The following is a 71,390-nucleotide window of genomic DNA, read 5'->3' on the forward strand; positions in this document are numbered from 1 at the left end:
ACCACAGGATCACTTCTGACACAGACCAAAGGCCTAGCGCAGGTGCCTCCCAGGCTTCACACCTTCAGCAGCCCCTCTTGGCTTCAGAGGAGGCCCTGCCCAACTCGGCTCCCTCGTTTCATGCCCCAGGTGGACAAAGCTGCTCTTGACCCTCCTCCCCTGCAACCCTCCTCCCACAGCCTCTCCACCTCCTCTGGAATCCTCCAGATCTCATCCACACTCCCAGGCCCCACCCACTTGCTTGCTCCTTTAGGAAGTCTTTCCTTGTGATCCCATTTTGCAAAGGAGGAAATTGGGATGGCAGGTTTCAATAACCTCCCCAAGGTTCTGCAGCTAGTGGGGAAGGGCTGGCTTCCTTCATCTGTTGGATCTTCATCTTTTGGATGTTTCTTCGCTCTGATGGACTCCAAAATCAAGCATCTCTCTGCGAAGCCCTGCCTCCTTGGGAAGGACAGTGGGCGTGTCTTTAGTGCACTACCCAGCATGAGGCACTGCAGCTGTGTGAGCTCCCCTTGCCTCTCACATAGGGACGGGAAGCTCAGAATCTGCTTCTCCACCCTCTAGAACACTTTGGGGGTGCAGGCAGTCCTCCCAGGAAAGACCTCGGTATTAACTGATAACATCAGCTGCCACTTGCCAAGTGCTAACCAGCTTGGAGTCCTCTGCTGACTCTAAGCGCATCGCCCCATCTAATCCTCGTCCCCACGTCTCACGTGAGGTCTCATTATTTCCACATTCAGAGGAAGACGTGGTGCTTAGAAAGCCTGCCGGAGCTCGGCATTTTCCCCGCACTTCTGCCTGTTCTCATAACCATGTGAGGTGTTATTTCTGTAGTACGGTTGGCAAAATTGGGGTTCAAAAATCTTCAGCCACTGGCCCTTGCCTGTGGCTGGGGTGAAAGTCCAGACCGGGAGACTTTGTTCCCTGGGTCCACTCTGCTGCCATTGACAGGATGGAGGGAAGGCTCACCATGGAAGCCTGCAATGGCCTGCGGGCACTCCCATTGCTTCACTGAGTGAAGGATAGGAGGTGAGGAGCTTGTTGTTGCTTTCAAGGGACAATGAGGCACATCACATATGATGCAGGACACAATTAACTAGGGGGTCCCAAGACCTGGGAAGAGGTCTTGCTTCTGTTACTAGCTGTGTGTCATGGCAAATAACTTAACCTCTCTTAGCCTCATTTTCCTTTAACTCTAATTTGGTGTATTAGGCCGTTCTTGCATTGCTCTAAAGAAGTTGGGGAGGCTGGATAATTTATAAGAGGTTTAATTGGCTCAAGGTTCTGCAGGCTGTACAGGAAGCACAGGGGCATCTGCTTCTGGGGCAGCTTCAGGAAGCTTCCAGTCATGGTGGAAGGCAAAAGGGGAGTGAGTATGTCACATGGTAAGGACAGGAGCAAGAGAAAGAGAAAGGGGGTGGGGGTGCCATACACTTTTAAATGACCAGATCTCATGTGAACTCAGAGCCAGAGCTGACTTATCACCAAGGGGATGGCCTAAGCCATTCACGGGGGATCTACCTCATGATCCAAACACCTCCCACCAGGCCCCACCTCCAGCATTGGAGACTACATTTCAACCTGAGATTTGGGCAGGGACATACATTCAAACGATATTACTTTCTTCCCGGCAAGAAGCAGAAAGGGAAATGGTGAGCAAGTAACAAACAAGATGCTTGCAGATAGTGATAACCTGATAACCGATATGGAGAAGAGGAACAGATTTGGTAGGGGGGGTGGGAAAGAGAGACGGAGGGAGGGGATGGCATCAGCCTGTCCCTGCTGAATCTGAGCCTCACCCCCACTCCCACCAAGCCAGAGTCAGGACTGAGCTTTCTCACCTGTGCCTGAATCATGGGTGATTTGCCCTGGGCATAAAAATCTCCATCCTATGTTTCTTCCACCTGCCTCCCCCTTTCCCTGCCCGGAAGGCATGAAAGCAGTAGCCTTGCTGGTGGTCATATTCCAGTCCTCCTTCCAAAGGGATTCCTTTGCTGCTGGGATAGAATTTTCAGCTCTGGGGACAGTTGTTTTGTGGCTGGCTCACTTACCTCACAGCCCTGGCAGCAACCGCAAGCAAAGTCCAGAAACCAGTGCAAAACCACAACACCTGCATCAACACAAGGCAACGCCAGGCAGCCAGTTCTCCCCACCTCCCATTCCACACCCTTCCCCAAAATACGAGGGTTAGAAAGTCATCCACAGACAACACAGCCATACCCAAAGTTCGGTGAATTCTAGGCCACGGGGAGCCTGGGAGGGATGGGGGGTGGGGCTGTCCTGGTTTGCACCTTTGGGGCATTCTGGAAAGTAAGACTTAGACCTCAACTTGGAAATTGCAAAAGTGTGAGGGATGTGGTTTGGCAGTGGAATGGGAGGGGAGGTGCTGTCCTGGGGGTAGAGGTGCACTGGGTCCAGTGGGGTGCCGGGTCGCGGAAGGCTGGGTTGTGGCTCTGGGATCTGCTGTTTCAGAGCAGGGTCTTGACCTGGAGGATGGCTGGGATTTGGGCAGCTGGAGCAGATGAGGAGAACCTTCTTTCAGGGATGGCACCTGCCTCCTGCTCTCAGTTCTCTCTTCTTCCAGGTAAGAAGATGGTATTGTAGTGGCCTCCGCTGGGTGGACTTCTGGAAGGTGCAAGTGGCCCGCAAAGGGCCTTGGGGCCGTTTTAGAATCGCTCATAATGAAACTGGGTGGAAACACAACAGAAAATGTAATTGAATTTCCTCCACTTTACGGGTGAGACCGAGGGCCGCTCAGTTAAGATCACGAGGGTAGAAAGTGGCTGTCCTGTGGCTGTCCCGTGATTCGACACAGATTTTTGGCATCTAGCTTGGTGGCTTTTTTTTCTACCACACTTCTCCTCTGCCTTACGCCCGGCAGCCCTGAGCCTGACACATCTACAGACTGAAGGATGGAGGAGAGACGGCCTGGCATCCTGCGGAGTCTAGCAGAGGCCCTGGGTCACTTGGCTTCCCAGAGGCACAGCCAATTTCCCATACTTGTTGTAAGAGAAACTGAAGTCGTCCAGTTCCAATGGTGTTTCAGAGCCCGACAGACTCCCCCGGTGTGGCCAATATTCAGGTGGCCTGGCATCTTCTGGGCGGTGCCACTGTGCTAGGCAGCACTCTGCAGACCTGACTCTTAGCTGGAAAGACAAAAGATTGTCTCTTCCACTCATTAGTTATGAGACTTCTGACTTCGATGAGCCCCCGTGTTCTTATCTGTATAATAATCTATATTCTTCTTACATCAGTTAGTTGCTAGAACAAAAATAAAATGTCTGCTATGAAAAGTCCATAGCTCTGCTTCAACTCGAACTGTTGGTCTGTGTCTCCTCCTCCTGATCATGGCCAGGGGAAGCTGAAGATGTGCATTATCTTGGATGTCGTTATGCATAACTCTAATTAGTGATTACCAAAGTCCTCAGGGGACCAGTGAGGATACCGATCAGTTACTTGAACTGCCCAGAGTTGGAACTTGTATTCCCAACAACTTCTTCTTTTTTTGAGACAGCCTCACTCTGTCACCCAGGCTGGAGTGCAGTGGTGTGATCTCGGCTCACTGCAACCTCCGCCTCGCAGGTTCAAGCAATTCTCCTGCCTCAGCCTCCTTAGTAGCTGGAATTAAAGGCATGTGCCGCCATGCCCAGCTAATTTTTGTGTTTTTTGTAGAGACAGAGTTTTGTCCTGTTGGCCAGGCTGGTCTTGAACTCCTGGCCTCAAGTGACCCACCCACCTTGGCCTACAGGCATGAGTTACTACACCTGGCCTGGGAACAGTTTCAGTGAGAGGACTGCTCTGCTCCCAGTAGTTTCTGTAAATACTGATTTCTTGACTCACCAACCTCTTCTCAAGGTGGAACCCAGAGAGGCTGGGCATGGAGGTGGTTATATTTAGGGTTCACGGTTGGAGGTTCTACCACCAGCCCCAGCAATACTGCAACAGCTGGAACAGCAGACTGATCCCAGGTAGAGGCACGCCTCCCAGACACTGCAGCCTCTGTTCCAGGCTCCGTTCCAGGCAGAGGCACGCCTCAGAAACATTGCGGGCTCCATTCCAGACCATGGCAATAAAGAGACCTACCAAGCTAAAGCTAATCACACTACGTTTTTTGGTTTGTTTCCCAGCACACATAAAAGTTATATTTCCAGCCAGGCGTGGTGGCTCACGCCTGTAATCCCAGCAATTTGCGGGGCTGAGGTGGGTGGATCACCTGAGGTCAGGAGTTCGAGAGCAGCCTTGCCAACATGGTGAAACCTGGTCTTTACTAAAAGTACAAAAATTAGCTGGGCATGTTGGTGGCATGCCTGTAATCCCAGTTACTCGGGAGGCTGAGGCTGGAGAATCGCTTGAACCCAGGAGGCGGAGGTTGCAGTGAGCTGAGATCGCACCATTGCACTCCAGCCTGGGCCACAAAAGCAAAACTCTGTCTCAAAAAAAAAAAAAAGCTATGTTCCACTGTAGTCTGTTAAGTGTGCAATAGTATTGTGCCAAAAAAAAGCCATGCACATACCTTAATTTCAAAATACTTTATCGCTAAAAATGCTAATGAAGTAAGCACACACTGTTGGAAAAATGGCACTGATAGACTTGTTCGATGTATGGTTGCCCCAAACCTTCAATTTGTAAAAAATATGAAATAGCTATGAAGTACATAAAGTGCAGTATGATAAAACGAGGTGTGCCTATAAAATGTTCCTAGTGACTGGGGTGAGCTATCCATATACATAAAGCAGGGTACCCCGGGTGGAGCTGTCAAGACAGGTTCTCTGGAGGTAAACCTTCTTACCTGGGATGGGGGATAAGTGACTGGTTCCCCGAGCAGGTCAGAGCTCTGGCTAGTCTAAGATCTCTTGTCCATTCAGCCAGTGTGTGTTGCAAACCATCTGCTGTTTAAAGAGCCAAGTCATTCATGAGATATTTCACCTCCAGAGAATGAACCCCCTCTTCCAGAGTGACAGGGCAGCGTGTCTACAAATCCGCTCCCCCGAAACAGTGAAAGCACAGCGTAGACTTCACACCCCAGCAGCCTCCTCATCATCCAGTGACAGGAAGGCCGTCTAAGTGGGCCCCTCACCTGGTGGCAGGCAGGTGTATATTCTGGGGCCTGCGTGGTATTGCAATACACAGACCGTGGACATCTGTAGGAGGGTGGTGGACCCGTGCCCCATGGCCCCCATTCCTCCCTAAGGTCTGTGCCAGGTCGACTTTGCTCATCTGTGTGTCCTGCCTGGTTCACGTGCGCAAAGCCTCCCTTTCCCTGTGTGCGATTCCACAGATATGTGTGCGATTCCACAGATTGTGTCCTGTGTGTAATCTGGTTTGGGATCATTTCAGGTAGCACTGGGTGAGCAGGCCATCCCCACCCCCTTGTTTGGGAACTAAGGGCCAGCTTTGGTGAGGAAAGTGATGAGCTCAAGGTCCCAGGGCGAGCCGGAGGCGGCAGCCTCCAGTCTCCTGTCTCTGACTGCTGCGATGTTCCCCTGGAGTGGCTGTGCCTCAGCTCCTGCAGGGGGATGGATGCTCCTCAGCTTCTAACCCAGTCCTCCCTGCTTTGCCAAGGCCCTCCTGACTCCAGTGTCTCTGCCTCCCATCACCTGTGGCCACCTGTCTCCATGTGCACCTGGATCCCCTCTCCTGAGTGTCTCCTATGGAGAATGAGGGGCGGCAGACCTGGCTGTCATCCGGTGACCACCTTCTCTCCCCCATCCCTCACCATCTCCTTCGGAAGAGATCCCACAGAGCTGGTGCCATAGGGATCAAGCCATGCTCATCACAGAGTCCCGGGAGCCCAGGCCCGAGGAGCCTCTGGTGGACACGGTGAGGTCAGGGGCACGGGGCAAGGGGCCGGGGCTGGGCGGGGGATGATTTGGCCCCAGCGGCCATCCCGAGCCTGAATGGATGGAAGTCCCGGCGGAAACACCTGGTGGGGACGGAAATCCAGGACAACTTTTATTATCCCTGTTCACAGGTCCATTCAGACTATATTGGGGGCTTCCTATTTCCTCTGCTGGCACCTCACACTCATTCATAACAAGAAAGGCCATTGTGCTCCTGAGTTATGGGCCCAGGAGCCCCATGGGGCGGGCATTAAACATATCAGCCCCAAAACTTATTTTTAAAATCGTATTCCCTGCTGAGTTGCAATTCTTATTTTTTCCTCCTCCCACAAAGAAAACTTTATGGGTAGTTTTGTCCCAACTTTGAGGGTGAAAAATAAGCGAAGTCCCTTTCAGGCACCCTGTGGGATCCCGCTGATTGGGAGGGGAGCTCCCCACAGCACCACCCCGATTCCAATCCTGGCTGCGCCCACATAGTCTCTGCTTGGCATTGAGTGAGGGATTTAACCCAATGGTTCAGTCTCTGTCAAATGAGGGAGTGAGCAAGATCTCTAGCGTCTCTTTCAGTTCCTAAATGCTAATGATTACATGGAGTGTGCACTGAAGAGTGAAATCTTCTGCTGGGATGTGGCCCATGGAGAGGAGCTCCACTCAGAGAGCACGAGAAGCTGGGCACAGTGGCTCTTGTCTGAAATCGCAGAACTTTGGGAGACTGAGGCAGGTAGATCGCTTGTGCCCAGGAGTTTTGAGACCAGCCTGGGAAACATGGAGAGAATGGGAGAACCTGTCTCTACAAAAAATAAAATTAAAAAAATTAGGTGGGCATGGTGGTGTGCACCTGTAGACCCAGCTACTCAGGAGGCTGAGGTGGGAGGATTGCTTGAACCCAGGAGTTTGAGACTGCAAGTGAGCTATGATCGCCCCCCTGTACTCCAGTCTGAGCAAAAGAGCAAGACCCTGTCTCAACACACACACACACACACACACACACACACACACACACACACACACGGCAAGACATGGACACAAACCTGGTTGTTCATCTGCATGCAAGAGTCAGCCACAGCTCCAGGAATCACAGCTTCCAACACAGACACTGGCCGGCATCCCATGATACTGGGAGACTGTCTCCAGGGGTGAGGGTGGCTTTCAGCAGAGGCTCCATTTTCAAGTCAGACCCTCAATAAAGAGGCATCCAGCCTTGGTAACCACCAACAGAGCAGTAGCTGGCACTCTGCTAGGGTTCCCCTCCAGGGCTGCTGCCTGGAGCTGCTCAGACTCTCCTCCCCGAAAGGGAGCTCCCACACAACTGGGTTTTCCACCTGCCACAACTCAGTGTTAGTATAAGGCCCCATAATGGCTCCTCGAGTCACCGAGTCAGTTCCACAGCTCATGCAACTCATAGGTAAGCGCCGTATTCAGCAGAGCACCCATCCAGAGCAGATACGCATTTGTTTGTCTTTGTGTTTGCTCCTAATATTACCTGTTAAAGGAAACATTATTTTGATGCGTGTTTAAAGGGTAAGGAAGGCTTTACTCAGGACTATCTGGGCAGGTTTCAAGACCCTCACAATAGAGGAGAGAAACTGGCCCAACTTGGAACATAAGAATAAGTGGGGACTTATCACCAAAGAGCAGGTTAGCGGGTCAGCAGGTGGAAAATCACTAAAGGGATATATCAAAGGGAAGGATTCTGGCAAAACTGACCTACCAGATTCTTGCCGAAGGCAGGCCAGGGTGACCAGACATCACCGAGGGGATGGGGCGGAGGAGGAATTTGACCTGCTGTCAAGGGTGACTAACGCGGTTCTTAATTAAACTGAACTGTATAAGAACAGACAAGGAGGCCCAAGGAGGAGTCTGTGCTGAAAAGAGGGCACGGAAGTGTGTAGGGCACGGAAGTGTGTGTCTCATGTTTGACCACAGCCAGTGGCTTGGTCCTGCCCCTGCCCAAACATGGGAAATGGAGTTTCCAGGGAAAAACCACTCCTTTCTCTTCTGGGTCTTGATAATCCTACAGTTGATGAGTTCTCTCCTTTCTTTTCCTGGCAGGGAGAGGGTCCTGGCCTTGGGGGCAGTGGGGTCTGGATGCTGACTCAGTTGCCTTTGGATTCCGAGTCCACGATGGAAGAGTGCTTTGGGAATGATGGGGAGAGCCCCAGGGCTGCTGGGCGCACCAGTCCCTTCCCCAGTGCAAGTAGCTTGCAGGAAGCTGGCTTTTTTTGGGGGGGGGGGATCTTGCTCTTTCTCCCAGGCTGGAGTGCAATGTCATGATCTCAGCTCACTACAGTCTCACCTTCCGGGTTCAAGTGAGTCTCCTGTCTCAGCCTCACAAGTAACTGGGATTACAGGCACCCGCCACCATGCCCAGCTAATTTTTAGTAGAGACAGGGTTTTGACATGTTGGTCAGGCTGGTCTCAAACTCCTGGCCTCAAGTAATCCACCTGCCTTGGCCTCCCAGAGTTCTGGGATTATAGGCATGAGCCACTGCTCCCAGCAAAGCTGGCATTTCTCTTTGTCTCTTTTTCTTCTTCCTTACTTAGCTGCTTGTAGCCAGGGGAGGGGCCCCATGGATTGTCAAGCCTGTGAGGAAAGGGCTGGGGTAGGACCTGTTCTCTGTGCAGAGACTCCTCAAACAGTGGCTGCAGGACTGAGCGAATGAGGAGCAGACGGGATGGGGTCAGAGATGCAGGGTGAGCAGGCCCCTGGAATGTGAGGCTTTGTGAGGTTGTGGGACCCTTGGCCCACCGTGGCTTCTGAGAAAGGTCCAGGTTTCCCTTGACTGCCTTCTTAGCTCTTATCTGGGGTTTTGCTAGTTTGGCAGCCACTGGGAGTGAAAAATGGAAAAGAAAATACACTGATAACCCTAATTACTCCTAGTCCCAGACCTCAATGGGTCAGATTAGAGCCAGCCTTGGGGTGGGACAGCTGAGAAAAGAGGCCACTGCAGACCAGCTCTGCTCTCTGCGGTCCTGGGCTGTCCACCTGCCCTCTTGGAAGGTCAAGGAAGCAAGGAGGGGCTGCCACATCTATTTCCATCTGTGCTTCACAGTTTACTCACTTTGTCTCATCAACACTGTGAAAGTCTCTTGATAGATTCTAACATCCCCGTTTTACATCTAAGGACGTTGGGGTTCGGGAGGTTAACCTTGCCCTAAGTCATGCAACTACAAAGAGGCTGAGCCAGGATCCCTGCCCTGATCCCCCACCCATGCTGCCAAACTGGGCAGTACTACCCACTCTGCCATAGTGCCACTGTGAGAACCCCCTGGGCATGTCTTTGTGTGGTGTGTGGCTTCCTAGGATGATCTGTGTCTCTCACAGTCAGAAGATTCTTCTTCTCTCAAATCCCGATCACCTCTGTCTCTTTAAAGTGAGGGACTTCCTGAAGAAAAGCAAACAGACCAGCAATGAACCAAAGGAAACCTCTGAAGAAGGAACGGGCTGTAGGGGAGAAGCACATGCCTCCATCTCTCCAGGGTGCAGTCAGTGCTTGCTGTGCTGGCCCCATTCACAAAGAACACTGCAGCCTGAACTGCAGACTCCTTATTGCTCCTGGGCCCAAGGGCCTTTCCTCACCTCATCCAGGGCACTCAGCCACTTGTAGTGCATGAGAGTGCACACACACATGCAAACACATACACCTGCACACACATACACACACATGCATGCACATACATGCATGACACACACACACATACATGGCACACACATATGCATGCACACACATGCACACACACACTACGGAGTAGAAACCTAAATGTCAGGAGCCGCTCAGGGACATCCAGGACACCACATACCAACCGGGCAAACGACTTGTGCAAAGTGAAGATGCAGCTGCCATGAGGACAGAGGCAAGTGCTCCTCAGAGCCTTCAGCCCTTTTGAAGGCTTAACAGGACCTTGATCCCACAAGGCCAGGGTAGGAAGCTGGCTCCAGGGCAAAGGGAAAGAGATCTGACTTTCTTGTCCAGGCCACAATGCTGAAAGGGAGCCAGTGGGGGAAGGGCCACGAGCCAAAACCCAGCCACCGCAAGCAAAATTCTGAATGGGCTGCTCCACGGTGTGCAAAGTTCAGTGGGGGTGAGGGGCCAGTGTGCTGACAAGTAGCAAGGTCAGGGCCCCCATGAGCACTGTAAACAGGGGCGCACAATGCCCTCCCTTCCTCCGGAGAGGCAGCTCCTCTCCGGGCCAGTCCCCTGGGCCCAGGCCTCCCTGTCCCCCGTCCTTGCGGGAGTCTGACACTGAAAAGCCACTGCTGCTTCCTCAAGGAAAAGCCAGGTCTTTTGTGAGCTCTCACTTCCTCCTTCTGTGGGAACCACTCCTGGGCCTATGAACATCTGCCTGGGGCGTCTTTCTCAGAGGCCCGAGGTGGGAAAAGAGGAGGGGTGCTGGCTGCCAGGGAGTGGGCTGCAACCCGCGGGGCTGGGATTGTCATCACCAGGCTGCCGAAGAGAACAATGGGGGACCCCCAGCCCCCCCTGGCTTGGCTTCCCTCTTCCCACAAGCTTGCTCTTTTGTGCTTAGAGGGAGGCCAGGGGAATTCTTTTGTTTGCTTTTGTTTCCCTTGTTTTGTTTTGTTTTTGTTTGGCCTTTTGCTCGCCCCCCGCCCCACCCCAGGTTGGGGCTCGGGAGTGTGGAGGTGGTGGCCCAGGCAGAGGGGTGGCGATGGGGTTGGTGGGAAATCCCGCATCTCCTCTGGGAGGAAATGTTTTGGGGGCTTCGTGAGGTGAGGAGAGTCAGATGCTGGGAGTCAGCGTCAGATGTTTCACTGCTGGACAGACCTGGCCTCCGAGGTGTGTGCTCTCATCTGGGCAGCTCATGGCGACCCTAGGCAAGTGCAGCGTGGGTCAGCTCATGGCGACCCTAAGCAAGTGCAGCGTGGGTCAGCTCATGGCGACCCCAGGCAAGTGCAGCGTGGGTCAGCTCATGGCGACCCTAGGCAAGTGCAGCGTGGGTCAGCTCATGGAGACCCTAGGCAAGTGCAGCGCGGGTGACAGGTGCGCCATGGTCATCCGAGGGGCCACTGGAGGTGTGGCCTAGAGCTGTCCCTGGAGGGGAATCTGGAAGCAGCTCAGGCTCGGGGACTCCGATCCTTGCTTTCAGGCTGCATTCCAGGAAATGTGTCCAAGGAAGTCCTGCTACGCTCCCAGTGTGGCTGCCCCATGGGTTCACCTTGCCCACTGCCTGGACAGAGCCAATTTATCAAGACAGAATTGCAAGGTAGAAAGAGTAATTCACGCAGAGCCGGCTGTGTGGGGGATCCGAGTTTTATTACTACTTTGTCAACGAAAAGAGTCAAACTCTGTAAGATATTTGAAGAGAGTTATTCTGAGCCAAATATGAGTGACCATGGCCAGTGACACAGCCCTCAGGAGGTCCTGAGAACATGTGCCCAAGGTGGTTGAGGCACAGCTTGGTTTTATATATTTTAGGGAGGCACGAGACATCAATCCAATATGTTTAAGAAATACATTGGTTTGGTTCAGAAGGGCGGGACAACTCAAAGCTGGGGGCTTCGAGGCTATCGATAAATTTCAACAGTTTCTGGTTGACGATTGGTTATCTGAAGACCTGAGACCAATGAAAAGGAATGTTTAGGTTAAGGGAAATGATTGTGGAGACCACGTTTTATTGTGCAGAGGAATCTTTCAGGTAGCAGACTTCAGAGAGAGAGCAGGTTGTAAAATGTTTCTTATTAGACCTAAAAGGGTGCCTGGCTCTTGGTCAGTTATCTACTGGATCTGGAAAGAAAGGAAGGAAGACAAAGGGGGAAGGGGATTCTCTATAGAAGGTGGATTTTTCCCACAAAAGCCTTTGCAGGGCACTTTCAAGGTATGAAAGAAAATATATTTTGGGGTTAAATGTATTTTCCTTGTCTCATAATGTTATGCCAGAGTCAGACTGAAAAGTAAGTCGCAATATATAGGGTCAAATAAACCCCATCTGATGAGAATTTATGGTTTGTAGGACGTGGCTCCCTAGACCCCTTAGGTAGGAATTTGGCTAAGATAAAAAAAATAAGAGCTTAGTCCTCAACTTAAATCAGTCTCCCCAAGCATTAGGGGATTAGCGTTTTTAAGGATAATTTGGTGGATGGGGCTCAGAAGAGGGGAGTGCTGATTGGAATCACAGGGGGTCAAAGTGAATGTTTCTTGCTGTCTTATGTTCCTGAGTGGGATGGCAGGACTGGTTGAGCCAGATTACCGGTCTTGATGGAGTGCGGGGTCTGCCAAATCTCTCCAGCACTGATCTTAGGTTTCACAATAGTGATGTTATCCCCAGGAGCAATGTGGGGAGGTTCAGACTCTTGGAGTCAGAGGATGCATGACCTCTAAACTGCAATTTCTAATCTTGTAGCTAATTTGTTAGTCCTGCAAAGGCAGACTGGTCCCTAGACAAGAAGGGGGTCTTTTTGGAAAGGGCTGTTATCAATTCTGTTTCACAGTCAAACTGTGAACTGAATTCCTTCTCAAAGTTAGTTTGGCCTCTGCCCAGAAATGAACAAGGACAGCTTAAAGGTTAGAGGCAAGATGGAGTCGGTTAGGTCTGATTTCTTTCACTGTCATAACTTCCTCAGTTACAATTTTGCAAAGGCAGTTTCACCAGCTGCAAATGCTATTTGCTCCTCATGGCTGGAAAAGACATGGAACACTCATCCCAGAACACCCAACGGTGCCCAGAGAAGTCACACCTCTTGGGAAAGAAACTGCCTTGACTTCGATTCTTTGCAAGCTCCAGCATGAGGCTCAGGGCACAGGAACACTGGGCTATTGCAAAAGGGCTCTGTTCTGGAGAAAAAAACCTCAGCCTCCAAGACAGAGTGCCAGCCGTCAGAGGAACAATTGCCCCCAGTCACAGAGCTCGGCCAGACCCCCCAGTCAGCTGCATTTTAGACCAGTTTGCTACCCCTGAGACCTGTGTAGATGTCAGTGTGGACACTCACATTCTCTTGAGCTCGCACCCGAGTGGCCCACACATAAGTACATCAAGAAGGCAGAGGAAACAGCCCATTTCAGTAGCTGGGAGATGATTCAGAAAGATTTCCCAGGAACAATCCCTGAAAACAACGGAGCGCCTTGTGTTATGTGTGGATGAAATGAAGACCTCAGCTTCATGAGCTGACATTTCTGCCACATCTGGGATGCCTCAGTTTGGCTTCCAGAGCAGCAATGCTCAGCCCTGACTGCACAAGAGAGTCATAGGAGAGTTAAAACAACAACAACTACAACAAAACCCATCTCTACAGAGAGACAGAGAGAGAGAGAGAGAGAGAGAGAGAGAGAGAGAGAGAGAGAAATTAGCAGGGCACAGTGATGGACCCGTAGTCCCAGCTACTTGGGAAGCTGAGCGGGGAGGATTGCTTGAGTCCAGGAATTCGAGGCTGCAGTGAGCTATGACTGCACAACTACACTTCAGCCTGAGAGACAGAGTGAGATATTGTTTCAAAACATACCCCCCAAAACCAAAAAGCAACAACATCAACAAAGGCATTTATTGTAGAAAAGAGTTAGGCTGTATCTTATAAAACTGAAATGCAATTATCACAGAACCCAGCATTTGCACTCTTGGACATTTATTCTAGATAAATGAAAAGTTATGTCCACATGAAAACCTGCACCTGAATGTTCATGGCAGCTTTCTTGGGGATAGCCCCAAACTGGAAACAATCTGGATGTTCCTTCAGGGGTGAGTGGTGAAACAAACCACTCCGGCCGTGCTCCGTCCGTGCCAGGGAGGTCTGCTCAGCAGCAAAGACGATGGACTCTTGTTGCACATGACAACTTGGGAGGATCTCAAGGGAATCATGCTGAGTGAAAGAAGCCAGTCTCAGAAACGTTCTTTGAGAATGTGTGATTCCATCTAAATAACATGCTTGAAATATCAATATCAGAGACGGAGAACATGAGAGGCTGTTCAGGGTTAGGAACGGGGATGGAGCCTGAGGGGTAACTTGAGGGATGTCAATGCCCTGTGGTCATGAAGCAGTTCTGGCTGTTGTCACTTGTGATGGTCACACAAATCTGCACACATGAGGAAATTGCACAGAACTACACACACCCACACCACAGGCATGTAAACCAGTGACACATAAAGAAGTTAGGCCAGGTGCGATGGTGCATGCCTGTAGTCCCAGCTCCTTGGGGACTGAGACAGGAGGATCTCTTGAGCCTGTGAGGTCGAAGCTGCAGTGAGCCATGTTCCCATCACTGCACTCCAGCCTGGGTGGCAAAGTGAGACCCTGTCTCAAAAAGAAAAAATAGAAAATGAAATACGAAGAAGTTCTGTGGATGGTACCAAAGTCATCCTCATGGCGCCATCCTGGAGTTCTGCATGGCGTTACCATTGGAGTTGAGGAAAAGACATACAAGCCTGCTGTTTGTTGTTTTGCAAATTTCTGTGAACCCATAATTGCTTCCAAATAAAAAGTAAAAACCAAAACCTAAAATGAAGCATTCCAGCCTTCATCCCTACCTGCTGTTGAGTCAGATTCTTGTCAAGTACACCCATGGAACTAGGACAGGGCCTCACACGTGAGCCACTGTTAGAGCCTTTTATTATGCACAGAGATGGAGAAAAGAGTTAAGCCAAAGGTACCATCTCCCCCTGGGCCTCATCCCACACACTGGAAACCCTGACCAGGACACCACAAGACAGTGAGCCGGATGGCTGGGATAGGAGCTGTGGGACACCCTGTCGCTAGGGAGCTGGTTCTAGACTGCAGCAGAGTGGTGTTGTATCCTGCACCTGCACTCTAAGCACTTAGAGTGTGGGAGAAGACCTTTACTTCATTAACCCTGAGGAGAAGGGAGGGGAGGGGGAGGTGGCTCCAGAGCAGCTCCTCTTTGGCTCCCATCTCTTGCGTTCTGGGGGATCACAAACTGTTTTGTCAAGACCCAGATAGGCAGTGCTTTGATGGAGCCTGTGTGGATCCACAGAAGTTTGTCTGGGCACCACGGCACAGCAGTTTCCATGGAACTCTCTTGGAGTGGGCCTAGGCATCAGTATTTGTAAAAGCCTCCCCGCTAATACTGCTGAGAAGCTGAGCTTGAGACGTCCTGTCTAGTTCGGCAGTAGGAGGAGCCAGAAGTGTGCATTTGGCTTCTGCCTGCAGCATGGCCCCAGGCAAGTTAGCCATCCTGCCCCATTTTGGTTCCTCACCTGCAAAAATGCAGGTCTGGCCAGCCTGAACGGGAAAGCCACTGGGTGTAGGATTTGGAACTTGCTCCCTAGCCACTCTGGCACCTGCTGCTATGAGCTGCAACACAGCCTCCCTGTTGGTAGAGAAATGGTCAGGACATGCAAAAGCCACACTGATCAACCATAGGCCCCAATGAGGCTTTTTCCTGGCCATAAGCAGGACAGTGAGAAAGGCTGGAGAAAGAGAGCATCTGCTACCATATGCCACCACTGCATGCTCTGTCTAGAGCTTTCTAGAGCAACTCCTCCCTCAGACTGGGAGAGTCTTTTGCACATTCATACACATGCATCTAAGAGGGGGAATATGATGGTTTTCACCTACACATAAAAATACATTAGAACAATGTCCTAGATCCTAGCTTATTAGCTTTCTCATTCATTCAGCTAATCCACATGTCCATTCAATCTCTCATTCATTCAGTCCACAAACACTAAAATGTGACTCATCATCACCGAGCTTCGCTTACATCAGGTTTCAACTTTTCACTTGGGATTGCATGTTCAGGTTGAAACTCTGGGGCCTCTAGAAAAGCCCCAGCTCCTTGAGTGACAGAAGCAAATTTAAAAAAAAAAAGAAAAGAAAAGAGAAAGAAAGCCCCAGCTCCTTGCTATTAGATCAGGGCTTGAAATATAATGAAGTATCAGTGTAAAGACAAGACTAGGGGCTTGGTGAAGAAGCAGGGAGCTGGACTTGGGATACCTAGGAAGAAAAGGGCTGGTGCATGTGCCAGTAGCCAAATTATCAGTGCTTGGCTGGAGCAATCACACCAGAACGCCTGTGTGAAATGTCCGTGTCTGTCTGCATCATTCGTGGCATGTTCACAAATGTTATGTGGACATAGGAGTCCAGGGTCATCAAGGTTTAGGGAAGGCCAGGTTCACCAGATGGAACAGTAGCTTATAGTGCAGAACCTTCCAGAAACTTTACAGTGCTAACACAGTGAATCTCCAATATGAAGATGGAGACTTTCAAGATGGAGACGCAACCAGGAGAGTTTCCCAAACATGCATTGACAGGGTTTGGATCTGCGTCGCTGCCCAAATCCCATGTCAAATTGTAATCCCCAGTGTTGAAGGTGGGGTCTGGTGGGAGGTGATTGGATTGTAGGGGTGGAACCTTCATGAATGGTTTAGCAGCATCACCTTGCTGCTGTCTTGTGATAGAGTTCTCTTGAGATCTCGTTGTTTAAAAGTATGTGCCACCTCTCTTTCTTGCTCCTGCTCCAGGCATGTAAGATGTGCCTGCTTCCCCTTTGCCTTCTGCCATGATTCTAAGTTTCCTAAGGCCTCCCCAGAAGCAGAAGCCACTATGCTTCCTGTACAGCCTGCAGAGCCGTGGGCCAATGAAAGCTCTTTTCTTTATAAATTACCCAGTCTCAGGTGTTTCTTTATAGCAGTGAGAGAATGGACGAACATAGCCATGAGCATGGAACATCTCATGGGACCCTTGGAAGTGTTACCTGAGGGCAGTAACAAGATCTGTTGGAAGGGACGGCTGACTCTGGGTCCTTGGAGAGGCCAGGCTCATGCCAAGAGCCAAGCAGCCAGGTCAAGGGTGGGGACAGGAGGAAAAGGAGTCAGCTGGGATGGCAAGGGTGTGAGCTGGGAGGTTTTTTAGGATTTTGGACCAGGAGTGACCTGAAAGTGACAGGAACACATTCCGTCGACTCTAAAGGAAGAGGCAGCTGCTTCTCCCTGGGTTCTGAAGGACTTGGGGCAACCCAGTTTAGAGTGAAGGCCGACTCTAGCGAGCAGGAAGAAGATGGCGGATATCTCATCTGCAGGGGACAAAGATCCTGGCGAGAGAAGGAGCAGGCCTGGGGAGTGACACAGGCTTCCCTAACAGGGGCTTCTTACAGACTCACAGCCCGGGCAGGATGGGGCCTGATCTTTAACCTTCCCTCCTATGGTTAATCCATCAACTTAGCAGTCATAAGAAACCACAATTGGGGGAGCTGTTGGTAGAAGTCTCGAATCCAAAGGCCCAAGAACCAGGAGCTCCAATGTTCAAGGGTAAGAGAAGATGGATGTCCCAGCTTGAGAAGAGAGAGAACGAATGTACCCTTCCTCAGCCTTTTTGTTCTATCTGGGTCCTCAGTGGATTTGGTAATGCCCACCCACATGGGAGAAGGAGGATGTTTCTTACTCATTCTTCATATTCAAATACTCATCTCTTCTGGAAACAGCCTTGCAGAGATACCCACAAATAATGTGTTCCCAGCTATCTAGGCATCACTTAGCCCAGTCAAGTTGATACATGAAATTAACCATCACATCCTCTTTCAGCCTCTGAGATCCAGCATGTCCCCTCTTGCTACAAGGGTGTTGAGCACATTGTGCCCTTTGTCTGGAATGCTCTTTCCTTCATTGTTCTCCTACTTGTCACTTCCTATTTTGGTTTTAAAACTGAGTACTTCCATCTTTCTAAGAACAAGAGAATGAGTTTATTATTATTTTTTTCTTCTTTTCTCCTTCCTGCTTTTCCTCTGCTTCCTACTTCCTACTTAGCTCTTTAGAAGTGCAACTATAGCCTTTTACCTCCCGTTCACCAGCTACTGTCCAAAGGGCAAGTTCAGCTAACTAGGTGCTTAGTAGCTCCATTGTGGGACTCTCTCTCAGCTTGAGAGAGAGCAATCCATCTACAACTCAAAGTATCCCCAACACGAAACTCTCTCCTACCTGGAGATTGCCTCAAGAGACAGCAGTCTATCCACAACTCAAAGTGTGGTCAACATGAAACTCTCCCACCTGGAGATATTCAATAACTTTTACAACTTAGTTCTCCCCGTGAAGGCGCCAACTCGACCACCTAGTAGATAAAGCACCAAAGTGAGTTATACAGATCCCTACCTGCCTGCTTCCTCCACTGCATGCAATTTATGTCAACTTTTCTTTTCTTTTCTTTTTTTTTTTTTTTTTTGAGACAGAGTTTTGCTTTTGTTGCCCAGGCTGGAGTGCAATGGCATGATCTCATCTCACTGCAACCTCCACTTCCCAGGTTCAAGCGATGCTCCTGCCTCAGACCCCCAAGTAGCTGGGATTACGGGCAAGCACCATCACGCCAGGCTAATTTTCTTGTGTTTTCAGTAAAGACGGGGTTTCGCCATGCTGGCCAGACTGGCTCGAACTCCTGACCTCAGGTGATCCACCTGCCTCGACCTCCCAAAGTACTGGATTTACAGGCGTGAGCCACTGTGCCCGACCTGTCAATTTTCCTTTTAAAAGCACCTGCTTTCTGTTCCAAAAGGGAAGCAGAACGCTTAAGGCAGAAAGCCTGTACTTCTTCCCCTAAGCTAGCTCTGTAATAAAAAGTCACTTTCTTTATACCAGACCTCACTCTTATTAATTATACTCTGCCAGCAAAGAACAACTGAGTCTGTGTTTTGGTTACAGCTTCAATGCCATGTTCACAGGAAGATTTCCAGGAGACTGTCCAGAAACCAACTCCTCCTCTCATCTCCACTTTCTCTCTACAAAGTCATGTTGACTTTGGAGAGAAAATAAAATATTTGAAGAGATTTATTCTGAGCCAAATATGGGTGACCATGGCAAATCCTGAGAACATGTGGCCTAGGAGATCCTGAGAACATGTGCCCAAGGTGGTCAGGCTACAGCTTGGTTTTATACATTTTAGGGAGACAGAAGACATCAATCAATACATATAAGATGTAAACTGGTTGGTCATAGGTGGATTCAAAGATTTTCTAATTGGCAATTGGTTGAAAGAATTAAATTGTTATCTAAAGACCTGGAATCAATAGAATGGAGTGTCTAGATTATGATGAGGGATTGTGGAGACCAAGGCTTTTATTATGTAGATGAAGTCTCCAGGCAGCAGGTTTCAGAGAGAATAGATTGTAAATGCTTCTCAACAGACTTAGAAAGAGGCCAGACTCTCAGTTAATTCTCTCCTGGATAAGAGAAAGATCTGGAAAGGGAAGAAAATTACAGAATGTAGATTTTCCTCACAAGAGAGAGCTTTGTGAGACCATTTCAAAACATATCAAAGATATAGATTTTAGGGCAAAAAGCTTCAATTTCTTTCAGGGCCTGCTATCTGTCATGTTGGTATCTTATTACTACAAAGAGTCAGTTTTGTCAGTCTTAATGCATCTGTTTTAATGTTAATGCTGGCCAGCTGTGCCTGAATTCCAAAGGGAGGAGGGCATAATGAGGCATGCCTGATCCCCACTTCCCATCATGCCCTGAACTAGTGTTTCAGGTTAAATTTGGAATGCCCTTGGCTAAAAGGAGGGGGTCCATTTAGTTGGTTGTGGGGCGTAGAATTTTTTATTTGCATTCATGTTTATTGTAGTTGCAACTTATATATATTTGTGTAGTGATTTCATAGATGCTAGTCTTCCCTATACCGTATATGCTCCACAGAGCAATGCCTGTTCCTTTTTGCTCACTGCTCCATTCCCAGCCCCAAGCCCATGGATGGCTTCTCATGAGGCATCTGTTAAATGGTTGTGAGACAAATGGAGGACATCAGGACAAACAATAGGGGCAGGTTGGTGGGGCTGAGCATTCAGAGTGAAAGTGATTATAATTAAAACTTTTCTCACCCTTGGATCCTTTACAAAATAGTTGTTGGGTTATTTTCTTGGTGATGCAGTGATCCATATTGATTTTAGAAAATGCATGCATCTCAGCTGGGGGATCTGGAAGTCTAGAGGGTGGCTACGGGAGCAAAGACCATGCAGCCAGTGCAGGCAGAAGAAGTCCCTGGAGCCCTGTTCCCTAGCTTAGGAGACCACGTGCCCCAAACCTGGCTGGCCACCAGGGCTTGCTCTTTCTTGGGTGGTTCTCAGCAACTTCATGGAGGATGACCCAGAAGGCAGGAAGCCTACTGCCAGTTCCTGTGTGCCCTTGGGCAAGCTATCTAAACCTTTTATGTCTCATTTTTTTAATCAGTCAATAGGTATAAATAGTCGGGCCTACTTCATTTGGCCATATTGAGGATTAAGTGAGATTTTACGTACAGTGCCTAATAGTACACATAAAAAGTGTTAAATAAATATCATTATTAAATTAGTCATCATTCAAAGGTACACCAAAGCAGACTCCTGGGCCCCTCTCTTGCCATGAAATAAAACCAGTAGTCATAGTCATCATGAGGCCTAATTCTCCTACCAAGGCAACTTGTTCTCTTAGACAAGAAAAGAGAACCCTTTAGCAATAATTTGAGGCTATTCCTATCACAAAGCATGAGCATCATCAAAATGGAGAGGTTTTGGTTGATTTTTTCAGTCATTTGGACAGAAAATGCCCTCAAAGATTTTCAACTCAAGGCTATGACCAAGGGTATGTTTTCTACCTCAAAAATGACTCCATGTAGGAGAAAGAGGAAAGCACCAATTTTGCAGATGAAAGGCGTGAGACCCGGGTGGCTTTGCTTGAGAGCTTCTGGTGTTCATTCTTTGTAAAGTGGGAAAATAGCTTCGCTTTTTAAAAAATTTTAAGTATAATTGACAAATTTAAAAAATTGTACGTATTTATGATGTACAATGTGATGCTTTGATTTATGTATACATTGTGAAATGGTTACTCCAATTAAACTAATTAACATATCCATCACCTTACTTATTGCTTTTTTGTGATGAGAACATTCAAGGTCTCTTCTCTTAGCAATTTTCAAGTCTGTAATACATTATTACTGTATTAACAATAGTAGCCATGCTGTACAATAGAACTTCAAAATTTAATTCTCCTGTCTAACTGAAATTTTGTGCCCTTTGACCATTTCCTCCCTCAGGTCTCATAACCACCATTCTACTCTGTGATTCCATGAGTTTAAATTTTTTATATTCCATATGTACGTGAGATAATGCGGTATTTGTCTTTCTAGGCCTGGTTTAATTCACTTAGTCTAATGGCCCCTAGGTTCATCTGTGTCATTGTCAATGACAGAATTTCCTTCTTGTTTAAGGCTGAATAGCATTTTATTGTGTATATTATATATATATCCATCTTATATATATGTCCATCAACAAATGAATGATAAAGATATATATATATATCACATTCTCTTTATCATTCATTTGTTGATGGACACATAGGTTGTTCCAGGTTGTATTAGTCTATTCTCACACTGCTATAAAGACATACCCAAGACTGGGTAATTTATTTAAAAAAGAGGTTTAATTAACTCCCAGTTTCACATGGCTGGAGAGGCCTCAGGAAACTTACGATCGTGGCAGAAGATGAGAGAGAAGCAAAGGCATGTCTTACATGGCAGCAGGTGAGAGAGAGAGCAAACGAAGGGGGAAGAGCCCCTTATGAAACCATCAGATCTTGTGAGCACTCACTCACTATCACGAGAATAGCAAAGGGAAAACTGCCCCCACAATCCAATCACTTCCCACCAGGTCCCACCCTCTGCACCTGGGAATTATGGGGATTATGCTTCAAACTGAGATTTGGGTGGGGACACAGAACTAAACCACAACACATGTCTTGGCTGTTATGAATAATACAAGCATGAGAGTGCAAATATCTTTCCAACATACTGATTTCATTTCCTTTGAAAAGATACCCTGAAGTGGGATTGCTGGATTATATGCTAGTTTTTGAGAAGCCTCCATACTGTTCCCCATTTTGGTTGTATTAATTTACATTCACACCAACGGAGTACAAACATCCCCCTTTCTCCACATACTCACCAACACTCACTATCTTTTGTCTTTTTGATAATAGCCATTCTAACAGGTGTGAGACGGTCATATGTCTTTGTGATATTAATTTGCATTTCCTTGATGATTAGTGATGTTGAGAAGTGTTTCATTCGGCCACTTATGTGTCTTCTTTTGAGAAATGTCTATTCAGGTCCTTTGCCCATTTTTAAATTGGGTTATTTGTTTTCTTACTATTGAGTTGTTTGGATTTTTTGTATATTTTAGGGATTAACCCCTTAAAAGGTACATGGTTTGCAAATGTTTTCTCCCATTCCATAGCTTGTCTCTTTACTCTGTTAATTGTTTCATTGGCTGTGTAGAAGCTTCTTCAAAATTTAATTGGTTAAGAGCAAGCTCCTCATCTTTCTCTTAGAACAAAGGCTGGGGTCTATTTGATTGAAAATAGGTTAGTGCAACCCCATTTGTCTATTTTTTTTGCTTTTGCTGTCTGTGCTTTTGGGATCACATCTAAGCTTTGCTTTTTCAACCCAGTGCTCAGTAAAGTAGGAAGATGTTTCCTGGAGGCCTCCAGCCATCCTTAGCTTTGCCATGATTAACACTCCCATGATTTCACTCTCTCAAAGAATGGGATTCTTTAAAAGTTCCAATCTTGAGGGCATCAGCAAGTTAGAAATGGGCTCTCTGCTTTCAATCAAATAGACCCCAGCCTTTGTTCTAAGAGAAAGATGAGGAGCTTGCTCTTAACCAGTAGCTTCCAATACTCTTTATTCTAAGCATGAAGACATTTCCTTTGCACAGGGCACATTAAGGCTTACTGAGGCAAGGCAGGAAATGGTGCCCTTTCCCCCAGTAACTTCCAGCATGTTCTGCGGTGCATCTCAACATCCGGCTGCTCTGTATTGCTATTATCCAAATGGGCAATGTTTCTGTCATTTAACTGCGTCTTTGGGCAGGAACAGTTGAAAGCAGGGATTTTTGCAAAGGTTCTACTTTTGGAAGAATTTGTTGGTTCCTATTAAATGGGCAGATGGAAAGCACAGGGAATCTGGAGATGCTTTACAGTGAGGACAGCACGGGGCTTGACAAAAGAGAGGGAGGAGTGCGATTTTTTCATGCCCCCCTAAAAGGATGGGGTGAGAGTTTTCCCCATCACCAAGTGCTCTTAGAGCCTGTGCAGATGGAGAGACATGGTTCCATTGTTCTCAGCCATTCCCTTCAGTCCCTCTCATTGGTATATTTGTCAGCATTGCCAGAGTTAGGAGGTGAAACCCCACTGCAGGGTGCCCCTACCTTGCACAAGATGACCTTGCAGGACATGCAGTCACAGCGAAGCTGGTCCTCAATCTGCTGGGATTCGTGGCCTCAGTTCATGCCTCCACCTGTGCTGCGTCTCACACCTGCAATGCTGCCGGGTACCCTGCCTTCCCCACCAGAGGTCGAGCTCCCTAAGACAGCAACCAGGCACTGCCTGTCTTTGTGTTTCCCAGCACAAAGAAAAGAACTGAACACTTATTCTGATTCAATAACAGGAAGAATAAATGAATGAATGAATGAGTGAGTGCATTTTAAAGCCAAGGGAGTTTCTGCCTCACAAGCTCATTGTCTTAGAAGAAAAGAAGGCAAATAAGGAGATCAGTAAGAAGTCCTGTGTGCCCGATTGCTTCCTGTGCCTTTCGACCTTCAGCCATGAAGCACGACCTTTATTGCTTGTTGAGCACAGACAGCTTTTAAAGGATATCCTTCCACTGCCCTCTCAGAAGGAAGGGGTCTTGGAAAGTGCTCAAAGCCCATCACTTGCAGGACCTTCTGAGTATGCTATGAATAAGAAGATAGTAAGAGAAGGTGGCGGCAACAGGGATGTCAAAGTGTCCTGGAAGGCTGGGTCCGTGTCACTCTTGGGGCAGCAAAATGTTTTAGTGGGAGTAATTGATTTATTCAGTGTCATCTGAAAGTGAAAGAAGACAGGATAGCTGAGCAAGCAATCCTCCCTCCAACTTTCCATCCACCCCTGCAGATGTGTTTGTGCTCATGCACACACATGTGCACACACATGCTCACATGCTCACACACACATGCCCCCACATACATCAGGTGATTAACACAGGTATTTTGAATGGGAAGTTACATCTTCAGGAGAAGCTGATACAGTAAAAACCCAGGTAACGTATCCCAGGGTAACACAGTTGTCATCAAGCATTCTCTAGGGGCAGGCAGGGAGGAGAGGGGAAGGCTGGTTGGGAAACTGCAGGCAATCAGTCTCAGAAGTGGGGAGGCAGATATTGGGTCCCTGTGCCCCAATTTTCTCCAGTCAAGTCAACAAAATGGCATCAGTCGGGAGTGTTCTGGAGTTTGCGTCTGTCTTGGACGCAAACTCTTGGAAGTCCCATCAAGAGTCTCAGAAATTCTTGATGTTTAAGGCACAGCAGCCAACTGCCACCAGCTGATGCCACACCAGAGCCAGGACTAGGACAGATTTATGGGGCCAGGAACGTGAGGCCAGGCTGCCGGCTCCACAGGCTTGGCCTCTTCCTTCATTGACTTGGCCATAACCAGCCTTGTACTTCAGGAGCTGGGAGTTCTGGACCCCTACTTATGTGTTATGGGGCTCACTAGGTAATTCTCTGTGGATAACGATGACTTGGATAGCTAAAATGCCTTGCGGGCCAGGCATGGTGGCTCACACCTATAATCCCAGCACTTTGGGAAGCCAAAGTGGACAGATCACCTGAAATCAGGAGTTGGAGACCAGCCTGACCAACACGGAGAAACCCTGTTCTACTAAAAATACAAAAATTAGCAGGGCATGGTGGCGGGCGCCTGTAATTCCAGCTACTCGGGAGGCTGAGGCAGGAGAATCTCTGGAACCTGGGAGGCAGAGGCTGCAGTGAGCTGAGATCGCGGCACTGCACTTCCGCCTGAGCGACAGAGTGAGACTCTGTCTCAAAAATAATAATAATAATAATAAAAGATAAAAATGCTTTATGGATTCTCAGTGCTTCTCTATGCATCATCTCGCTGTAGCAAGACTGAGAGCCAGGCCGGGAACGGGACCTTACCTCCACCTTGCAGGTAAGAAAATTGCAGTTTAGAAAAATGACAGAATGGGGAGCTGCTGGCTGTGCCTGTGCTGTTCCATGGCCCCGAGCACTCCATCTTTCTCCAACGTCACGGGGAGAGACACAGCCCAAAAGGGGCACTGAGCGTTGGAACTGACGTCAGGGAGCCCCTGCCTGGCACCCTAACGTGGCCCCTGAACAGCGGGCGGGCTGAGCTCCTGGGGCCTTGTTTTGCATCGTAGAACCTGCGGCTTTTCTTGATGCTCTGCGGGGTCTCATCACTGTCGCGTTAGCAGGGCTTGGTGAGCCTCTGTGTGACCCCCAGAGTTCTGGACACAAGTTGGACGCGGGCTTAGCCCTGAACCCAACCCACATCTCAACATTCCGATGCCATCGTCCACCCTCTGAAATGCCATCAACCTCAGACCCTTTCCCATCCCCACAGCCGCCTTCCTAGGCTCTTACAACCATCTCCCACCGGGGCGCTGGCTCTGCGGCTGTTCTCTCACCCCCACTTCCCACATCAGAGTTTCTGGGATTGGATCGTGTCACTCCTGCTCAAGCCTCTTCAGTGGCTCTCTGTGACCATGGCTGCTGTAGGAACCTTTCAGAGGCCTACAGGACAGGACTCAGCTCCGTCCCTCATCTGCCCTCACCTCTGTCCTAGCGCGTGTTATGGTGAGGTGACTGTCCGTTTACATCCATCTCCCCCTCTAGACCAGGGTAAGCGAATGTTTTCTGTCAAGGGTCAGGTAGTAAATGCTCCAGGCTCCAGGGGCCACCCAGCCTTGGTTGCATCTATTGAGCTTATGCCTGTATATACAGCAGTACCCACAGACCAGACGCCAGGCAACAGGCATGGCTGTGGTCCGATAACACACACAGTGGGCTTGATCCAGCCCTGGCCTGGTGGGGCCCCTGCTCTTGACTTTGATCTCTGGAGCTGGCCATTCCAATCTGTCTGCCCTACCACCAGGTCCCCAGCACAGTACCTGGCACACAGGAGATGCTTAATAGAAGGCTTAGAGTGGATGTGTGACCAGGAGGGCTGCCCGGAGGGGGCACGGGAGCCCTATGGCTGCCCTGCAGATCCAAGTCTGAGGCTTTGGAGCCCTGGGTGCCTCAGGCTGCCGGGTCCCGCCTGTGCCTGGGCTTCTGCCTCAGCAGCTCCTTGTCTACTTCTGGAGGGGACTTTCAGGCAGGGGGAATGGCCGGTGCTAAGCTGTTGGCCCCGATTCCTGGCTCACTGTGTCGGGAAGGGAAGGGTCCAAAGTGGCCCCAGCCTTAGAGTGAGGGAAATCGTTCCCCAGCTCCCAGGACCCGGAGGACGGGGGAACCCCGCGGAGCCACGGCCCATCCGACGCAATGCCTGGGCCCAGGGCCCCACCCGTGAGGGCCCAAGAGGGTGGCAGCCATCGGGAGGGTGGGGACACAGCCACTCCTGGAAGGCTCCAGCCAGCTGTCAGGGAACCTCTGCTTCCCTCCCCTTCCAGGGCTGTGTCTGTCGCCTCCCTGGCTGCCCCAGGTCTCCAGGCCTGACCAAGCACAGGGAGACACTGAAGTCCTCGGGCCTGGTCTGGAGTCACTCTGCCACCTTGAGGCGACATCTGGGAACTGCAGCCAGGCCCAGAACTGGAGCCAGAACTGGAGCCAGAACTGGAGCCAGGCCCAGCTGAGAGCTGGCTGCCTGAGCTCCGTCTCCGTCTTCCCCGTGACTGGAACAGCAACGGCATATAACAGACTCTCAGCAAATGTTTGATGAGTGAATGAGCAACACCAAACCCACAACAATCCAAGACTGAGCGGAGGGAAGAAGGGGATAGGAGGGAAAGGGAGAGGGAGGAAGGGAAGGAAAGAAAAGGAGGGAAAAGGAGTGGGAAGGGAAGGGAAAAGGAGGGACGGGAAGGAGAAGGTGCCAACTTGGGGCTTCGAGCCTGAGTGGTGCCTGCTGATGGGGTTGGCTGGAGGAGCAGAGCACCGGGAGGCCCGGGGATGCGGCCAGGCAGCCGTGGTGTCAGAAAGAGGAAGGCAGGAGGCTGAGACCAAGGGCCCTGGAATCTCGCACATTCCAGGGTTTAGAAAGATCAGGGTGGGGTCCACCTCCGGAGTCCACAAAAGGGAAGTGCGGGGTGGGGATGAGTCTAGAAGCAGCTCTACAAAACAGTGCAGGTTTCCAGTCCACCAGAAGCTCAAAGAGGAGAGAAAAGACATGGGCTCTCGGAGCGGGAGGGGGGCGTTGTTGGAGGCCCGATCTTTGGGTGAGTGCTGACACCCCTGTGTCAGAGCCAACAGGCTGGCGCACGCCTGGACCACCCTCGGCGGCTCACTCTGGGAAGAGTGTTACAAGGGAGGTTGTCTAGTGACAAGGATGGCGGGAATCATGGAGCTATAAATAGGAGCGGTGACTGCTGCGGCCGAGATGTGTGGTTTGGGGATGTCATGGCTCCATGAAGCCAGAGCGTGGTCTTCCAGCCTGCACACGGCCATCTGCTGGGCTATGGCGAGGCTGATGTGGCTCAGCATAGGATTCTGTACTCTTGGTCAAAGCTGACGGCTGAGCTGGGCATAGTGGCTCACACCTGTAATCCCAGCACTTTGAGAGGCTGAGGTGGGAGGATCATTTGAGCCCAGGAGTACAAGGCCAGCCTGGGAAACATAGGAGGACCTGTATCTACAACAAATAATTAGCTAGGTGTGTGCACACTCCTGTGGTCCCAGCTACTCAGGAGGCTGAAGTGGAAGGATCACTTGAGCCTGGAGGGCGAGGCTTCAGTGAGCCGTGACTGGGCCACTGAACTTCTGCCTGGGCAACAGAGTGAGACCCTGTGTTTTTGTTTGTTTGTTTTGTTTTGTTTGTCAAGAGCAGGCAGCAGAGGGCTGCCTGGAGGGGGTGAGTTCTCTATGTGACCAGGAGGGCTGCCTGGAGGGGGTGAGTTCTCTATGTGACCAGGAGGGCTGCCTGGAGGGGGCAACAGGAGCACGTGGCTGCCTTGTGGATCCAAGACTAAGACTTCGGAGCTTGCTGAGGCTGGGTTGACAGAGTGCATGGTCAGTTTTCTGATGCTGGATGCCTTGTTACTGCAGAGGCATTCAAGAGTACAACTAGCTGTTGGGATTGATGTGAAGAGCGTGAAGGGGACTTGATCCTGTTGCAGGGAGGGATTTAGGGGTGAGATAGGTAATTGGCCAGCCCTGAGGGTTATAAGGGTCTGCGGCAACCCTGGGGTCGTGTGGCTCTGCTTTGTCTGGGGCCGTTTAGTTCCCTGAGTGTTCAGTGTATGGCAGGCTTTGCTCATGGCTCTTTCTGCATCGTCACAGCCTCAGTGGCCTTACTCTGCCCATGCAATGATTCTCATTTTACAGGCAAGGGACCTGGGACTTAGAGGCTCACGTTCTTGGGGCTAAGCTTTGAGCCATGGCCAACTTCATTCTGGAAGCTGGCTCAGCTGAGGGGAGCCTAGTTCCCCTGGGCATAAGTGACACTGAGGCCTGCCTTTGCTCCTCGGACCTCAGATGGGGGCTGCCTTCCTCTCCCCATCTGTGCCTAGCAGCTGCTCACGCAGCATCTGAGTCTCAGGGTAATCTGGGGACAGCATTCTGGCAAGAAGCTCTGCAGGGAGGGGCCCAGCATTCACACACACAAGCAAAGAGCAATAAGCCAGGACTAAAGATAGAAGATGCCTCTTACTGGGCCGGTTCTGATGTAAAAATGCAAAACTTAGAATTAAACAGGCACTTTGCATTGCAGAGCAACAGTGCCCAATTAAGCTATTCTGGGCTAGGACACTGAGAAGCTTTGTGAGCTCTTACTGCTCAAGACAATGAATAATACATAAGCCTCTACAGTCTCAATTCAAACGATGATTCATGAGCCACACCGAAAGCTTCATTCCAATCCAATCCATATTCTAATGTGATCCTCTTCTACCTTAGAAAGCCAGGCCTTGGTAGCCAGGTGGCATCTATTTCTTGATGATTAAAGTCTGGATCTTCTAGGGAAATGCTTCTGAAGTGTGGAACAGGGACCACTGCTGGTCTGCAAACTGCTTGTTACTGGCCCATGAAGAGATAAACAGAGAAATGGAGAGTAAATGCTTAGAAACCCTTACAGAAACTTAAAGTTAAGTGGGTTATGTGGGTTGACTGTAATAAAAAAGTTTGCAACCTGGGCAACATGGCGAGACCCCATCTCTCCATAAAAAAAAGGAGGAGGAAATAGGACTACGTAGGAAGAAAGTTTTGTTCTCTTACTAGAAATAAGTTAGTCTAAACCAGAAGTTAATTCTAATAAGTTGAGATGTGTGTTATAAGTTCTAATGCAACTACTAAGAAAACAACTCAAACATATAATTAGCATCATTAAAAAATTAAAATGCTACACTAGAAAATATTGACTTGATGCAAAAGGCTATAAAGGAAGATCAGAGGGACAAAAAGGAAAAGCATCATACAGGAAAACAAACCAAAATGGCATATGTAAATCAAACTATATCAATGATCACATTAAATGTGAGTGGACTAAAAATCCAATTAAAAGACAGAGATTGTCAGACTGGATAAACAAACAAGTTCCACTATGTGTTGTCTACAGGAAGCACATTTAAATTCACATATACAAGTAGGTTAAAAATAAAAAGATGGAAACAGATATACTATGCAAATGGTAACAATAAAAGAGCTGATATGATGCTAATAATATCAACAAAATAGACTGTAAAACAAAAAAGTCATTAGAGAGAAAGAGGGACATTTTATAATGACTAAAGGGTCAATGATTCAGAAAGATAAAACAACTATAAACATATGTGCACCTAACAATAGAACATTAAAATATTGGAAGCAAAAAATGACAGAATTGAAGGAAGAAAGAGACAATTTAACAACAGAAGTTGGAGACTTAAATCTCATCATGTTAAATAATGGATAGAACAACTATGCAGAAGATTAACAAGGATATAGAAGATTTTGGCAATACTATAAACCAGCTAGACCTAACAAACATCTATAGAACACGCTACCCAATAATAGCAGAATATACTTTTTAAAATAGAGTACATAAAATATCCTTTAGGGTAGACCATATTCTAAGCTATAAAGCAATTCTCAAATTTTTAAAAGGATTGAAATAATACAAAGTATATTATCCAACCTCAGTGGAATTAAATTAGAAATAAATAACAGGAGAATAATTACAAATATATAAAAATTAAACAGCCCACTCCTAAATAACCAATGAGTAAAAAGAGCTCACATGGGAAATTAGAAAATACTTGAAGGTCAATGAGAGTGAAAACATAACACACAAAACCATATGTGATGCACTAAAGCAGCAGTGAGAGGGAAATGTATAGCTGTAAATGCTTATATGATGTGAAAACTAAAAGATGTTCATCTCATAAAAGTAAAAATTAGAACAGAGAATACTAGAACCTAGGAAGGATAGGGGAAAGGGGAAGATAGGGAGAGATTTGTTAAAGGAAACAAAATTGTGCCACTGCACTTAGCCTGGGCAACAGAGTGAAGACCTTGTCTAAAAAAAAAAAAAGAAAAAGAAAGAAAAGAAAAGAAATCGGTGGTGCAGGCATGCCTGGCTCTAAGGGCTATAAAAATGTCATCAGGATGTGATGTCTTCACTCTTTGACTTCACTCTCAGGGCAGTCACCTCCACATGGGGCCCCCAGAAGGTCTAGGCTTACATTCTCCAAGGGTCAGTCCTAGCAGACAGAGAGAGAGCTGCTAATCTCAAAGATCCTGTGCAAGTCCCAGGTGAAGTTCTGGGACTTGCCAAGATTGCCAAGCTTGGTTCTTAGGGCCACCTGAAAGACATTCTGAGGCCCTGGGTTGAGGGCCTCTCACTGGCCAGGCCTGGTTCCATGCAACCTCCGGAATCAGAGGTGGGGCTCTACCTGTTTATACGAAATGGATCTTGAGAAAGGTGAGATCAGAAACTGGCAATGAGGAAGAGGGTTCCCTCAAATAAACCGGAGCCACTAGGTGCAGAGCAAACAAAACAGCCCACAGACACTTGAGCCTTGATTTCATGTCCCTGCTGCAGGAGGTCGTTTTTATTTTTTTTATTTTTTGAGACAAAGTTTTGCTCTTGTCACCCAGGCTGGAGTGCCATGGTGTGATCTCAGCTCACTGCAACCTCTGCCTCCTCTGCGATTCTCCTGCCTCAGCCTCTCAAGTAGCTGGAATTACAGGTGCCCACCATCACACCCAGCTAATTTTTTTGTATTTTTAGTTGAGATGGGGTTTCACCATTTTGGCCAGGCTGGTCTTGAACTCCTGAACTCAGGTGATCCACCTGCCTCAGCCTCCCAAAGTGCTGGGATTACAGACGTGAGCCACCGTGCCTGGCCAGGTCATCTTTAAGGAGATGTTTGGGCTACTCTCAAATTACCCTCCACAAGACTATTGTAACAACTCACCCCTTATTCTTAAATACAAAATATTAAAATCAGCAATTATCTTTTAGGCCAGAGGTTTTTCAAACTTTCCCAGTTCACAAACCCTTAGTGTCTTAGCTTTTTTTTTTTTTTTTTTATTCTCATGGTGCTTCTAGGTCAAATGAAATGCCTAACAATTGCATTTATTAAGTTGTTAAGTTTAAACACCTTAGTAGCAGTGGTCGACTCCATGTCCAACAGACATTGTTGTTTCCCTTGATGTCCAACAGATGTCTCTGTGTGTCTGTCTTGTCCCCACACATCCGCACTGGGGAACCACAGTGCAGTTTAGATGCTACACTGTATGACTCTAGGTATGAAAGCTCTCTTGGGACACAGATGATAATCCTGTAGCCTGACTAATCACAATTGACGGGATAATGTTTAAACTGACAATTTCCATATCATGACAAAATGTTGCATTCACTGGTGAAACAGGGCCAGGTGCGGTGACTTATGCCTGTAATCACAGCGCTTTGGGAGGCCATGGCGGGAGGATTGCTTGAGCCCAGGAGTTTGAGACCAGCCTAGGTAACATAGTGAGACTCCCATCTTACAAAAAATTGTTAAAAATGAGCCAGGTGTGGTGATGTGCACCTGTAGTCCCAGCTATTAGAGAGGCTGAGTTGGGAGGATCGCCAGTGAACTGTGATCATGCCACTGTACTCCAGCCTGGGTGACAGAGTGAGACCGTGTCTCAGAAAAGAAAAGTGAAACAGCAACATTACTTCCACCTCATTATCTAAGAAGCCCCTTCACAGTACAGAAGCTCTTCCCTCATATTTGTCAGAGTTCTCCAGAAAAAACAGGAGAGATAGACTAGATAGATAGAGTTGATATAGAGATGAGATGTAGATATATAGCTGATATAAATATGGATATACAGATATGAAGCTGTTTATTATAAGGAATTGGCTCACCTGATTACAGAGACTGGCAGGCTCGAACCTGGTGCGTGGACCGGCAGACTCGAGATGCAGGAGAGCCGATGGTGCAGCTCTGGTTTGGAGACCGGCAAGCAGAGCCCCAGAATTGCTGACACCAGGTGAAGTCCGAAGGTGGGCGGCTGAGGAATTCCCTCTTGTGCAGGGAGGCCAATCACTTTTGTCCTACTCAGGCCTTCAATGGATTGGATGAGGTCCACCCCCATTATGGAGGGCAATCTGCTTCTTCAAAGTTTACCACTTTAAACATTAATCTCATCCAAAGATGCCCTCCAAGTTGACAGATAAAAGGAACCACCACACTCCCCAGTAGCCTTCACATGAGCAGTACCTTCAACATGCACCCTACCATCTTGGGAGTCCCAGGAGAGCGAGAGAGAGTCTTGTTCCTGATAACTCCAGCAGAAGTCCTGGTCTCACTCTTATGACCCACAAAGCCCACAGCCCATTGCTGCTCCCATCCCTGTGGCCAAAATCAATGTCCTTCTAGGCCAGGTTTGAGTTCTATGCCCATCCCAGGCGCCAGCAAAGGGCCAGCCATCCACAACTATGCAAATTGGAGAGTGGGTGAAAACCATCCAGAACTATGTAAATTGGAGGACCCCCAATTTGAGAGTCCTTCTGTGTGGGAGGGACCCCACACAGAAGTCAGAGGGCAGTGAGCAGGAAAGTGGAGTGGACACTGGCGATGTCCTGAGATGGTGAACACTCTGGCTGGCCACCCACCACTGGGCCTGCCTGAGTCCCAGGTTCTTAGGAGCTTCTGAAAAAATGGCTTCTAGACATTGTAGCTGTAGGACCTCTGGAGGAGAAGGGTTAGAGTGGGAAAAAGGAGAGCTAGGAAGTTTTTTTTCTTTTTTCTTTTTTTTTTTTGGAGATGGAGTTTCACTCTTGTTGCCTAGGCTGGAGTGCAATGGCGCAATCTCGGCTCATTGCAACCTTCACCTCCTGGGTTCAAGCCATTATCCTGCCTCAGCCTCCCAAGTGGCTGGGATTACAGGCACCTGCCACCACATCCAACTAATTTTTGTATTTTTTAAAGTAGAGATGGGGTTTCACCACGTTGGCCAGACTGGTCTTGAACTCCTGATCTCAGGTGATCCACCTGCCTCGGCCTCCCAAAGTGCTGGGATTACAGGCGTTGAGCCACCGTGCCCAGACAGGAAGCTTTTTTTCACAGTCTCTCTCTGGAGAACTCTCAGCCAGGCTGTAGGTCCCCAGGAAAAGCCCAAGCTTCCATTTAAGGACTTGCATTTCCTGAATTGCCTTTGCATCTTTGGTGGTGGCCCAGGAAATTAGAATCCAGCGGAAAGAGGCACGCCGCGGCACTGGGTCTACATGAGGGGAAGACGAGAACACGTTCTCAAGGGGCTTCTTGTGAATGGTGGTCTGCCCCACACCAGTCCTTGCAGCTACAGGGTTGGGGAGTCCTGCTTGGTGTGGGGAGGGACCATTCAACACACTGGTGGAACACAGCAGGCAACTCAGAAGGACTGAGTCATGGAGGGAGGTCAGCTGATAGAAGAGGCGAGAGCCTCTGAACATGAAGGAGAGAGCAAGAGGGGAGCACCATCAGCTTGGCTCCAAGATGAGCCAGAAAGAAGAACAGGTGACAACTTGAGAGGCGAGGGAAAGGGGAGCCCAGGCCTTCCTGCCCCAAAAGAGAGAAGGCCCAAGATGGGAAACGGAAAAAAGGTGATCTTGAAAAGTCGGTGTGTTAGTCTGTTTTCACACAACGGATAAAGACATACCTGAGACTGGGTAATTTATAAAGAAAAAGAGGTTTGTGGACTCACAGTTCCATGTAGCTGGAGAGGCCTCACAGTCATGGTGGAAGGCAAAATGCACATCTTACATGGCAGCAGGCAAGAGAGAACAAGAGCCAAGCAAAAAGGGAAACCTCTGATAAAACCATCAGATCTCGTGAGACTTAATCACTACCATGAGAATAGTATGGGAAAACCACTGCATGACTCGATTATCTCCCACTGGGTCCCTCCCACAACACGTGGGATTAAAGATGAGATTTGGGTGGGGACATAGGCAAGCCATATCAGTGGGGTCCTCAGGAAACATTAAGGTTGCTTGATAGAAGGGTTACAATAATCTGTTGTCCTTAAGGTAGGGTGAGCATAAGCACATCGTTCGTTCTGACGGGCGGGAGTAATGCAAACACCATGTGAAGGCTGCCTGGGCAGTGTGGTGGTTCATCTCATATGTCAACTTGCAGGGCATCTTTGGATAAGATTGACATTTAAAATGATAACTTTTGAATCAGCAGATTGCCCTCCATAACGTGGGTGGGCCTTGTCCAACCCACTGAAGGCCTGCGTAGATCTAAGAGACTAACTTCCCAGCACAACAGGAAATTCTTTATTCTCATCATGGCCACCACTGAGAAGCCCTTCTTGAGGAAAATGGCCACAGACAACAGTCACTGCCTTCACCTTTCAGCCCCTTGACTCAGCCACGCCTGAAGTCATCATGCCTGCCCTGGATATTTGGGTGTCGGTTTTTTATTTTTATTTATTTTTTCCTGTTATATGGATCCATAAATGCCTCATTTTGGCTGAATTCAGTCAGAATTAGGTGACTGTCACCTAGAATGGAAAGAGTCCTGACTAATTCACAGGCCCAAAGTGCAGTCTCCAAACCAGGGCCCCAGCCTGGCTTTCTGGTCCTCCTGGTTCCAGTCTCAGTTTCCATCCTTGAGCCCTGAGCTGCAGCCAGAGCCTCTGCTGGAGACACATTTTCATGCACCCTCCCTTGGTTAAAAAAATAGCCTCTATTTTATTATCAGTACAAAATAGCTCTGAACAACACATGGGACAGGGGACAGAGCAGGAGCCAGGATCTGAGGCTGCCTGGCTCTGGGACTCCCAAGACTCGGGAGCCCATAGGTTTCTGTTTGACAGAGGTCCTCATTTTCTCCGCACTGAAGGGCCTGCCCTCTAGCTGGGTCACCTTCTCGATCCAGAGGTTGTAGTTCACCAATGAGGTGTATATCCCTGGGGTGTTCTTCTCTCCACAGCTCTTTCCCCAGCTGATGATACCCACCTGGTACCACTTCTCACCAGGCTCTGGGGTGCAGACCAGAGGTCCCCCGCTGTCACCCTGTGGGCAGAGAACACAGCTCAGCAGGGAGTCTGGTTCTAAGCTGCCCATGTGAGGCTGGGCACAGTTCATTCGCGGAAGAGGATTCCTCACCTCCCCAACTCTGGCTGCCAAAGGACATCTCATCAATGCTGACCTTTACCCACACCATCCCTGCTCCACGGGAGAAGTGTGTGGCTGCCAGGTTGGCTCTGGAGGTTGTAGGGTTGTAGAGCATTGGGGGGTGGGGTGCTGTGGATGAGACAGGACTGAAGATGGGGGAGGAAGAGGGAGGGCTTGGTGAGAAAAGACCACTCCATCTGCAGCACAGAGAGATGCAGGTCAAGGGATGGGTGGAGACTTGTTTTGAGGGTCTTATCAAATGAGAGGCTCTGGAAAGGGCAGGAAAGGAAATGGGACATGTGAAGAAGTGTTGTAGGGCTAGGAACTGGGTCTCCTTTGTGTTCTTTCAGAGGCACAGAGAGAAGGACATTCCTTTTTAATTCAGCCTAGCTTTTCAGAATGGGTGACCTTTCCAGGATGGAATCACATGGTCTATGACTCGCATAGTTATCCATTTATGTTGAGCTTCTGAACCAAGTCCCTGCCATGCCCCACATCTACATAAATCAAACAAATGCCTCACATCTTTCCGTCCACCTTCACACAAGGCAGATGAGCCTGCAGGAGGAGAAAGGGCTTGCTGAGGGTTCTACAGTAGACTGGCTGGGATTGGAACCCAGGATTTTCTTTTTATTAATTTTAAATTAATTATTATGGGTACATAATAGTTTTATATGTTTATGGGGTATACGTTTTGATATAGGCATACAATGTGCAATAATTAAATCAGGGTAACTGGAGTATCCATTCCCTCAAGTATTTATCATTTCTTTGTATTAAGAACATTTCAATTCCACTCTTCTTGTTATTTCGAAATATATACTTGTTATCTATAATCACCTTATTGTGCTACCAAATACTAGATTTTATTCATTCTAACTAACTGTGTTTTCATGCTCCTTGACTGGAGTCCCCACCTTTCCCAGCCTCTGGTAACTATCATTCTTTATCTCCATGAGTTTTTTTGTTTTTAAGCTTCCATTTATGAGTGAGAACATGCATTGTCTTTCTGTACCTGGCTTATTTCACTTAATGTAATGTCCTCCAGTTCTATCCATGTTGTTGCAAAGGACAGGATTTCATTCTTTATGGCTAAATAATATTCCATTGTGTATATGTACCTCATATTCTTTATCCATTCATCCATTGAGGGACACTTAGGTTGACTCCATATCTTGGTTATTGTGAATAGTGCTAAAGTAAAAATCCAAGTGCCAATGTCTCTTTGATATACTGATTTCCTTTCTTTTGGATGTATACCCAGCAGTGGGGTTGCTGGATCATATGGTAGTTCTATTTTTAATTTTTTTAGTACCCTCCATCCTGTAACCCAAGATTTTCTTATTTTCTTTTTCAACTTTTATTTTACTTTAATAGGGTACATGTGCAGATTTGTTATGTGAGTAAATTGCATGTCACTGGGGTTTGGTATACAAATGATTTAATCACCCAGGTAGTAAGCACAGTATCTGATGGGTAGGTTTTTGCTTCTTACCCTCTTCATACCTTCTACCTTTAAGTACGCCCTGGCGTCTATTGTTTCCCTCTTTGTGTCCATGCGTATTTAACATTTAGTTCCAACTTATAAGTGAGAACATGCGATATTTGGTTTTCTGTTCCTGCATTAATTCACTTAGGATAATGGCCTCTAGCTGCATCCAATTTGCTGCAAAGGACATGATTTTGGTTTTCTTTATGGCTGCGTAGTATTCCACAGTGTGTATGTACCACAATTTCTTTATCCAGTACACCATTGATGGACATCTAGTTTGATTCCATGTCTTTGCTACTGTGAATAGTGCTGTGATGAACATACGCATACCTGTGTCTTTTTGGTAGAATAATTTATATTCTTTTGGATATGTACCAGTATTGAGATTGCTGGGTTTAATGGTAGTTGTGTTTTAAGTTCTCCGAGAAATCTACAAACTGCTTTTTACAGTGGCTGAACTAATGATTTATGTTCCCACCAGGAGTGTAGAAGCCTTCTCTTTTCTCTGCAACCTCACCAACATCTGTTGTTTTCTGACCTTAATAACAGCTATTCTGACTGGTGTGGGATGATATCTCATCGTGGCTTTGATTTGCATTTCTCTAACAATTAGTGATATTGAGCATTTTTTTCATATGCTTGTTGGCTGCATGTATGTCTTCTTTTGAGAAGTGTCTGTTCATGTCATCTGCCCATTTTTTAATGAGGTTGTTTAGTTTTTGCTTGTTGAGTGGTTTAAGTTCCTTATAAATTCTGAATATTAGACCTTTGTCAGATGCATAGTTTGCAAATATTTTCTCCCATTGTGTAGGTTGTCTGTTTACTCTGTTAACAGTTTCTTTAGCTGTGCAGATGTTCTTTAATTAGGCCAATGTTTTACTTTGTTGCAATTGCTTTTGGAGACTTCCTCATGAAATCTTTGCCAAGGCCTGTGTCAAGAATGGTATTTCGTAGTGACTTTCCTTTAGTGTTTTCACAGTTTTATGTTTTATATTTAAGTCTTTTATTCATCTTGAGTTGATTTCAGTTGATGGTGAAAGGAAAGGGTCCAGTTTCTATCTGCATACGGCTAGCTAGTTATCCCAACACCATTTATTGAATAGGAAGTGCTTTCCCCATTGCTTGTTATTGTTGACTTTGATGAAGATCAGATGGTTGTCGGTGTACAGCTTTATTTCTGGGTTCTCTAACCTATTCCATTGGTCTCGGTGTCAGTTTTGGTACCAGTACCATGCTGTTTTGGTTACCATAGCCCTGTATATAGTTTGAAGTTGGATAGCGTGATGCCTCCAGCTTTGTTCTTTTTGCTTAGGGTTGCCTTGGCTACTTGGGCTCTTTTCTGGTTTCATATGAATTTTAAAATAGTTTTTTCTAATTCTGTGAAGAATGTCATTGGTAGTTTGATAGGGAACATATTGAATCTGTAAATTGCTTTGGGTAGTATGGCAATTTTAATGATATTGATTCTTTCTATCCATGAGCATGGAATGTCTTTCATTTGTTTGTGTTGTCTCAGATTTCTTTCGGTAATGTTTTGTAATTCTCATCATAGAGATCTTTCACCTCCCTGATTATCTGTCTTCCTAGACATTTTATTCTTTTGGTGGATATTGTGAATGGAATTGCAATCTTGATTTGGCTTTCAGCTTGTATGTTATCTGGTGTATATAAATGTCACAAATTTTTGTACATTGATTTTGTATCCTGAAACTTTGCTGAAGCTGCTTATCAGTTCTAGGAGACTTTGAGCAGAGACTATGAAGTTTTTCAGGTATGGAATCATACCATTTGCAAAGAGGGATAGTTTGACATCTTCTCTTCCTATTTAAATGCCTTTCATTTCTTTTTCTTGCCTGATTGCTCTGGCTAAGACTCCTAGGACTATGTTGAATAGGAGTGGTGAAGGAGGGCATCCTTTTCTTGTTCTGGTATTGAGAGGGAGGCTTCCAGCTTTTGCTCATTCAGTATGATTTTGGCTGTGGGTTTGTCACAGACGGCTCTTATTATTTTGAGGTATGTGTAACCCAGGATTTTCATGCCAAAGCCCATACCCTCTCTATCTTTGTTATATTACTCTCTCACCAAAGGAGCTGAGCAACTACAACCTTGCAAGCAGACTTGTGAGAGATGATGTCCCATTCCATGATCCTTGAGAGATGACTAGAATAAGTACAGTATTACAACAAATTCTAATCAGGGAGGACAATTAATGTTTTCTGGTCATGCTGTGTGTAGTGCATTCTTGCATGGCTATATTTCTTTATAGCCGAGGATCTCCAATCAGACCACCTTCTCCTCACCTTTCAGAGCCTTTTTGTTTTTATTGTACAAGATACTATCCCGTGCTTTTAGTTGTATTTAGTGGGAGGGGCTGGGAGAATTGTGTTTACTCCGTCTTGTCTGGAACCAGAAGTCTCAATTCTGTGTGCATTGTTTTTTGGTAATATTTTAAATTGCCCAGAAAGTGAAGAAAATACAAGGTTCATGTGTCACTCTTTTTGGTCCCCACAGTTTTCACCACATGGGGGGCTCCTAAACCTAGTGCTATGCTGTCAGGGTCTACTTCTTACTTCAGAATGCCTTCTCCTTTCTCTTTTCCCTTTCTGCCTCTAACCCCCGTTCCAGTACCCACCTCTCAAGGCTCTCATAGCCTATCAGGAAAAGCTACCAATTTTCTCACATTAAACCATAACAGATTATTCTAGATAAATATATTTCTTTTCCATGGGGCAGCCTCTCCATCACTGTTCAGAATATTTATCATCTGCATTTGTGGTTTTATGCCAATGACCAGGTCCACTGCCTGGCCAATGAGCAGGTCCCTAGTCTTCAGCTGGGACTAAGCAGGTTCATCAGGGTGGCCACTTTTAAGATGAAGAGAGCACCTTTGAGCACGAAAGACAAATTTCATCATTCATCCTTAGAGCCAGAGGAAGCTAATTTATGGGTTTTTTTTTTTCTATTTTTCTGGCTATCAATAATTTTCAAAGAAGAACTTGTGTTCATTTTATTAAAGAGAGGCAAAGAGACCAGTTTTGGTTCAATGAAACCCGCACGCAACACCCAATATATTATCATCGTTTGTTTATCCACTGCCTGCCCAGGAAACCATAGGGTCCCTTAGGTGAGGAACCATATCTCATTGACGGGTCTCCAGGGCCTTGTATGCTCAACAAAGGTTTCTAAATTAATGAATTAAAGTGACTTCTTATATAGATACCAAGTCCTCCTTGGATTTTTTTTTTTTTTTAAAGAATTCCCAGAAATGAGAAAAGCCTTGGCACCCTGTTTACCTAGTGTACCTGACGAAGATCAGAAATAGTTAAGCAGGGTTGCAGCATATTGACTCCCAGGTGTGCTCACTCATAGCTCCAGAGGTTCTGCAATCCACATCCTCATTCCCATGGCTGAAGGCCCTAATTCCCATACACTTTCCAGACTCAGAATTGTCTATTTGCAGCAGAGAGAGAATATCCTTGCACTGGCAGTTCCGAGAGGGTGAGGACTTATTAGGTGAGGGAGGGTACCCCCTAGTTACCTGGCAGGCATCATAGCTCTCATTATTGTATCCAGCACACAGCATATTTTTGGTAAGTTTTGGAAACACCTTTGAACACTCCTCCCAGTCCATGATGACCATTGGCGCTTTCATCAGATCCGTTTTCACAGAGTTTTTGTCAGCTGGTCCGGAGAGAAAGCACATTAGAGAAGCCACCAGGCCTCATGTCCCCACGCTCATGATGCAGCTGACCGTGCCCTTGGCCCTGTGTTCACCAGCCCCCATCCCCTGCCTTCACAGGCTCTGTAGCCCCTCACTTCCTTCAGGCTACCCCATGCCTGCAACTTACCCACTCCCCCCAAAACTCCCACAACTACTGGAATTCTTCTTCTCATTCAAAACCAAATTTCTACTTCCAAGAAGACTTCCAACTTGACTCCAGTAAGCCCCACAGACTCAGCTTCTTGGAACTGGCTACTGACCGTTTCTCAGCATAATCCTGCCTCATCAATACATGTGCCTATTGTGACATTGTATTACATGAGGATGGCATTTCCTTCACACAGGGCCTTGGGAGGTGGGTTTGCACTCCCAGCAAAACAACTGTAGTTCCTCAGCAAGGGCAGGTTGGCAGAGTGTCTTGAGATGGAATCAGAGGGGATTTGCAGAGTCCCTTTCTGGGCCACCAGATGCTGGAAATTCACCCAGATTCCTCTCCATCTCATTAACTCTGACCACAAAGAGATTTCACATTTCTTCCCCTGATTGAAGATTTTTAAACTTGTACATGCCCATGTGCCTCCTCTCCCTCTTCTACCTTTCCAGGAGTGCCTGGAGCCCAGAACTAAGGTCCCATCACTTTCCCTCTGGTTGCTCAACTCCTGAAACACCCACGGTCGTCCAGGCCCAGGCTCGCTGCGAATCATCCCTGTGGATCCAGAGCCTCATTCAGGCTGATGCAATGCTTTGCTGTTCTCATCCCCTCCCCTCCCCTACCTATTTGCTTTTGGTTTTGTTGGGTTTTCTTTGGGGACAGTCCAGCAGGCCCTTCATCATATCTTTCTGTCCCAGTAGACTTTCTTCTGTTTTGGCCAAGTAACAGCATAACAACAAGTAACAACAGATTCATTTCTGAGAAGAGCCAGGCAATGCTCCAGGACCATCAAAGCCTAGCCCAGGGTGGGCATCTCCAATGCTTGGAGGAGCCAGGTAGGAAACACACCCGTGGGAATCAGGGAAGATGCTTGTGAATACAGAGTAGAGGGGCCTCTGGCTAACTGCAGAGTTTAAGTTCGATTAAACACACAAACCACACTGCTCTGTGCTGGCTGGATCAGACTGGCTCAGACCTGGTGTCTCAGTGTGGGGTTTCAGCACTCCAAAGGAGCTAGGGCTTGGGCTCTGGGAGCCTCCCCTGCGCAGGAATCTGCTCCAAAGCAAGTCTTATCCTCACTCCTTCCTCAGCTCTTCCCCTTCCCCTTCCTCCCTCTTCTTCAGATTGCAGTGGCTCTTTTCCCAGGGGAAGCTGAGCAGTCACATACCAGCATTGGTCTGGCCCCAACCTGCCACCCAGCATTCGCGCCATGTGGCGGGGCCGCGCTGCGTAGGGAGGCAGATGGGCACCTTCAGGTCATCGAGTGTGATGGGCGAGGCCAGCAGCAGCAAGGCAATGTCGTTGTCCATGTTGGCTCTCTTAAAGTCCTTGTGAAGAATGATGCTGGCGACCTCCTTTATTTCCACGGATGAGCTAGTTAAGTCGTTGGTCCCCAGCACGACACTCAGTTCTTCTGGACTGGTGGCAGAGAACCAGAGAGGGGCGAGTGGAAGGGGAAGGGAAGGCTCAAAAGTGGCAGAATTGGCTGTGCCCAGAAACCTAAATCTCATATAGCTCTAGGACATTTAGACCCTACTGGGGCTGTTGCTCAGAAGGTGTGAGGATTGGAAAAAGGCAAGAAAAACACAAATAAAAAACAGAGCAGCTGGTGAGCAGACCACAGCCTCACCGTGGCACCATCGGGGGCCCCAGAGATGTGAATGAGGTGCTTCTGTCTAACACAGCAAAGGCAGAGCTGGGTTTAGGGCACTCTACAGAGCCCACAAAAAGCCACTTGGCACGGATCAAACTGGTGTTCAGATAGGTAAGGCATTCATTGTTATGTCTCTTTTATATTAACCGGTCTACCAACACTGTAGAAACTCGGGACCAGAAGTTAGTCTAGACCGCCACTGACCAAGCAGACAGGAGCCTCAGTAATAAGTCCACGTTCAGAACCCCACAGGATATTTGATATCCCATGACAGCAGGTGCCACAAGGGTCTTTGGTTATGACATGATGAAACTGTCCCTGGGTTTTTGATTAACCTTCTAAAATCAGCTCTTCTGTGGGTCTTCAAACTTCCTTGAGCTGGTGTAGCAGAAAGCACAAGTGCTAGAGCCAGAAAATTTGAATTCTGTCTCTATATACTAGGTGGGTACCGTGGGTGAGCGGCCTCAATTTATTGGACCTCAGTTTCCTTATCTATAAATGAGGGCTATTCATTCTACCTGCTCCAGGGGTCACTGTGATTAAATGAGTTAAGAGAGGAATCTTTCCTTCCTTCCTTCCTTCCTTCCTTCCTTCCTTCCTTCCTTCCTTCCTTCCTTCCTTCTTCTTTTTTTTTTTTTTTTTTTTTAGATGGAGTCTTGCTCTGTCACCCAGGCTGGAGTGTCAGTGGTGTGATCTTGGCTCACTGCAACCTCCGCCTCCTGGGTTCAAGCAATTCTCCTGTCTCAGCCTCCTGAACAGCTGGAACTACAGGCGCACGCCACCATGCCCAGCTAATTTAGTAGAGATGGGGTTTCATCATATTGGCCAGGCTGGTCTCGAACTCCTGACCACTGAACTCCTGACCACTGAAGTCCTGATCCACCCGCCTCGGCCTCCCAAAGTGCTGGGATTACAGGCGTGAGCCACCGCGCCTGGCCAATAGAGGAAAGTTTCTTAGCAGGGTCCCCAGCACATAGTTAGTCATCAGTAATACCGGGCATTCATCCACATGCTGTCACACAGAGAACGCTCTACAAGGAGCAGGAGAGTAGGAGGTCAGGTGGCCCAGGAAGCCAGGCTTCCAGAATTAGAAGGATTTCCCCCTAGATGGACTTGAATGCCCCAGAAGAGGCATTTGGACCAAGCCGTTTGGCTCCATCAAGCCACAGGTGTTCCTGGAGAGGGCAGATGTGACCTCAGGGAGGTTGTAGTCATTGGCCCTGGGTGATGGGAGGAGGACGCAGCCTCAGGCTGGCTACCTTCAAGTCCCCAGGGCTAGGGGATGGGTGGGTGGGTGGGAGCTGTTCATGCTGACTGGACACCGAACAGCTGCAGGTTCCTCTCAGCCACCAGGTGTGGGGGAGGGGGAGGGTGCCCCAGGGGTGGGCGCCCTGAAAGGCAGCAGCGGGAGGCTCGTAGTACTTACAACAACTCTTCGGAATATAAGCAGTGAGCCGCAGTGAGAATCCACCACTTGTTGAGGATGGAGCCGCCACAGAAAGGTTCACCTCTGGCCTGAATACTCACCTGCCACGGAAACTCACCCACCTCCGCCTCCATCCCCCCTGTGATTCTGGAATACCGAGTTCCTCCCTCGAAAATGGATCTGTCACCACATTCTGGTGGAATGAAAGAGAGTGGAAAGGAAAAAGGGAAACATTTAGTCAGCATCCAGTGTGAACCGGGGACCAGGCTGGGAGGAGGAGGCTTCCAAGTGGATATCCTCGCCCCCATTCTAGAGAGGAGCTCACTGAGGCTGGCGAGCAGGGCAGCTCTTGTGGCATCAGCCAGCAGATGCTTTATTTTTTCTACACAGAGCTCCGCAGGCAAGTCAGAAGCATTGGCTCTGACTCTATCCAGCATTTGTGACCTCAGGAGAGTCACTTCACTGAGCTTGTTTCTGCTCTCATCCAGGAGAAATTGGAAGAAAAATAGCATCCAAAGCCAACGTCCTGTGGTGGGCAGGACGGTAGCCCCCCAAAGAGGTCCAAGTTCTAATGGACCATCTCCCCAGAACCTGCGAATATTTTAGCTTGCAAGGAAAGAGGCACTTTGGAGGTGAAATTTGGGTTGCCAACCACTGCTCTCAGAGTGGGGACACCATTCTGGCTTTTCCGCGGGGCCAGTGGAATCACTGAGGCCCTTGAGAGGGGTGAAGGGAAGCAGAAGGTCAGGCCGAGGGAGAAGTGACTGCAGAGGAAAGGCGGAGAGATGCAACATAGCTGGCTTTGAAGATGAAGGCAGGGGCCCAGAGAAGCTTCTAGAAGCTGGAAGTGGAAAGGCAAAGAATTCTCCCTTAGAGCGTCCAGTAGGAATGCAGACCTGCCGCACCCTGAATTCAGCCCCGGAAGGCCTGTGGTGGAGCTCTGTCCCACAGTACTGTAGGATAAGATATTTGTGTTGTTTAAGCCACCAAGTGTGTAGTCATTCATTTCAGCAGCCCTAAGAAACCACAAGGGGCAGGCCACAGAAAGTGCCAGAACCTACCAGAAAGCCCTGGCTAAAAGCCCTGGCTGTTCTAGGCTAGTCCAGGCTGAGCAGCTCCTTTACTTGGGGGACTGAGAGCAAAGCTGTAACTGCCTGTGCTGAGGCAGGAAATTCCCCTTCCGGACAGAGGCCGGGTCCAGCGCCTCGCCCCCAGGAAGAGGAGATGCTCCATTAATATTTGCTGACTTGAATGTTTGCCTTGTGTTCTGGAACAAGGCATGAGTTTGACTCTAAAACGCCCAAGACCCTATTCTTGTCTCTTTCTTGCTGCTCATTTTCCAACCATCAGCTCAATAGAAGCTGTGAGGGTTTTGTCGTTTGGGTGACCCTGTGGTGATCATTTTTGGTTTAAAAAAATACACTAGTGAGAACTTAGCAATGTGCATCCAGAGCCTTCTGCTGTCAGTAATGCATAAAAGCTCTCTTCGGGACTTTTGTTTTGTTTTTGAGAGATGAAGTCTTGCTCTACCGCCCAGGCTGGAGTGCAGTAGCACGATCTTGGCTCACTGCAACTTCTGCCTCCCAGGTTCCAGCGATCCTCCTGCCTCAGCATCCCAAGTAGCTGGGACTACAGTTTTTGTATTTTTTAGTAGAGACAGGATTTCACTAAACCTGTATGTTGGTCAGGCTGGTCTTGAGCTCCTGACCTCAGGTGATCCGCCCGCCTCTGCCTCCCAAAGTGCTGGGATTACAGGCATGAGCCACCATGCCCGGCCTATTCGCGACTTTTGGATCTACACTTCTTCTCTGATTTTATTTACATATGATGCTTACTGTGTGTCAGGCACTGTCGCAAGCACTTGACAAGCACCGATTCACTTGGTTGTCATAACTGCCCTATTGAGGTAGGCTCTCTTGTTTTCATCCTCACTTTGTAGTTGAGACAAATGAGGCACAGAGAGCTTAAGTAGTTTGCCCAAGGTCACACAGCTAGTCAGTGACTGAACCATGATATGAGCCCCAGGCAGGCTGGCAACAGAGCTGGTGTTCTCATCACTGCCCCATGTGGCTCTCTGCCTGAAATATTCTTCCCCAGGCAGCTACTTGGCTCACCTCCTCACTACGCCCAAGAATCCCTTCTCCAGCGTGTCCTTCCCTGACCTGTGTCTGAAACAGCCCCTCCCATCCTGGTGACTCCTTATTTCCTACCCTGTGTTACATTTCTTCATTGCATCCTCGTTACATTAACTCCTACATTATAAGTCCCTTTTGCCTGACTCTGGTACCAGAATGTACGCTCCAGACAGAGACGGCAACATGCTTGTCTGGTTGATAGTGGGTCCCAGGGTCCAAAAACCACACGTGGCATGGAAGAGGCACTCAACAACCATAAGTCATCCTCTGACTCAATGACTCTGGGAGTCTGGAAAGCAGCACATATGTGCATCTGATGATGTTCACTGCAGCGATCTCTATCATCGTGACAAATTGAAAACCAGCTAAATGCTAGGGCTGAATAAAGTAAGGCACATCCATATCATCAACTACTTCTCAGCCACAAAATTAGGCTCATGGGGGATTTTTAACAACACAGGAAAATGTTTGTGATATAAAAGTGAGTGAAAAAATCAGGATGAAAATCATATTTAAAACTTGTGATTTTATTATGTTAAGAATGTGGGTTTATAAGTATGGAAGAAAGTACATCAAAATGCCAAGTGTCTATGAGGTGGATTGGATGGTGGGCAGCTATGATGGGTGCCCTCTGTCTCTCCGTCTGAGATGCAGAACATGGCACGTGCCAGACAGCCCAAGCTTGAATCCAGGCTCTGTTGCTTACTCACTAAATGATTTAGGGAAAGCTACTTATCTTTGAGTACCCCCCCCCAACTTTCTTCATTCCTAAAATAAGCATAAGATAATGCCAACTTTATAAGACTGACGTGTGGATGAAATGAGAGGATGGATGTTGAAATGGCCAACAAAGTGCTTGGATCAAAGTCAACTCTCCAGAATGAACTGGCAGAATTTCTCATATCCATTTTGCATCAAAGTCCCCATGGGACCCATCCCCCACATTCTTGGTCCTGAGATCAACCCACAACATCCATATGGAATTGTGTGGACTTTTAGGTTCATGCAAAAGCTCAGAGGCTGGAAGCAGTGATGGAAGCAGAAACGGCTGCTTCTGAGTGATCTGAGCAATCATACATTTTGGGCCCCCTTGCAATGGGACACCAGAGGAGCATGTTCTGCTGATGCTCTCCCCTCATTCCCCCCACCCCCTGTTCACAGAGTGCAGTGGACCCCAGGCTGGACTGAAGGAGGCCAGGTGAACCTGCTGTGTTCTGGGCAAGAGGCAGTGTGCACAGGGCAGGCAACCTGGCGCTGCGGTCGCCCAGTGCAGGCCAAGCAGACAGCTCTATCATTTCCCCATGGGTCAACTTTGGGCAAATCCTCATCTTCAGTGAGGCTGAGTTCCTTGTCCACACATGGTCTGAGAGCAGATGCCCCACCGTGGTGGTGTGGGCGTTAAACACGGGGAAGTGCTTGACCCCTAACAGTTGCTAGGTACCCCAGTGTCCCTGAAGTCTCGCCCATCCCCTTGGAGAAAGAAATGAGCCATCAGGGAGCTGTAGGGGCCCAGGCACAAGGACGCAAGCATCCTTGAACTTGGTCTGACTGATCTAGACTTCCCTGGGCATCTGTGGCTCCTGGAAGCCTGGTGCTGATGGGAGCCACAGAGGCCCAGGGTAATGGTCCCCCTCCAAGTGGGAGAACTCAGTCTCAGCTAGTTCTAGGCACGAACTTCAGGGCAGCCTACTATTCCTCTGAGGATAAAGTGTCAGGTTTCAAAACCAAAACTCAAGGTCAGACAGGTCAAACACTGGGTCAGGGAAGAGAGGAGAAAAAGGAGAAGTGATTTGGAGGAGGGATATGTGGGGACCCCTGGAGCTCTGGCCTTGTGCTCTGCGATCCACCCTCCTGGCAGCCAGTCAGCTGGACCATGAGCCCCCATTCATGACCCTCTGCTCCTGTACTCACCACTGACTGGGCGGGGGGGATGAGGGGGCTGAGGGTGGTGGGCGCCCCTAGCCCCACCTAGGAGAGCCACTCCAGCCTCTGGGAGAGGAGTCCGCGGACTGAGTTGAGCTTCTGTGACCAGGGACAGGAGCAGCAACACTGAGAACAGGAGCATGGCCCTAGGCTGTGCTGTGGGCCTGGGGGTGACAGAGGCCAGGGCTGAGGAAGTGAGGCTGACAGCCTCTGGCTCAGATCTAGGGCCCCCAAGTGATGTCACAATGGGCTGTGGAGCCAAGAACTCAGACTGCAGTCTTGAAGACTTCTTTTCTGACTGTTTTGTTTCTAGGATGGCTGCACAGAGGCATCTCATCTCAGAGCCTTTCTTATCCCAGGTTTCCTTCTCCCTGACCTGGGCACCACCCAACTTCCCGAGTGTATGAGTCCATTTTCAAGTTGCTGATAAAGACATACCCGAGACTAGATAATTTATAAAGAAAAAGAGGTTTAATAGACTCACAGCTCCAGGTGGCTGGGGAGGCCTCACAATCATGGCGGAAGGCAAAAGGCATGTCTTACATGTCGGCAGACAAGAGAGAATGAGACCACGTGAAATGGGAAACTGCTTATAAAACCATCAGACCTTGTAAGACTTATTCACTACCAAGACAGCAGTATGGGGGAAACTGTCCCCGTAATTCAGGCATCTCCTGCCGGGTCCTTCCCACAACACGTGGGAATTATGGGAGCTACAATCAAGATGAGATTAGGGTGGGGACACAGTCAAGCCATATCATTGAGCCTCCGGTGAGCACAATGATGCTTTCAGCCATTGTCACCCCCAAACATTTTTTGAGGCTCAGTTCAGGCCACAGCTTCTCTGTGAACGTGGGGGTAATGTCTGGAGGAAGGGCTTCCAGCCTGGGCCCTGGGGAATGGGGTGCGGCCCGGGGAGGCCCGGAGGCCTCTGCCAGCACCTGCACCCTGTGGGGTACAGCTGTCTGCTTAGTTCTCTGCCCAGGATTCTGACCCGGGGCCTCAGGTGTGGCTGTCCAGGTCAGGTTGAGAGGTTCTGGCCTCCCCTCATGCCCAGTGTGGCGGGTCTCAATCCCCCTCCTACCACCTTCTAGATGGATCCAACATGGCCCCCAAGTGTCCTGATGGGCCCCTGTGTGTTCCAGATGAAACAACCAACCTCAGATGGAGGTTCCTGGTGTGTGGCCTCACTGGATGTCAGTGACTCAGTCATGCGTTAGACCTTGTGTATTTTTAAAACTTCCACAACCCTCAGTGCACTGACCCAAGCGGACTTACCCAAGCAGCCTGGGCGCTGCCTTCCTGGTCACAGGCTGAGCCTAGTGGTTGGAAGTGACTTATGGGCTCAATCGCCAAAGTGCCTACGTGTCTACCTGCCCAGTCTTACCTCCTCGGTTTTCTCATCTGCAGCAGAGAAACACAACGCTCACTGGCATGCAGGTTACTGTGAGGCTTAAAGTGAGATCACATGACCGGCAAGGTGGCCTCTCATGGGTGTGGCTCGAGCTACTTCCTGGGGAGGAGATTCCAGAACTTCTCTGCTCTTTCTCCCAAGGCAGCTCCCTGGCGAAGGTTGCTCCTCACTGCTCAGGCATCCCCTCTGAGGCTAGCCACAGCCTGTTGAGTGGCCCTAGGTGGTGCCCTCCCCACCTGCTCTGAACCATGCTTCACCCACCTGTTCAACAGGGGATGCCTGGCCCTGATGGAGGCCAGGACTTTCCTGACTGGCATGTGGGACAGGAACCCACAGCACACCCAGGCACCTGGCCCTGATCTCACCACTTAGTCTCACTCCTTGGCCCTCAGGGTGGCCTCATAAGGAGCCCCATGGCTTTCCTCTTCCCCTCCTTCGGGCTCAGGTCCCCACTGGACCTACTACTCATGCATCTACTATATGCCAATGCTTTCTCCTTTGCTCAGTTTCTATTGGCTCTGGGGGTAGGGTGCGGAGGGGAGGAGGAGCCTAGGCTCCAGGTCTGATGAGGGAATGGAAGATGACAGCTAATCTCATGGATGGGGAGACAAGAGGCACAGGCATATCCACTGCAAACTGCTGCTCATTTTCAACAGAAGTGACGGAACAAAATCGTCAGTCACCTCCGGAAAGATTGATTTCCTGCTGAAGACCACCTTGTAGAGTCTATGTCCCTCCTAAGAATGTGACTTAGATCTATTCTTGTGAAATACTCATTTACTGTCCAGCATTGCTTTGCAAATCTTCACAGTGATGCTGGGTTGCACCATGTCCCATCTTCTGGATGGAGACAGCCCAGTCTCACATACTGAGCTCTGCACAACTCCAGAGGGTGCCATCCCCCATGGGAAAGTCTCTCCCTCGGACTGTGCTAACGAGGGGGTCCAGGGTGAGAAGAGCAATGCTAGTGCTCTAGAAGGAATCTGATGAAATTCAAAGAGGAAAGGAGGCACATGATGATATAGGTTGGATATAGGTTATGTGGGGACTGTTGCCTGGCTGACACCCCAGAGGCCCCAGGGTGGCATTGACTTGGGGACTTTACCGAAGTCTGGGCCAGTGATTCTCTGACTGTCTTAGCCTATTTGTTCTGCTATGACAGAATACCACAGATTGGGTAAATGTTTTTTCTTTCAGATGGCGTCCTACTCTGCCACCCAGGCTGGAGTGTGGTGGTGCAATCCTGGCTTACTGCAACCTCTGCTTCCCAGGTTCAAGCGATTCTTGTGCCTCAGCCTCCCCAGTAGTTGGGATTACAGGTGTGCACCACTATGCCTGGCCAATGTTTGTATTTTTAGTAGAGAAGGGATTTCACCATGTTGACCAGGCTGGTCTTGAACTCCTGACCTCAGGTGATCTGCCCGCCTCAGCCTGCCTGCCACCTCCCAAAGTGCTAGGATTATAGGCATGAGCCACTGCACCTGGCCAGATTGGGTGATTTATAAAGAACAGAAATGTATTCTTTCACAGTTCTGGAGGCTGGGAAGTCCAAGATCAAGGTGCTGGCAGGTTTGGTCTCTGGTTCCAAAATGGTGCCACATTTCTACGTCCTGTGGAGAAGAGGAATGTTGTGTTTTCAAGTTCTTCAGAGGAACAGAAGAGAGTGAACCCACTCCTGCAAGCCCTTTGTAAAGTGGTGTTAATCTGTACATGAGGCCAGAGCTTTCATTACCCAGATGCTTCCCAAAGGTCTCACCCCTCAACGCTGTTGCATTGGAGATTAAGTTTCCAACGCATAACTTTCAGAGGAGACACATTGGAACTGTGGTGCTGACTTGGATGTGCAGCCCAGGGAGCTTGTTCAGTACAGATGAGGATTGCCAGATTTAGCAAATAAAAATCCAGGATGCCTTGTCAAATCTGAATTTTAGATAAACAAATATTTTTAGCATAAATATACTCCATACCATGTTTAGGACATTTTCATCCTAAAATAATTTGCTGTTTATTTGAACTTCAAACATAGCTCATGTCCTATATTTTATCTGTCAACTCTAGTACCTGTTTACAGGCTGAGTCCTTCAGATCCTGATCCAGTGGGAAGGGGCGGGCCGGGGGTGGGGAAGAGGTCTGAGCCCTTGTAACAGCACAGCTTCTTCCAGATGAATCCAATGCAGGTCATCTCTGGACATCTTTGAGAAGCGTCAGTTAGGCCCCCTGGAGAGAGCTTTGCTGGGATCGCTGGGGTCTGACTCACACCTGGGAAATCTGGAGGTGAGAGAATGGTTCTGGGAGGGATGCTGCTGGATAGGGACTGTCCTGAACCCACAGTTTTTCCTTGGAACCAGTGTGGCTTGCACAGAGAGAGATATGCCCAGGGGTGGTCTTAGGATTCATCCCATGAGGCTCCCTGGAGGGGGCAAAGAAATCTGTAAGAAAGAGTCTGGGGTGTATCACCAGGTGCTCAGGGGATGACAAAGAGCAGAAAGCAACATGGCATAGAGAGAGCCCCACCCTGACCTGGGGACTTCAGGAGAAAGCCACCCAGCAGGGAACCATGGAAGAGCCCATGAAGACACCACATAAGAGCCAGCCTTCAATATCTGCCAGGCCCAAGGAACAGTGAGCTGATATGTGGGCTCACCTGGACCTGTGCCTTCCCCTAAACTTTTACCTGTTGGGGGCAGGTGAGCAGAGCGGGAGGTGAGAAAGGAACCATGTTCCTAACTGGACCCAGGTAGCGAGGAGGCTGAGCACTGAGTCAGATTCTGTGTTGAGAATGTGACAAGGGCTTGGATATTCTAATGCATAAATCCCCCTGAATTTGGACCCAAGTGACTGTAGGACTATTACCTGAGAATAACCAGAAAAGCTCCGAGTCCAAGTTTTATCTGGACAGCACACATCATGCCCTCTGAATGGCTTATTTATTTATTTTTATTTTTTTGAGACAGAGTCTTGCTTTGTCCCCCAGGCTGGTGTGCAGTGGCATGATCTCAGCTCACTGCAACCTTCATCTCCTGGGTTCAAGCAATTCTCCTTCCTCAGCCTTGCAAGTAGCTGGCACTACAGGCGCGCACCACCACGTCTGGCTAATTTTTGTATTTTTAGTAGAGACGGGGTTTTACCATGTTGGCCAGGGTGGTCTCGAACTCTTGACCTCAGGTGATCCACCCACCTCATCCTCCCAAAGTGCTGGGATTACAGGCATGAGCTACCGCGCCCGGCCTCTGAATGGCTTTAACAGGAGACAATCAGCTGTGTTTTGATCACAAGCCATGTCGCAGTGCCCATTCCACTCCTCAGTGCCTTTGCTGCAGGGTTTTCTGTTCAGGCTGGTGGGAAAGTTCTGGCTGAAGCCTCATGATTCCTCCATGTACAGCAGTTTGCTGAACAGCATGTGTGGAAACCTACAAAATCACACAAGCACAGGCAAGTCCCCCGGCACAGGCAGGCAGAGGTCTGGAACAACGGCCACACTCTACCTCCTCCCCCTCCCCAGCTCTCATGTTGGTCTTGGCCGATGGATCACAGTTGAGCCAAAAGTTGGCCTTGGAATCTCTTTCAGTGTAGCAGTTTGGGCATCTATCACCCGGTGAGCAGATGAAACCCACCGTCATTGTTAGACTAGGACCTTACAGACATAAGGACCTCACAGGCATGAGGGATCTCCAGCAGAGAAGAAGGTCAGAGGCTTTGGGAGGATGCTTCTTGTGTCCTCTCTGATGTTCACGCAGCCACTCGCTGCTCTGAGAAGCTGTCCTTCTATTTAGGTTGCGTGCATTGTTTAGGAGGTGGTCTGCCTGCTGCTTTAGAGAGTGGGTTCTGGAATCAGACGTACCTTGCTTCAAATTCTGCTTCTGCCATCTCCACAAGGGGCTTTGCACAGGTTATTTAGCCTCGCAGAGCTTCTTTCCTTACCACTACATGGGGGATAAGAATAGGCTGACCTCCGCAGTCACAGTGACGACGGCACAGTAAGGCGTCCATAACTAGTTTGCTGTGATGGTGGCGTTGATGTTCTGCAACCCAGGTTACAACTTTAACCACCAAGTTGGCATTTTCAGCCAGTGGTAGATCACGGCCATAGACTTGGCTCAGGCACTTGGGATCCCAGAGGCCATTCCCATCTAATCTTGTCCGATTCCAAGTGAGTCACTGGGGTGCTGGAGGGGCCGGGTGTTGATTGGTTCGGATGCTTTCCTGCATGCTGATGGGTTTGCATTTCAGAACAATCCTGAGAACTGGATGAAGTCAGCCCCTGCCTCATTTCATGGAGGATACAGCCAGCATCACAGGGCACTGAGCATCACACCTGGATTCCAATCCAGGTTGCCAGTCTCAGAGGACCTGCTGCTGTCATGGTGTGCTTTTATATACAATCCTATTGAATGATCACACAATTTTCCTTAATTTTCTCAAAAAACCCACAAGAGGGGAGGAGACTCAGACTTTAAATGACTTGGTCAAGAGAATGCAACTCATCAGGGTGAAGCCAGGTCCGGAACACCTCAGGGTCAGCCCCTAGCTTGAGTGGGAGACGAAGCGTTCTCTTCTCAGGGCATCCAGCCAGGCATGCATGCATTCATTCATTCCGACTATTTATCAGTGCCTAATATGTTCCAAGCAGCATTCTACAAATGAGATAAGGGAGTACATAAAAAGGAAAAAGCTCTCACCCTCATCCAGGTTATAGTCTAGTGAGAGAGACAGAAAGCAAATAAGTACTGAAGGCATAGATGATGTCAGAGGGTGACAAGCGCTAGGGGAAAAAATGAAGCAGAGAAGGGCATGGGGAGAGCAGGCTGGGAGGGGTGGCTGCTGTTTTCTGCAGGGTGATCGGGCAGGTCTCACTGACAGGGCGACTGGGAAGACACCTGAAGGAAGGCGGGAGTGACCCTTGGAAATAACTGGGGGCCTCTTGGATAACTTGGAGCCTTGTAGATAGCTGCTGTTTCAGGCAGCAGGTACTTCATTCATTTCTTCTTTGAGTGACAAAGACTGTGGTTGTGAATGAGAGGAGATGGGGAGGTGGCTGTAGGTAAGTCACTGACAGGGAGGGGATTGGGGAGCTGTTTATTTTGAAGGATTTAAGGTAGCATGACTAAAGCACCTTCAAAGGCTGATGAGAAGGATGTGGAAGAGTAGGAGAAGTGGAGGATGAGGGAGAGGGCACGTAACCGATGGTATCAGATCCTTGAGGCTGTAGGAGGAGCAGAGGGGAGGGATTATCTGTAATCAGAGGCCCCTCTCCTTGGAGCGTTCTTGGCCCATTTTCCGTTTTCCACAGCAACTCCCTCTCCTGGGTTTCCTCCAGCTCTTCTGGCAATTGCCAGCCTCCTTTTCCAGCTCTGCCTCCTCTGTGTAGATGCTGAGGGTTCTTCAGGGTCCAGCCTGGGCCTTCTGCACTCCTCTCTGCAGATGCTCTCCCTGGGGACCTCACCCACCCCTGGACTTCAGTAGGCTGATGACTCCCCAGCTTATCCTTCCACCCCAGACTTTCAGATTGGGCTTGTAGCTGCCTGCTCATACCACAGAGCCCATCAACCACAGTGCCTCTCTGCTTCGCCTCGTTGCCTGTGTTTCTCTGCAGGTCCACCATGTCTTTCCTACTTTAGGCCCCTGTCATGTCCCGTCTGTATGACTGGAGCCACTTCCTACGTGATACTCTCTTCTAGTTTCATCCTCTCCAAAGTATTTTCCACGTTACACCAAGAGTCATCTTTTTTTTTTTTTTCTTGACAGGATTTTGTTCTGTCAGCCAGGCTGGAGCAGTGGAGCAATGACAGCTCACTACTGCTTCGACCTCCTGGGCTCAAGCATCCTCTTGCCTTGGCCTCCAGAGTAGCTGAAACCACAGGCACCCACCACCATGCCTGCCTTTTTTTTTTTTTTTTTTTTTTTTATTAGAGATGGATCATCTTTTAATGCAAATGTTACCACATGACCCTCTTTAATTCTATCCCTTCCTCCCCATCTGACCTCATGGGTAAGATCCAAATGTCCTAACAAGGCATTTCAGGTTTTTTGTAACTTGGTTCCAGAAAACATAAAAAATCACCCAAAGACCTAGAGCTCTTTAACACCAAGGCAGACACTGGAGTAAAAGCGCAGCATCAAAGGCAGGAGGGGAGCATGCCGACAGCTGCTCACCCAGCCTGGCCCTTCCAGGGTGCCCCATTAGCCCCTGCTGCAGAGGGGACGCGAGACAGGGAAGGACAGGACATGCAGACTCTGCTCACCCAGGCTGACCTGCGTCTCCTGCCCCTCCCTGAGCCCAGGGCTCACTGTGAAGTCACCAGCCCTACTCTGCCCTGCATTGTGATGCCCCTGCCAGAAACCACTGTGGCTGGCATGTTATCAGCTCTGGCTGGAGGCAAAGGTGGGGCAATTTTGGACTGCAATGACAAGAAGATGTTCCAGCTTCTAATTCCCCTGCTTTTGGCACTCAAGGGACATGCCCAGGACAATCCAGGTCTGTGCCAGGCCCTCCAGGAGCAGAGGTTGGGAGAAGGGATGCCATCTCTTACCTGGCTCCTAGAGAGTTAACTTAGAGGCCCAAAGGATGCTGAGTTAGGGCCAGTGACTCAGGAAATGAAGAGATTATAATTGATCAATCCAAGTCCATGCATTGGTTCTGCAAAGATGCCGTCTAAAATGATTCCCCAGGGTCTGGACCCAGAGTTCTGGAAGTTCAGGGGAACTGGAGGAACGATTTAGCAACTGACTTTGCTTCTCATCTCCACCTTCCTCTTTGTAAAATCATTCACAGTCCTTCCAGGTCCAACACCCTTGGGGTGGGGGCAGCAAAGTAGTGGTGGAATAAGACCTTATTTAAGTTAGAATGCCAGTATTAGATTATATAATCTCATAACATGGAGAGCATGATAGGGCTATTATGTGGAGTAGATGAGTTCATGCAAAGTTTGTTCTGCAGAGCCTCAGTCCTGGGAAAAGCTCCAGAGGAAAAAGTTCTATGCTAGACATGATTTGGAAATGTTGCATTTGATAATTTTCCTGTAGAATCACTGTGGATAACCACCTATAAAAGGCTCTGATATATTTTACAGTAAAGAAAGTGGCTTAAGTTTAATTTTGTTGAATCTGGCATTTTTGAGATGGATCTAGGCATAAGATCACTCTTGCCCCAACTCCCAGCCTGATTCAGAACATTTTATATTTATTCTTTTGAGAATTACCTGTTCCTAGAGTTTTCCCATTTTTCTTATCTGGGTGAGTTTTTAAAGTTGATTTGCGGACTGTTTTGAATTTTAATGACATTAGACCTTTGTCTCTTATAAGTGCTGCAAAATCTTCCTACTTCTTCAGTTCTCTTGCGATTTTATTTTGGACCAAACGAATTTAAAATGTGTGTAAAAAACTTGTCAGTATTTTTACTTATGATTCTTGGCCTTTATTTCATGTTATTGGAAGGACTTTTTCATCCCAAGAATATGAACCCAGCATATTGGACAGCATAGAGTGAGCTCTGAAGTAAGATTGTGTTCTAATTATATTTCTTCCACGTACCTGCTATGTGACCTTAGGATGAGTTACTTAACGTTTCTGCATTTCAATTTCCTCATCTGCAAAATGGCCATATTAAGGTTGTTGTGAAAATGAGATTTGCACAAAGCTCTGAGAACTGTGCCTGAAACTTTGTACATACTCAAAATACATTAGCTTTTATTATTCTAGAGCTTTCATGACTTTACTTCTTAAATTAATTTTTCCCCATTCTGGATTAGTAAAGATATTTTCCTATGTTATTCTCTAGAAGTTTCATACTTTTATCTTTTACATTTAGACTTAGAATCCATTTGGTATCAATTTTCATACACAATAAAAGGATTGGGATGAATTTTTTTCCACCTGGATATCCTACCGACCCAGCTCATCTGGGAACATTTGTTCTCCAGCCGCCACCTTTGTCAAAAATCAGGTCTCACTGTATCTATCAGGCTGTTGGTAGATGCTGTTTATTTCATTGGCATATTTATTGATCTCTGTGTTGCACCACACAGTCTGAATTCACACAGTTTTATAAAAGTCATGAACGGGCCAGGCGCCATGGCTTATGCCTGTAATCCCAGCATTTTGGAAGGCCGAAGTGGGTGGATCATGAGGTCAGGAGTTCGAGACCAGCCTGGCCAACATGGTGAAACCCCGTCTCTAATAAAAATACCAAAAAAAAAAAAAAAAAAAAAAAAAAAAAAAAAATTAGCCGGGTGTGGTGGTGGCGCCTGTAATCCCAGCTATTTAGGAGGGTGAGACAGGAGAATCGCTTGAAGCTGGGAGGCAGAGGTTGCAGTGAGCCACAGTCATGCCACTGCACTCCATCTGGGTGACAGAGTAAGACCCTATCTCAAAAAATAATAAAATAAAATAGAAAAAACACTGCATCAATGCTTGCCACTTCACCTCTGCCCCCCTCTGCCCGTCATATCCAAGGTGCTCAAGCTGTCACGTGCCATGTAGGTGAAGCCTCTGGGCCATGTGTGGTTATTGCCTAGTATATTGCAGCAGCTCTTGAGGAGATGAAATATTATTCCACGTGTACACTTGTAGCCCAGTTTACTTGTGATGTGCCCATACTCCTAGGGTGCAGACCATTAAGCTCCTAACCAAAGCCACAGGAACTTATGACGCCCCTCACCATTGACTAGTCCTAGAGTCACAAACTGCCAAGTTGCCCCCAGGGCATTCCTATTGCCTGGCTCACCTCTCTGGATTTCCTTCTTTTGCTATAAACTGGCCCAGTAACTCTTCCTTAACTTAACTCTTCAGTGCTTTTGACCAAGGGATGGTACATATTTTACACTTTGTAATTATTCTCAGCAACAAGGTTGTCCACATTTCATATTCCATCTATTTTGGTTTTAATTTTTCTTTTCTTTTTCTTTTCTTTTTTTCTTTTTTGAGATGGAGCCTTGCTCTGTCTCCCAGGCTGGAGTGCCATGGTGTGATCTCGGCTCACTGCAACCTCCGCCTCCTAGTTTAAGTGATTCTCCTGCCTCAACCTCCTGAGTATCTGGGATTACAGGCGCCCACCACCACGGCCCGCTAATTTTCCTGTTTTTAGTAGAGTTGGGGTTTCACCATGTTGGCCAGGCTGGTCTCGAATTCCTGACCTCAAGTGATCTATTCCGCCTCTCAAAGTCCTGGGATTACAGGGTTGAGCTACTGTGTCTGGTCTAATTTTTCAATTCTGTTATTACCCCTTATTTTTTATCTGTTCCTGCCAGCTCCTTCTTATTTTATTCTTTCCTCTTACGAGCTTCTGTTTTATAGTGTTTCATCTTTTCTTCAACATCCTTGCATAAAACAGTTCTAAGCTATTTTTCCCCTGATACTAGCCAAATAAATGTATTATTCACGTTTATGTTGTATATTTTGTTTCTTTTTTTGTAATAGTTTTGCAAGATTTTCCTATTTTTCAGCTTGTTTGTTTTTAACTCGGGGCCAGTTCTAGGAGATCTGCCTTTTGGTCCACGTGATCTAGATAGAAACCCACTGCTGTCTTTCCCTTTTGACATGAGCCTAGTCGTGATCTTCTCTCTGTACCTGGAGGGCTGTATGCTAGCAATTCATCATCTCTGTTCAGCCTGCCTGGGGACAGTGGCGAGGGAGTTGGGGTCCCGATCAGTCACAATCAAGGAATACAGTATTGGAATACTTTCCTTCAGAAGGGGGCCAAGACAGGAGTGAAGTTCTATCAGCTTGGATGGAATCTTTTCATGTGTAGGGGTATCCTTGGATTTCAAGAGGTTCTTCCCTCTTTGTGGTGATTTTCTTGAAACTCAAAGCCTTTTTAATTTCCTGAGCCAGATACGTATTTTTCTGTGCAAAGACGGCTCTAGTCCTGGCTGGGAAACTTAGTTGCCTCCTCATCTTGCCCATGACCTTGAAGAAGCTGTGTCAAGAGTGGGAGGAGAGGTATCATACAGGCAGACTGTTCTGTCCAGCCTGTCCCAACAGAGGTCAAGTGGCTTCCAAGGGGAGCTCCCTGTCCTTCCCATCATCTGCTTGGGCCACAGGCTTTTGTCCTCTAAGCTGTAGGCCGTGGTGGGACTCTGTGGACTTTTTTTCATGTCGTTCCCAGTCCTCTGCATTTCAAGGAACTCTAGAATAGCAATGCTACATGTCTGTGCCTTTTCTGGGTCTCCTTTCATCCTGGTAAAATTATAATGAAAACATACAAAGTTTGCAGAAACAGTTTGGTTCTTCTAATTTCAACACAGATAAGTTTTTTTTCTTTTTTAAAAATGTATTTTGGCCGAGCGCAGTGGCTCACGCCTGTAATCCCAGCACTTTGGGAGGCAGAGGCAAGTGGATCACTTGAGGTCAGGAGTTTGAGACCAGCCTGACCAACATGGTGAAACCCTGTCTCTACTAAAAATATTAAAAAAGTTAGCCAGGTGCAGTGGTGGGCACCTGTAATCCCAGCTACTTAGGGGGCTGAGGCAGGAGAATTGCCTGAACCTGGGAGGCGGAGGTTGCAGTGAGCTGGGATTGTGCCATTGCACTCCAGCCTGGGCAACAAGAGCCAAACTCAGTCTCAAAAAAATAAAATAAAATAAAATATATTATGGTTAATTTCAGTATGCACCTGGGATGGGTGTATATGTATATTTTGTGGGCATAATGTATTTATAAGCCATCTTTCCTTAAATGTCACTGTAAAGTTATTTTACAATTCAAACAAAAGATTATATATTGAAACTCAAACTACAGACCCAATTTTATTTTAAAACGACTGAGGTGTACTGAAAATATCTAAATATATGAAAGAAAAGATTATATATTGAAACTCAAACTAGAGACCTGATTTTATTTTAAAACGACTGAGGCATATTGAAAATATCTAAATATATTAATAAAGGGTCCAAATCATCAAAAAGAATGGTGGTGGAACTATGGCCAATATTTTTTCATAAGGGCCATAGTGTAGAGAATGCATGTCAGGGCCTGGAAACTATTTTCCTGGTTCATCCATGGAAAATGTCCAGACAGTGGAAATCCTTGATGGAAAAATCTCCAAGGTTTTTCTATGCATAAGGCAAAAAAGTGATGATTTCCCATGGGGGCTATTGAAAATAAAGCATATAAAATGTAAGTTAGAATGGGGAGCTTGCTTCTTTCAGCTGTGTCCAGAGAAGCAACACTGAAACATGAATCTAGCGTTATAGTGGCCAGAAGGAGCAACGGCATGTGAGTAGGCAGAACTGTGCACTGCTATGAAGAAATACCTGAGGCTGGGCTGAGACTGGGTGATTTATAGGAAAGGAAGTTTCATAATTCTGCACACTGTACAGCCAGCAAAGTGGTATCTGCTTCTGGGGAGGCCTCAAGAAGATTCTAATGATGGCAGAAGGCAAAAGGGGAACAGGCACATCAGCAGGAGCAAGAAGGAGAGAAGGGGAAGATACTACACACTTTCAAACAACCGGATCTCACAAGAACTCACTCACTATCGCGAGAACACCACCAAGGGGATGATGGGAAACCACTCATGAGAAATCCACCCCCATGATCAAATGCCCTCCCTTCAGGCCCACCTTCAACTCTGGGATTACAGTTCAACATGAGATTTGAGTGGGGGCATGGATCCAAACTATATATGGTCTGACTCTAGAATCAAACTGCCTGGCTTCCATTCCGGGTTTGAGCACTTACTGACAGTATGCCCCCGAGGAACTTGCCTGCCTCTCTGGGCCTCCATTACTTCTGTGAGATAGATTTAATAATAGAATCCATCTTATAAGTGAAGATTAAAGGAGTTAATATGTATAAGATCAAGAACATAGCACAGTGCCTGGGCTACAATGGGTGTTAGCAAATACTAGTATAATGTCTTGCCCTGCAGGGTCCTTGAGGAAGGGGCTGGGCCTGATTGACAGATGGTCTATGTGGAAGGAATAGCATTGAACTAGGATTGAGAAGACCTGGGTTTGAAGCTCAAATTTGCCACTAAGATAATATACAACCTTATGCCTGGTAGATTTTCAATAAATATTTCTGAGATGAATAGATGAGTGAGTGAATAATGAATAATTGATAGCTCTTAATCACTACCCAGATTCAACCAATTCCTGAGAGAGAATCAAAGAGGTTTCCAAGATATTGTGCCAGCAGAACTAAGACTTTCTGATTCAATCCCCTAAACGAGTTGTTCTGAGCATAGTTTGAAGATCTAAAAAGCTTAAAACTGGGATAAATAGAAACTGAAAATTATGGGTGGTAAACCTCTGTCATTAACGACTCCAAAAGGTTGCATAAGCTGAAATTATAAAGCGCTCAAAACATTCAGGAAACGTATAGCTTTTTTGTTCACTCATTTATTCAAAAAACATTTACTGAAACTTAACATATTCAAAGACTGTGTTAAATGTTAGCAATACAGAGAGGGCACAATATGATTTACAGCCTCAAGGCATTTATAGTCTAGTCATGGAGACAGACATGTCAACAGATAATTCATACAACATGGAAAGTGCCCTGTTGACATGTTTTCAAGATGCTTTGGGGTTTCAGAGAAGGGCTGAATGCTGAGTTGACCACCAATGGCCAATGATTTAATCAATCATGACTATGCAAAAAAGCGTCCACAAAACCCGCAAAGGCAAGAATTTGGAGCACTTCCAGATTTCTGAACACGGGGAAGGTGGCATGCCCAGAGAGGGCATGGAAGCAGCACGTCCCCTCCCCCATACCTTGCCCTGGGCATCTCTTCACCTGGCTGTTCATTTGCACTATTTAAAATATCCTTTGAAATAAATGAGCACTAGTAAGTAAACGGTTTTTCCCGTGTTCTGTGAGCTGCTCTAATGAATCAGCAAACCTGAGGATGGGGTTGTGGGAATCCCCAATTTGTAGTCAAGTCAGAAGTTGTGACCTGGAAACCTACTATTTGTGATTGTTGTCTGAAGTTAGTGGGTGGGGGGGCGTCTGTGGGACTGAGCCCTTTTACCCTGTGGGGTCTGCACTAACTCTGGTCTCTATCAGATTGAGTTGAATTGTACGAGGCCCAGCTGGGGCCCCATGGAAAATTGCTTAGTGTGTGAAAAACACCCATCTACCTGGCATCAAAAATGAACTATTGAGAGTGGGGGTGTATAGAGTAGGAGGAAACAGTTTGTTTTTTTCCTATCCACTGAGCAATGTGACTTTGTCTTGTTTGTGGACATGGGAAGGGACCGTGGAAGGGTTTAAGGAGAAAATCAGCAAGATCGCCTCCACATGCTAGCCAGGGAACTGAGGTGGCCGTGTGGGAGGTGGGAGGAGGGGGTCGAGGGATCAGGGCTAACATGAGGGTGAGGAGACTGCCCCACAGTCCCAAGGAGAGATGCCAAGGGGGCTGACGGAGGGAGGGGCACAGGAAGAGGAAGGACAGGGTCCTCCTCTGTGTGTTGGAATATGGGGGATTTTTGGAGCAGCTTCAGTGGGGAAGAGAACAGCTCCAGGCAACATGGACCAATGCAATCTCTGTTTCACATGGGGATCAGCCTGGGGAAACAGGAGGACTGAGAACAGCCAACTCAGAGTAAAATGCAATATCCTCACAGGGTGGCAAGAGTAAAAAAAGACAGTGCCAGCTTCTGCAAAGTGACATCTTCGGACATAAATATTACTAATTTATTGCCATAAATTTGGTGTCCTGGGCAATCTGTGTTTATTGAATTTTAAGCATTGTCAGCATTAAACATAAAGTGAACGTTTACTCTCTGTTTAAATGCTACTAACTGTGGGGTTTTCCTTAGTGCTATGACCAAGATTGTTAAACAATTCTACCACTGCAACCATGCGTTCTTAAACCTGGTAGCTGAGAGCTCTGAGAATTAAATAAACTCTTTGATGAAGAATTTGGGCACTGAATTCAGATTTGGTTTAAACCTTCAGTATAAAAACAAACATTTGTCTATTTTTGTATTGGTGGAGAATGACTACCACTCAGTTTCAGTGTAACAATCAAAATTGAAACCAGCCAGGCATCTGTAACAAGAGCTATTGCTACACACTCATGCTAAGCTGGGTGTAGAGCTCACCGTGGGCTTGCATCCTCCGTGGATATGTGTTCACTTCGGAATTCGAGAAACTCTACAGAGATGGGGAGAGGAAAATGCAGAGAGAATGGGGAGAAAATGAGGAGATCAAGAGCGGAGCTGTGAGAAATGGGGAACACCCTTTCTACTCTGATTTAAATTTCAAGTCTGGAATTGCAAAACATGAAATGAAAATCTGGGGCAAGAGATGGGATGAGAAATATTCACCCTGAATTAACAAGAGATGAGCCCTAAATAAATTCTCCTAATGATGTTACAGCATTCTAATGCTGCACAGTGACATCTTCTAACATAAATCTCTACTAATTTATTGTCATAAACTTGGTGTCCTTGGCAACCTATGTTTATTGAATTTACATTCTAATGCTGTAACATCACTAATGCTTCTTCTCTCAAAGAGAAGATTATTAGAGCAAACGATGGCAATCATGACAGATGGACATGGACAGAGTCCTTCAAAAGAAGCTTCTTCAATAATCTCTTAGAAAAGAGAATGACTTTCTAAGCATTTAAACCATAAGAAGAAATGAAAAAGGAAAAGATTTAATCAAGCAACAAATTTTAACTTCCAAACATCAAAACAGAAGAAATTGATACATTGGGTGAGCTGAGTATTATTCACTGAAAAATAGGTTTTATTTTCAGAAAAAAAGATGTTCAAATATCCTTAGTATTTAAATAACTTTTTTACAAAAACAGTTGGTAAATATTATACTTAAAATGAACTTTAAACAAGTTCATAGGTGATGTCCTAGGAGCACAGAGGTAGAGAAATGACCTTTCAGAGCAGATTCTTGGGGGGAAAAAACCATGTGGGACCCCAGATAAGTATCCTGAAGGAGCCAGGGCAAGATCCCATCCCTCAACTTTAAATACAGTCAGGGGATGCATAACAACGTTTGGGGCAATGACAAACCGCATATATGACAGTGGTTCCCACAAGATTACAATGGAGGTGAAAAATTCCTGTCCCCTAGTGACATGGTAGCTGTCACCGGAGCACAACTCATCACTCATGTGTCAGTGGTACCGCTGGTTTTAGCAAACCTCCCACACTGCCAGTTGTACAAAAGTCCAGCACCTACAATTAGGCACATCGAATGATACTTGATAATGATAAGAGGCAATTATGTTACTGATTTGTGTATTTATTACACTATATATTTTTTCATAATTTTAGAGTATGCTCCTTCTTATTAAAAAATAATTAACTATAAAACAGCCTGAGACAGGTCCTTCAGGAGGTATCCAGAAGAAGGTATTGTTATCATAGGAGATGACAGGCAGGCATGTTCTTGCCCGTGAAGATCTCCCAGTGGGACAAGAGGTAGAGGTGGAAGACCATGATATTGATGATCCTGACCTCTGTGTATGTCTATGAAGAGCTAATGTGTGTGTTTGTGTCTTAATTTCTTTAAAAAATGTTTAAAAAGTAAAAGATAATTGTTTTAAAAATAAAAAAGCTCATGAAATAAGGACAAAAAGTTTTTGTTTTTTTTTTTTTTTTTTTTTTTTTTTTGTGATGGAGTCTCACTCTGTCACCCAGGCTGGAGTGCAGTGGCATGATCTCGGCTAACTGCAACCTCTGCCTCTGGGTTCAAGTGATTCTCCTGCCTCAGTCTCCCGAGTAGCTGGGACTACAGGTGCACGTCACCACACCCAGCTAATTTTTGTATTTTTAGTAGAGACAAAGTTTCACCATATTGGCCAGGCTGGTCTCAAACTCCTGACCTCATGATCTACCCACCTCGGTCTCCTAAAGTGCTGGGATTACAGGTGTAAGCCACCACACCTGGCCAGAAAGAAAATATTTTTACAGTGTACAAGGTGGGTTTTAAGCTATGTTATGACAAAATAATTTTGAGATTAAAAAAATAAAAGTTTATAGGTAAAAAAAAAGTTACAGAAGCTAAGATGAATTTATTAATGAAGAAAGAAAAACTATTCTTTATAAATTTAATGTAGCCTAAGTGTAGAGTGTTTACAAAGTCTACAGCCGTGTAGAGTCATGTCCCAGGCCTTCACGTTCACTCACTGCTTACTCACTGACTCATCCAGAGCAACTCCAGTCCTGCAAGCTCCATTCATGGTAAGTGTCCTGGACGAGTGCACTATAGTATCTTTTATATCATATTTTTACTGTACCTTCTCTACATTCAGATACAAAAATACCATCGTGTTATAGTTACCTACAATATTCAGTATAGTAACTTGCTGTATGGGTGTGTAGTCTAGGAACAATAGGCTATGCCATACAGCCTAGGCGTGAGCAGGCTACACCATCTAAGTTCACTCTATGATGCTTGCCTTTAACCACATATTTCTCAGAAAGTATCCCATTTTTAAGTAACCCTCCAACTATCCCTGGCCCACTCAAGAGACTCTTTTTTTTTCAGACAGAATCTTGCTCTGTCTCCCAGGCTAGAGTGCAATGGCATGATCTCGACTCACTGCAACCTCTGCCTCTCGGGTTCAAGCAATTCTCCTGCCTCAGTCTCTCAAGTAGCTGGGACTACAGGTGCCCACCACCATGATTGGCTAATTTTTGTATTTTTAGTAGAGACGGGTTTTCATCATGTTGGCCAGGCTGGTCTTGAACTCCTGGCCTTAAGTGATCTTCCCACCACGGCCTCTCAAAGTGCCGGGATGACAGGCGTGAGCCACTGCACCCGGCCCCTCATAGACTCTTCTAGATAGAAGCCCTGTCTCACTCTCCTCCCGTGTGCCTGTTCCCACCCCCTCCAGCCATCATCTAACATGGTGGCAGAGGGATCCTCTGGGCTTCCTCTGCTCACAATCTATCACCATCTCCTCCTAGCCGCCTGTACAATGGTAACAAGTAGCAGAGGTAGTGGACATCTGTGTTGTTCTTGACTCCGTGGGGAGGCTTCTAGCTTTTCCCCAGTCAGCATGCTACTCACTTTCAGGCCAAGATACACTTTATCATGTTAGCGAGATGCTCATCTATTCCTATTTTTATGTGTCATTTAAAATTCAAGAACAATCATTGCCTGTATTCTCTAGCTATCATTTTTTCTCATTATTTTTATAAAGAGTAACATTTATGTTTTGGGGTACCATTCTATGGGCTTTTACACATGCGTAGATTCATGTTACCCTCACTATAGACAAGATATTGAAATTTTTAGTACTCCCAAGAATCCCCTCTATCTGCTCCTTTGTACTCACCCTCCCCTACCCCGAACTCCTGGCAGCCACTGTACCTGTTATCCATGCCTAGAGTTTTGCCTTGTCCAGAATGCCATACAAATATAACCCTACACAGTACGTGACTTTCTCAGCCTGTGTTCTCTGACTTAGCTTAATGCTTTTGAGATTCCTCTGTTGTTGCATGCACCCATAGTTCCTTTTTATTCCTGGGTGGTATTCCATCATGTGGGTAGATTACAGTTCACTTATCCATTCACCCATAGAGGGATATTTGGGTATTTCCAGTTTGGAGGATTGTGAACAATTCCACAATAAATATTGCTGTGTGTCTGCTACAATGGCTAAAATAAAAACTTCTGATAGTACCAAGTGTTGGCAAGGATGTCAAGTGATAGGAACTCCTATCCACCTTTTTTTTTTTTTTTTTTTTTTTTTTTGAGACAGAGTCTTGCTCTCTCTCCCAGACTGGAGTGCAGTGGTGCGATCTTGGCTCACTGCAACCTCTGCCTCCTGGGTTCAAGTGATTCTCCGGCCTCCTGCCTCAGCCTCCCAAGTAGCTGGGACCACAGGCCCATGCCACCATGCCCAGCTAATTTTTGTATTTTTAGTAGAGACAGCATTTCACCATGTTGGTCAGCCTTGTTTCAAACTCCCGACCACAGGCCTCCCAAAGTGTTGGGATTACAGGCTTGAGCCACTGCACCCAGCAGGAACTCTTATCCATTGTTGATGGGAATGCAAAATGCTGCAGCCATGTGGAAAGCAACTGGGCAGTTTCGGAAAAGGTTGAGCATGCACTGACCACGTGACCTAGCAGTTGCTATCTGGATATTTATCTCCCCAAAACTGAAAATTGCATTCTCACAAAAATCTCTTTTAAACTCTGTTTTTATTTAATTTTCATCGCTTCTCTAATTTACACACTCCTTATCCCTTACTATGCTGTCCAAAGAATTTTCTGTATTTTATTCTTCCTTTTCTAGCCCAACATCTGCCAGCTCATGCCCCATCTCCTCCTGTTTTCTCGCTTTCTCCTCATATTTTCTTACAACCTCTTCCTTGAGTTTCTTATTTATAATCTTCTTTCACATAGGTGATTGCTTTATAAGGTTTTATTTTTTATGATTTATGGCAACATATCTACTCAGATTTTTTTATTTGTTCTGGCTAATATTTTCCTATTTAGAGTTTCATCTAGTAAATGTTGCTGTTTTTTCCCATCCCTGTTCCTTTAAAAAAAGAATACATATTTATTATGCCTGTGCCAAATCTCTATTTGCTTCTCATTTTCCTGGGCTATTTCCAGGAGTCCTTCAGGGCATGTATATTTGCTGGAGACTGGTGGCCACAGTGACCATGTCCTTTACTCTGCATGTCTTTTGTGTCCCCCAACCCCCTACAGGCCTTCTTTGGATCCCTGTAAATTGGGTCGCCAATAATGCAGCTGGACCCTGTAAGACGTGGTTCTTTGTAGCAAGCCCAACATTAAGCTTTCTCAGCAGTAGGCGCTGGAAGGACACTGTAGGCGGAAGGGGCCTTTCTTCCTGGGCCTCTCCAGCATGCTTCTGTTTGCTGCTTCTTTCTCCTATGGCGTGGTTGCCACCAGCATGTGGGGAACACCTGGTGGTGCTCGACTCTGCCATCCTTCTCTCAGTGAGCTCCAGCCCTGTCTTCTGTTCAGTGACCTGTTCTATAAATGAGCCAAGGATGGCCCTTAGCTTGTCAATTTGTTCATGGCAAGCTTCTCCTCGTTAGCTCAAAAGCCTGCTGGTCCTAAACTCAATGTTTTACACATCCAGCTGTTTTTGAACATAGTCCAAATACACAGATATTTAGCCATCTAAAGCTTGTCTGCTTTGCATACCCTGTGAAACTGCACCCAACATCTGCTCGCCACAGGTGATATGCAGCCTATGGCTAGGAAAGGCCCGCAGCCGTTGCTACCCCTGAGAGCTCTCTGACCCAGAGACTCCCCATTGTGCCAGTGAACCACATCACCTAGACGGGTAACCCCCTGTCAGAGTCCTCTTTCCTCAGAAGTCCCCTTGTCCTCTTCCTCTTCTGGATGGTGTCTCCTTAACCTCCAGATAGTCTCAGGCCGTCAAGGGCTTCCCCTGCACGCAACCTCCCAAAGCATTTCCCAAATGAAACTTGTGTGTGCTGCCACCAGCTCGTGATCATAGCTTTTTCTTGGATCGGCATCGAAATCCCCTGAGCCTTCTACACCTTTTCACTGCAGCTGTCCCAAGGCCGACACACACACCCAGGCCTTGCACCCCCCAGCCAGTGGGCAGGCTCTTGACAAGCCCCCTGCAGGCATCTGTGTGCTGCACCAGTCCGCCTGCACTCCATAGGGGGGTTCCTTGTTGCCATTCCTGGCCACCGTTTCCCGGCCACCTGCACTCCAGAGGGGTGCATTCTGCTTCTCTAGCAAGGGGATCAGCTCTGGCCTGGGGCAAGCCGGCAAATGTCTCTGCCTTCCGCTGGGTTGCAGACACCTTCTCCAATGTGTTGTGAGTCCCACTCCTGGGGAGGGGGAGAGGCTCCCCTGCCAAGTTTGGCTCCTCCTCAGATGCTCTCCTCCTGCCCTGCCATATCTTAGAGTGCTCCTGATGCTTTGCAGTCACTCCCCAGTTACAGTTTGTGATTCTTCCTGTTAGACTTTCCTTGTTCAAATCACTGCACAGTTTCCATCTCCTGAGTGGACCCTGTGTACCTTTGGTGCATCTCCGTGGCCACCCTAAGCCCATACACCTCTGACAGAGCACTGCCCAGACTTCCCCAGGTCTCCCAGCTCTCTGCAGTCGTGAGGAATAGATACGGAAAAAGGTGCAGGTTGCTGGTGTTTTCTGAGCTCTCCCCCTCCTCGGCCTGTTTGCGCTACCTCACTCAGCTTTCAGCACTGGTCTTACTTGGGAAGATTCCGGGAATAAGGGATAGGGATCTCTCCATGCTTCTCATGTACAAATGGCTCTTTCCTTTCTCCTTCAGAAAACGTTCAATGTGGCTACAGGCCTGCTTTTCCAAACTCGTCATGGTTACCATTTCATGAACGGCTTCAAGTCCAGAATGGTGAGTTTCCGTGGCAAGTGAGTATCCAGATGTCTCGGAAACACCTCTGTGGAGGCTCAATCATACATCAGTGGTGGGTTCTGACGGCCGCACATTGCTTCCCAAGAACCCTGTAAGTGTCTTCATCTACATCCTGTCTTGTCAATGTATTGTCTGGGCTGGGCAGCTCAGCAGGCCTGTGCACAGCCCTATGAAGCCCTAGGTTCTACGTGCAGAATGTTGCACTGGCTTTGTGCCCCAGAGTCTCTGCTGTACAACCACTCTCTCCTCTTTATTTAGCCAACCATATCCAAATGTGGGCTGCTAGTCAGAGCTAGGCACCCAGTACATCAGTACACTCTCTCCTGCCTGTCATCTGTGTATGAAGACAACACACTGGAGTCATTGATTGAACACCTTCCCATTGAGCACCTACTATGTGCTGTTCCAAGAGCTGGGGACATAGGAGTTGACAAGACTGCCTAGGTCCCTGTCATCAAGGAGCTTACAATCTCATCTCTCAGAGGGATTCATTCCTCTTCTTTTGGTCAGGAGAGTTTCCCTGGACTGTCAACCCACCGGTTCAGAGATTTGTCAGAGTTTGGGCTCCTGGTTTCTACCTATCTAATCCTAGCCATGCTCCAGATCACGGTAGCTCACCCACTGCACTGGACTTCTCCTTCGTTAGTTGTCAACTCACTGTTTACAAATGTGTCTATGAATGGGAATTGCACTATCACCCTTGTTAGCACGGGTACTTTTATACTCATTCTTTAGATTAGACATGGCCGTGGTAAATGTCACTGTGGTAATGGGAACGAGAACATTCAGCAACATCCACTCAGAGAGAAAGCAAGTGCAGAAGGTCATTATTCACAAAGATTACAAACCACCCCAGCTCGACAGCGACCTCTCTCTGCTTCTACTTGCCACACCAGTGCAATTCAGCAATTTCAAAATGCCTGTCTGCCTGCAGCAGGAGGAGAGGACCTGGGACCGGTGTTGGATGGCAGAGTGGGTAGCGACAAATGGGTATGGTACGTGCCCTCTTTTCAGAACCCATAGAAAGTCCAAATGTAGGGTGCCATGGGCTAGAGAGCATGATGCTTTGGGTGTGGGAATGCTTGGGTCTGAATTGTGGCTTTGTCTCTCTTGAGCTCCTTCACCTTCCTCACCTTTAGTTTTCTCATCTACAGAACGCCAGGAACGCCTCCTCAAATAAGTTATGGGGATTAAATTAAATGAGGTACCCAGTAAAAGCCTAGGACATAGAAGAATCTCAAAATATGAGACCAGTGATAATTTTTGTGGAGTCAAAAGCATGATAAGCCAGTTTGGATCATCCCACTTGTGGCTGTTTCACCATGGTCATCTCCCCATCTGTTGGCCACCCCATGTAAAACGCTATCTTGAGATAGCTCTGAGCCACTGATTCTCCAACCAAGTTCCATTACGGATGACTCCACCCCTTTCCCTGCAGGGCACCAGGCTGCCTGGCCAGGGAAGATCTCTGGGATGGTGAGAGTGTGGTGGGGAGAAGGCCAAGAGTTCCCCTGGTATTGTGGTCAATTCCTTCCTACAAAGTGGCATGACCAGGTGTGTCTTCTTCTTGGTTTCTCCATTTGGCTTGGTGAAGACACTGGCCAACACCAATTCAGAGGTTGGGCTGCTCTGATCCTCAGGACAAAGCCTGGCTGTGAAGACATGGTGGGGCCAGGGAGGACCTTCATTCCAAGTTCCCCTGGCAGGGGCTGAGGCTGGGGCTTTTGTGGGCTGCTTCTGGAGAGAGCGAACTTCCCACAGGAAGCACACATTTACTGGAGGAACTTCTTGTTGGGACTGTTG

At 47.5% G+C, this 71,390-nt stretch overlaps 1 protein-coding gene across 2 annotated transcripts; it reads right to left on the reverse strand.

Moving 5' to 3' along the window:
* Positions 1-20,264: 20,264 nt before the first annotated feature.
* Positions 20,265-48,036, reverse strand: PRSS55 (serine protease 55). Of its 2 annotated transcripts, none has more exons than XM_010353456.2 (5): positions 47,835-48,036; positions 43,789-43,981; positions 41,877-42,127; positions 40,375-40,517; positions 20,265-20,488 (listed from the first exon to the last, which is right to left on the reverse strand). In XM_010353456.2, the coding sequence occupies exons 1-5, from the start codon at positions 47,986-47,988 to the stop codon at positions 20,363-20,365; spliced, it is 867 nt and encodes a 288-aa protein (XP_010351758.1). In that variant the 5' UTR covers positions 47,989-48,036; the 3' UTR covers positions 20,265-20,362. The 2 variants fall into 2 exon arrangements, with proteins under 2 accessions (XP_010351758.1, XP_010351757.1); XM_010353455.2 differs by lacking the exon at positions 20,265-20,488 and adding an exon at positions 34,899-35,242.
* Positions 48,037-71,390: the final 23,354 nt, after the last annotated feature.

Source organism: Rhinopithecus roxellana, chromosome 9, assembly GCF_007565055.1.
Source record: "Rhinopithecus roxellana isolate Shanxi Qingling chromosome 9, ASM756505v1, whole genome shotgun sequence".
Taxonomy (NCBI): Eukaryota; Metazoa; Chordata; class Mammalia; order Primates; family Cercopithecidae; genus Rhinopithecus; species Rhinopithecus roxellana.

What these genes read in the sequence shown, in the direction of transcription:
- PRSS55 (XM_010353455.2), bottom strand. Translation starts at nt 47,988, where the DNA reads ATGCTCCTGTTCTCAGTGTTGCTGCTCCTGTCCCTGGTCACAGAAGCT. An exon ending in TTGGGGCCAGACCAATGCTG is followed by an intron (nt 40,518 to 41,876) that starts GTATGTGACTGC and finishes TCTCCGGACCAG; the next exon opens with CTGACAAAAACTCTGTGAAA. An exon ending in AGAGCTATGATGCCTGCCAG is followed by an intron (nt 35,243 to 40,374) that starts GTAACTAGGGGG and finishes CTCTGCCCACAG; the next exon opens with GGTGACAGCGGGGGACCTCT.